The following is a 64,842-nucleotide window of genomic DNA, read 5'->3' on the forward strand; positions in this document are numbered from 1 at the left end:
AACCCTGCTCAACTCCCGATTTAATACGAAACGCGTTTTAATACGCGTTTTAAAGAAATTTTTAAGGGGTAAAGATAAACTGTGAAATTGGCGGTCATACTTCTTTCTTTAGCATGTGCATATACATCTAGATGGGTAATATTGTCAGTATGTTCAGAAGCTGAGGGAAGTTAGTCAGTTTGGACAAGTCTCTATCAAACAGTTCGTGGTAACGAACTGTAGTAAGGAGTGACCCGGCTCAATAGTAAACGAAACTCTAAAAATCGCAATTTTGATGCTAAAAGATACATCAAAAGAATCGGATTTTCATTCTGATTTTAAATATATAAGTTTCATAAAATTTAATCTTTGTCATCAAAAGTTACGAGCCTGAGAAAATTTACTTTATTTTGGAAAATAGGAGGAAACACCCCCTAAAAGCTATAGAATCTTAACGAAAATCACACCATCGCATTCAGCGTATAAGAGAACCCTATAGCAAGAATTTCAAGCTCCTATCTACAAAAATGTGGAATTTCGTATTTTTTTTGCCAGAAGACAGATCACGGGTGCGTGTTTATTTGTTTTTTTTTTTTTTTCCAGGGGTCATCGTATCGACCAAATGCTCCTAGCATGTCGCAAAAGGGCTCATTCTAATGGAAATGAAAAGTTCTAGTGCCCTTTTTAAGTGACCAAAAAAATTGGAGGGCACCTAGGCCCCCTCCCACGCTCATTTTTTTCAAAAAGTCAACAAATCAAAATTTTGAGATAGCCGTTTTGTTCCACATAGTCGAAAACCATAATAACTATGTCTTTGGTGATGACTTACTCCTCCACAGTCCCTGGGGGAGGGGCTGCAAGTTACAAACTTTGACCAGTGTTTACATATAGTAATGGTTATTGGGAAGTGTACAGACGTTTTCAGGGGGATTCTTATGGTTTGGGGGGTTAGGTTGAGGGGAGGGAGCTATGTGGGAGTATCTTTCCTTGGAGGAAGAGAAACTCAATGAAAAGGGCGCAGGATTTTCTAGCATTACTATAAAAAAAAAAACAATGAAAAAATAAACATGAAAAAGTTTTTTCAATTGAAAGTAAGTAGTAGCATTGAAACTTAAAACGAACAGAGATTATTAAGCATATGAGGGGTTCTAAAAATATTTTAGCACAAAGAGCGAGGTATTTAGGAGGAGATAAATACATCGCTCTTTATGCTAAAGTATTTCTAGTAATTTCAACTACTAATTCTACGGCCTTTCTGATTCAGGGGTCATTCTTAAAGAATTGGGACAAAACTTAAGATTTTTTTAAGGTTTTAACTTAAGGTTTTTTTAACTGAAAGTAAGGAGCGACATTAAAACTTAAAACGAACAGAAATTACTCTGTATATGAAACGGGTTTCCCCCTCCGCAATCCCTCGCTCTTTGCGCTAAAGTTTGACTCTTTGTCACAATTCTAATTTTTAAAACAATTAAAAACTTTAGCGTAAAGAGCGAGGAATTGCGGAGGGGAAAACCCGTTTCACATACGGAGTAATTTCTGTTCGTTTTAAGTTTTAATGTCGCTCCTTACTTTCAGTTAAAAAAAACTAGTTTTTTTTTTATTTAATATCAACAAGAGTTGAAATCCTGCGCAGCAATCTCAAGCCTCTTACCTACGACTCATTATGTATTCATACCTACAAAAATTTTCCTACTTCGGGGAGGCCCAATTCGTGATAGATAACTTAGCTAGGAATAGGTTTTTCAGCTCGTTAAAACTAACCAAACCCAGAATAATTATCCATTCGTCCGAATGCAATGCCACTGCTGTCTCGTTTACTAGGCTATAATTTCCTCTAGAGGTGCCACTCCTCAAGGTCACCTGCAGCGCTATTAGCGCTCGCAGTTTTGATTAGGAAAACTCGTGAAAGTTCCACCCTGATCCCATTATGTGGCCACGCAAGCAGGATTTCCTGTCGGGGATAGGGGTGGAGAAGGGATGACGGATCAGTGACCCCAAACCATGTCACGACATCAGAACAATTCCAATCTTTTATACCCAACCTATTCCTTGTTAGGGCATTCATAAAGATGATAGGTTTGCTGATATTGTGTTTTTTGCCCTCGGACGAAATTAACGGCCGACTGAAAAGCCACGAGCAAAATATCACGCTTTACGCCATGAAGATGATAGGTTGCCAAATATTGTGCTTTTTAGCCATCAGACAGAACTAATGGTCGAACACTTTATGCTATAGAACACAAAAGCTCACGCTTTACGTCACATAGATGATAGGTTGGCGAAAATTCTGTTTTTAACAAAGGGGCTTCGGAACAAAAATGTTTTACATATGTCTAAAGATAGTCCATGTGTCGAAATTAACAATCGAACGAAAAGCCAGACGCTCAAAAAACTTACCGTAAAATGATTTGGTCATCTTTTTTTTTGCCATAGATTTTTCTGTCATTACCAAGACAGTCATGGGATTTCGTGTCATCGATTTTTTTTTTCTGTCATCGAATTAACTGTCAATATTTTGGTCTTTAGACTGGCTTGACTTGCTTAAAAAGCCTTTTCATTGAAGATTCACAGGTCAAAGTTCAAAGGTCATTCAGGTCAGGTCAAAATTCACAGGTCAAAGGGATCAGAGAGGGAAGTAAAGCCATTTTATTTAATAGTTGTTTGACAAAATGAGAATTTAATAGAAATATATAATGATTAAAAAAATTTCTTCAACGGGTACAAGACGAAAAATCACAGATGCTATCTAGCAGCCATGAAAGAATTGTTAGGTCATCGTTTTCTTTTGCCATAGATTTTCTTGTCGCTTACCAAAACTATCAAAACTTACCAAAACTTACCAGTACAATGTTCATCGGTTTTTATCTGCCTTGCTTAGCTACGGACCTTAGTCTTAGCTCAAGGGAACTGTGATTAAAAAGATACTGCTATTGTGTTTTCAAATCTCTTGGGCTTTGACCTTTGAATTCCCAAGCAAAACACCTTGTAAGCAATTCAAGTCAGTCTAAAGACTAGCGGATAAAATTCTCACGAAGAACTTTGGCCTCACCTTAGGGATTTGCCGTTGGCGCTAGAGCCTGAGTGGAATGTTTGTGGAAATGCCTAATAGTCTAGCCTGTCACCCGAAAAGGGGAGGGAGGGTTAGATGCATGCCTAAATACGTTCTGAGACCATACTGGCTATGCATGACGTATGAAAACAAAGAAAGGAAATAATAAATGAAAAGAGAAAAATCAAATAGGTGAAAAACGAGGATTTTGTCAACCAGTAGCAAAATATGAAAAACGAGCGAATATTTCGACAAGGACCTCCGTCAAGTCGTCCTCAGTGCTCAAATAAACAAGAAAGAGGAAAAAGAAGAAAAAAAATAAATAATAAAATCTAACCTTCTTAAGTGAACTGTACGAGAGGAAAAAAGACACTCTCGTTGTCTTTTTTCCTCTCGTACAGTTCACTTAAGAAGGTTAGATTTTGTTGTTTGTTTCTTTTTTTCTTTCTTTTTTCTAATAAATTAATGTTAATATAGAATTTTCATGCCAATTCATGTCTTTTTAGTTTTCCGCCTTTTGAACACAAGTTTGACATTAGAATCAAGGGAAAACACAGATCATCCACCAGTCATATTTTTTTATCGGTTAGTCAACCATCGTATGGCATAGGGATTTAAATTTTATTAGAGACATCTTTTAAACACTGTGTGACAAATTTCAAAGAACTAACATCGAACTCGGGTTATTTCTGAGTTATGATCAATATATTTCATTCTATATTTTATTTTCCTTTTTTTAAGCTAACTATTTTTTTTTTAGAAACGTACAAAAAAGAAGAAAGAAAGTGTCGTCTCTCTTGTCGAGAAGAAGCAAGTGAAAGATATGCTTTCTAAATCATCAGTTGGTAAAGCAAGGGACACAAGTTTCAATTCCAGAGAAGAGAAGGAACATGACAAAGAAAGAAGTGGCTATAAAAAAAAATCTGACCGCTCAGAATCAAGAGAAACATCTAGAAAAACGGTGTTTGAAACGGAGCGAGAAAGAAAATATGGCAAGAGAAAGTCTCCTTTAGGTCGAGGCCGTTCTTTAGAAAACAGTAATGATTTTGAAGACAAATTCCGAACTCAACCATCATCCAAACATCGGAAAGACGATGATTTAGTGCAAAATAAGGGAATATCAACTCGACAAGAAAGAAGAATCTCTCGTTCACCTACTTTTAAAAAACACGAGGAGGCGTCTTGTGCTGGGCGAAGTAGAAAAACAAGAATCGAAAATTGTAAAGAGCGTTTTGACTCATCACCAAGAAAATCTGAGCATTTTCGTACATCACGAGATAAAGACTATTCCCTTGGCCGAAATGTCACTCAGTCTCGAATAAGAGAGTCAATTGACAGAGATATCTCGACTACGTTTTCTGGGGAACGTCGCCCTCCTCAGAGAGAAGAAAGGTATAGGAGAGATGATGAGAAGTGTCCTAGACATAGCAATGGTATTAAAGAACGGGACAAACACCATTCCCCAAGCAGAAATGCCCCCCAGCCGCGAAGAAAAGGGTCAGTTGAAAGGGAAATGTCGGCAAGATTTTCTGAGGAACTTCGGCCTCCTCAGAGAAGAGAAGCAGGAAGAAAAGAACGAAGGAGAAGCAGGGAACACGAAAGAGGTGATCGTGAATACGATAGAAATAGCGTAAGACCCTCTAGTAGGCGAAGTCATGAAAGACAGCAAGATATACCAAGCGGTATTAGCATAAAAAAAGAGCCTTTAAGTCCTGAACGTACAAAATGGGATAGTGGAAATGAAGCTCAAGAACACGAAAGAAAGAATGATAAGAAAAAAGCGGCAAAAGAAAAGGAAAAACCTAATTTTGCTCTTTCTGGTAAACTTGCAGAAGAGACGAATACCTTTCGTGGTGTTGTCATTAAATATAGTGAGCCTCCCGAAGCCCGTATTCCAAAAAAACGTTGGAGATTTTATGTATTTAAAGATAATGAAAATATGCCAACTCTTTATATGCATAGACAAAGTGCTTATTTAATTGGCCGGGACAGAAAGGTATGTGACCTTGCAGTGGACCATCCCTCTTGTTCAAAACAGCATGCCGCCTTACAGTACCGTCTCGTCCCTTATGAAAAGGCTGATGGACGACGGGCAAGAGCCGTAAGGCCGTATATTATTGATTTGGGCTCTTCCAATGGAACTTTCGTGAATAATAAGCCAATTGAACCTCAAAGATATGTTGAATTGCGAGAAAAAGATGTGCTTAAATTTGGCTTTAGTTCTAGAGAATATGTTCTGCTTCATGATGAAAGCAAAGACGACATTCTTGATGATGATTACCAAGAAGACTGAGCATTTTATCAGATTTAAAAATAATTTAGTTTATATCTTGATTCTGTGTATATACATTTTTATTTCTATTTTTGAAAATTGAATTGTATTGTTAAGTTTTTGTTTACTGTTTTTCAGAAACTTCGGCTTCTGATACTAAGAGGCCATTTCACTCAAGTCTTGGAATGTTTAAAATATGCTTTAGTCTGAAATCACTGTATCTTTGCTTGAACTGCCAGGTTGTAAGGATTTTGTGAAATCCCTTGACTACCAGGAGCCATCTATGCAATACTCTGCCATTTTGCTTCTACTTATTTTGTTGCTACAAGAAAACGATGAAGAAATATATAACGAGAATAATAAAATCGAACGGGTAATTTTATAATATTCAATATTTGTAATATTAATATTAATTCTGAGGGTAATTTTTAAATTTTCTTTGTTTTTTTTTATCAAACCTCATGTCTATTTATTTATTGATTTCACTTAACCATATCCTTTTTAAATTTAATTTGATCTAAAACGGAATATTCGACCATTTTCACATAAAAACAATTTGCCGTAGATGTTTTAAATAAAAAACAAAATCCAGAAAAAAGAGATATAAATCGGCATGGGACAATTATGTAGAAACGCGTTGTTTCTGTTGCCAATTTCTTCCTATTGAATAAGCCTATAAATATGCCAACAAATGAAAAACCTAAACAATTGAAACACTATTCAAAATTAGACTGGCTTTAGGCCCTTGGGGAAGCCTAAATTGACTGCAGCCTTTTTACTGTGGTCAAAAACTGAAATAGACAGGCTAGTTAATAGCTAGGAACAGGATTCTTGCCCAATCTAATTTTTGAATAGTCTTTCATTTGTTCTGGCTTATTTTTATTTTATGTTTAGTCTTTTCTCTCTTCGTTATGGTTTACTGCAAAACGTAGTTTTTCCATTGTTTTTTATTAAAGTCTTCCCCTTTCTTTTTTTGTGTTATGTGCTGAGGATGGCTTGGCGAGGTCCTTGCCAAGATATCTCCTTTGTCTACTCTTTACCATATATCCCTAGACTCAGTGATAAGCTTGAAAATTTTTACAGAAACAAACATAAAGAAATGATTCAATTTTTTTTTCAATTCTGAGGAAGATAAAGCTGGTGTTGTTCTTGACTGTGGCGTTTACAGAGTTGCGTTGATCTATGGGAAATTTTACATTGGCAGGATCTTTCAACAGGAAAGACTAAACGAACACAAGCTTTCAATAAATACATACCTAAAGTTTAGAAGTAAAAAATGATGATTCTGACTGTTTTAGCTCTCCTTGCACTTGGACACCTAGATTATTTAGTACTTTTAGATCAAAGTAAATGGTTGACGGTCATGTTTTAGGGAAGCAATTCGATTTAAAATGACACTAGTAAAGACCTCGCTTTAAACAGAGGCTTTTTGAAATTTAATACATAGAGAATCAACTAAATTCCTTCTCATTTCAAACCAAAATCGACCGTATTAATACAAATCAGTTCACCAGACACACTGCACTGATCCCTGGGGAAATAAATATGATTTTTGAATGGTTTACCATTTGTTTAATATGTTTTTTTCAGTCGTTTCTTATATCCGTGCCCTTTACTTCAAAAGTTTATTTGCATGTTTTTTGTATATACTTCTTTTGCTTCCTTTTTTTAGCTGTCAGGAAGGCTTGGCATTGGTCTTTCATTGTTTCTTTTCCACTGTCTGAAAATCACCCTCGTTTGGCTATTCTTAATCACTTTATTTTTGTTTTCTTCGTTTTTTGGTGAGAAAGTGCAGAACGTATGAATTACATAAGAAAATGAAGGAAATTACAAATGCAGTCATTCCCGATATTAGAAAAGGACTTCTGGTTAATGACGAAGAAATCGATGTGGTACAGTTTAAATATCTGGGTAGTATCCTTTTGATAGAGGTGGATTGCGAACGAGAAATTGCTTGCTGAATAGGCCTGACCGGTTCTGCCTTTAGTAAACTCAGAAATGCTTGGAGGGATAACAAATTTTCCCGGAAGCTGAAAACTAGAATTTATAACAGCAAATCCAACGGTCTTGGCCTGCCCTTACCAACGGTTGTGAAACTTGGGGTATCAGTGTGCAACAGGAAAAGCGGCTTCAAGGATTTGGCAATAAGTCTCTAAGGTAAGGTATTAAACATACACCGGACAGAACGTGTAACCAACGAAGACGTTTACCGCATTACTAACCATACTCTCATCTTGAAATTATTCGATGACGCTTCTAGATGTACTGGAGACATGGGGTACGGAAAGTTACCGCATGATAACCTTCCTGGTCTCCCCTGGTCTGCACAAGTTGGGAAAGCCTAAAATAAAACTGGGCAAATTCGTTGAAAAGGAGGCAACGCTGGCAAGATATTCGGTGGAGGAACTGCAGTTGAAGGACAGTAGTCCAGGAAGGGAACAGTTTGATTGGAAAAAAATTGCAAGAGACAAGCTTCTTTGACTACCCGACTTAAAAAAAAAGATGCCCTAATTCCAAATATGCTAAGTTTGCTTATCTAGATTTTGAGGGGGTAAACCTATATATACAACAACAAAATCGATGTCTAGAATAAGGTAATAGATCACGGTGATGATGAAAATCACTTTTATTTGAACTTAAAACTAAAACTTAGTTTTTTTTAGGTTGATTTTGAGAGGGTGAAATTCTTGTTTCCATATAAAGGCGTAGAACAACGAAATTGATGTCTAGAATAGGGTACAAGATCACGGTGATTATGAATGTCACCTTTATTTCAACGTAAATTAAACCTTTCATTTATCTCTTTAGATTAAACAATAAATATATCAAACTATTCTTAAACTTTAAACTGTCGATTTGAATTGTATATTTGGGTAAATGTTTACTTTCGCTCCAAGTTTAGTTTGTGTTTAGTAAATTTAGTAAATTTTAGTTAGCAAGTTTAGTAAATGTTTAGTTCGCACCTAACCTGGTTGACTCTCCTCCATGGGGCCTGCTAAAAATGCGTAAAGTGGGCTTACTTATAGGTACATTACCTATAGAGCAAAGCGTATTAGTCCATGAGCCCGGCGGGCAGCGGGGCGAGGTCTGTATTCTAAATTTATTTGTTGAATAAATTATTGCTGAATAAATATAGAATACAGATCTCACCCTGCTGCCCGCGGGGCTCATGGACTAATATGCTTTGCTCCATAGATAATATTACCTGTAAGCAAGCCCGCTTTATGCATTTTTAGTTTGCCCGGTGGAGGAGGAGGGTCAACCAAAAAAGGATGCATTTCTCTACTAATGATAAGGAAACAATATGTGATTGTCAGAATCTTGTTATATGCAGTTTAGAGTACTTGGAACGAAAGTAAACATTTACCTATAATTGCAAAGAAAAAATAGTGGAAGAGTCAGGAAAGGTCGTAGGGGAGAGAAAAGTACAGGCTCGGCGAATGACGCTAGTCGAGGAAGTCGAAGCCAGTCAAGATCGAGGAAGTGTGAAGACGTCACAGCAGTTATTTAGGATCCTGTCCATAAGTCATGCAGGTCTAGCTTCACAAACAAGAAATCTATTGAACAGTACTTGCCATTGTTGTTGTAGGTGAAACAAAGTCAGAGGCGAGAATATGCCCATTTATGTGGAAGTTTCAACTTCAAATCCGACTGTTTCTTTTGCTCTACGCCAGTTATCTTTGACAGAACGAAGAAGAAAGAAGATAGTTTCAAGATTAGAACGAGAGACTTTGAAAATACACTAAGAGAGGTTTGTGGAAAGAGAGCAGTGAAGACTACAATTCTTGCTGCCACTGCCGATCTACGGTTCCATTGCAACTGAACCACCGTGTAAATGAACCCCAAGCAACTGAACCACCGTGTAACTGAAACCTCATGCAACTGAACCTCCTTTAACTGAACCCTCGTGCAACTCAACCCCATTTAACAAAGCTCCCGTGCAACTGAAACCTCCTACACCTCAACCACCGTACTTACATTGGGTAAAACACAAGTTAGAATCTTTATATGTTCAACCTTGTTAGAATTGTTTGCTTTTTAAAGTTTTGATGTAAATGACTGTCAAGATGATAAATGAAAAAGGCTCTGTTTTGATGTCACAAAAACAAAGAAAATCGGACGTCATAAACTCTTAAAGCCAGATTTATTTCTCCTCTTTTTATGTCTGTTGATGGAGGTTCTCTTTGTCCTGTCACGGTCTATGGGTCTAAGCATTTACCCCCCTTCCTTGCAAAAAATACCCATGGAAACCCCTCACCTAGAAAATACCCACCTCGTAAAAATTAGGGCTTTCAAAATTTGAAAATCTTATTTGACTTGTGTTTCTTTTTAGTTTAATTGAGAAGTGCTAAGGAAAGTAGTAAAGAGGAATTTATGTGTAAGTCTCCCTCCCCCTTCCTTGCAAAAACTTTCTTCTCGTGGAAAATCCTCCAGAAAACCCTCATGCAAAAAATGTCTGTAAGTTTCCCAGTGACAAATACTATCTGTAAGCAATAGACAAATTACAAAACTTAAAAAGGAACTGAGACTTCTGCAATGGGGTTGTCTGACTTTTTTGTAGCTTGGGAGTGAGGGAGATACCTCAATGGGTGCATTTTGATGCCAAAACATATCAGCTCTCATTGAGCCTTCAGATAAATACAGAATTAGCTCTAAGGGAGAGACGAGTGGAAGATGGAGGTGGAAATTGTTTGATAACGCCCCGGCATTTCTGGTCTTCTTTTTATAAGCCGAAAGTAATTACCTACGCTCATAGTTGGTCATCGTTTGGTTTGAAAAAGGTTAATTAACTGCTTTGGTGGAGCCGAATCAAAAGCCGTTTTCTCTTTGTGTTTGGAAACTTCTGGTTTGAATTTTTTTTTTCTAAGATGAATTAGACTTTAGACTTTTCCTGAACCTTGAGTAATAAAAACATGTTTTGAAAATATAGGAACTTTAAGAATTCTGATAACAAAAAGGTCACTTTTTGTTGCGCTTTCTTTGAATTAATTAAAAAGATTTTTTTGAGAAACAACTTTTCAAAGAAAAGTAAAAAGCTAAATTAAACCAAAGACTAGCACGAAAATAAATTCATATAATAATTCAAACCCAAAATGATCAGAAATTACTGCCAAAAAAATAAATGAAACCAAAAACGAATAGAAATTAAAACAAACAATCATAGAAAACATGGGGGTTGGGTTTGGGGGAAAACGAAAAACATGGGGCTATATAGTTACACGCTGAACCCCTGTTCTAACAAACCCCCATCTAGCCAAAGCCCTTTTAACCCAACCATCATTTAAATCAAGTCCTGTTTCACTGAACCTAAGTCAAGGCCTAAAAATAAGTTCGAATTAAATCGAATAGTTGTGTGCATAACGCCACGGCTAATTGTAGAAAAAGCCAAGACAGATATTCGAACTGATTGAGAGGCAAATCTGGCATTAGCGCCCCTTATCAGGATTGCATAAAAATGATGTTAGTTCATTAGTTAATAGTTCTGTCTATCTACTATCCGTCCATGCGTCATTCCTAGGGCAGAAGAACTGTGGTAGATAGTCATAGAGCTAAGATAGTCATAGAACCTACAGTTTCCCAAGTGTTTGGTTAAATGGCACGGGTAAACGGCGGGAGTAGCTGTGCCTCTCTTATTGGACCAATACTTGTTTACTATCTTTTAGCAAGTCACGCCTGCCTAGAGTCAAGGAAGGCTGAATAAAAGCTCCAAATCTATTTCTCGCTTCGTATGCGGTTTCTAACTTGTATTACTCATCAGTGTAACCCCTAAGCCTTTAAATTGAATGAAACTTTCAGGATTGGGCCTATCGCCAAGAGTATGGCCCAATAAAGTATTTGTTTTGGTTTTACTGTAAACTACGAACTTTTCAATTAGGACTTGGATAAGGATGTGCCAACGGGCAAATAAATGCATCGATTTTTACAATTGCGACCGGTTGCCAAAGCTCTTTCAGTTTGACTTTTGAAGTTATGCAAAGGCATTTTGTTGTGTTAATGTCATTCTGATGTCTAAATTTGGTATAACTAAATGTCAACGTGGTGGAAATGTTCTAACCTTGAATGGAAGTTGAATGGAACTTGAATTTAGTCTTTGTCATCAAAAGTTACGAGCCTGAGAAAATTTGCCTTATTTTGGAAAATAGGGGGAAACACCCCCTAAAAGTCATAGAATCTTAACGAAAATCAAACCATCGCATTCAGCGTATCAGAGAACCCTATAAAGAAATTTTCAAGCTCCTATCTACAAAAATGTGGAATTTCGTATTTTTTGCAAGAAGACATATCACGAATGTGTGCTTATTTTTTTTTTTTTTTCCAGGGGTCATCGTATCGACCAACTGGTCATAGAATGTTGCAAGAGGGCTCATTATAACGAAAATGCAAAAGTTCTAGTTCCCTTTTTTAAGTGACCAAAAAATTGGAGGGCACCTAGGCCCCCTTCCACGCTCATTTTTTTCCCAAAGCCAATGGATCAAAATTTTGAGATAGCCATTTTGTTCCACATAGTCGACAACTATAATAACTATGTCTTTTGGGATGACTTACTCCCCCACATTTCCTGGGGGAGGGGCTGCAAGTTACAAACTTTGACCAGTGTTTACATACAGTAATGGTTATTGGGAAGTGTACAGACGTTTTCAGGGGATTATTTTAGTTTGGGAGTGGGGTTGAGGGGAGGGAGCTATGTGGGAGGATCTTTCCTTGGAGGAATGTGTTATGGGGGAAGAGAAATTCAATGAAAAGGGCGCGGGATTTTCTAGCATTACTATAAAAAAAACAATGAAAAAATAAACATGAAAAAGTTTTTTCAATTAAAAGCAAGGAGTAGCATTAAAACTTAAAAACGAACAGAGATTATTACGCAAATGAGGGGTTCTAAAAATACTTTAGCATAAAGAGCGAGGTATTTAGGAGGAGATAAATACCTTCCTCTTGATGCTAAAATATATTTAGTAATTTCAACTATTTATTCTGCGGCCTTTCTGATTCAGGGGTCATTCTTAAAGAATTAGAACAAAACTTAAGATTTAGCGTAAAGAGCAAGGTATTAACGAGGGGACAAACCCCCTCATATACATAAAAATATAAGAATATAACGTTATGTTTGTTTATTTATAAATATAAAAAATATAAGAATATAAACGTTTGATACGTAAGTTAATTCTTAAGTTACGTATATTTTTTACTAATAAAAACGTTCGCTAAAAATTAAAAGTTCTAGTTGCCTTTTTAAGTAACCGAAAAATTGGAGGGCAACTAGGCCTCCTTCCCTACCCCTTATTTCTCAAAATCGTCTGATCAAAGCTGAGAGAAAGCCATTTAGCCAAAAAAAGAATTAATATACAAATTTCATTTTAATAATTTATGTGCGGAGAGCCAAAATCGAACATGCATTAATTCAAAAACGTCCAGAAATTAAATAATAAAAAAAACTAGTTTTTTTAACTGAAAGTAAGGAGCGACATTAAAACTTAAAACGAACAGAAATTACTTCGTATATGAAATGGGTTGTCCCCTCCGCAATCCCTCGCTCTTTACGCTAAAGTTTGGCTCTTTGACACAGTTCTACTTTTTAAAACAATTAAAAACTTAAACCGTAAAGTGCGAGGCGTTTATATTGTAACAGTTAATTTAAGCAATTATCACGCTATTATTCACATAAGTCTACAACTTGGCATAGCAACCGTTGTATCCAGGCAAAAGCAGTCAGACAAGTTTATCCATTGACTGCTGAATGCGAACTTCAGTAGTTTCTGTTCGTTTTAAGTTGTAATGTCGCTCCTTACTTTCAGTTAAAAACTAGTTTTTTTATTTAATAACAACAAAAAATGAACAAATTGTGACGCAAGCGCGTGACCACTTACACTATGGTGATCCATTAAATATACAAAGGAACCAGATTCTAGCTGAAATTAAAGGTGGAGCTGCAGCAACAAGTGTTTCTACTAGAAATGTCCAAGGTGTACACTTGAGAAATTTAAATGAAGATGTAATGTCAAGACTGCCAAAAAAACTCAATTGAATCAACTATTCGCAGGGAGAGGCGGAACAAAACATTTGATCAAAGAGAGCGACAGTCGTGCACTTTTTCTACTCCCCAAGAATGTAAGGATTTAGTTCTAATTGATTCAGGAGAAAATGATGGCAAAGGAATTTTGGTTCTGGGAAACAACAATATGGCAAAACTTCTTGAAAGATCGGAATTAATGCTCTCTGACGGAACCTTTAAATGCGTACCACGTGTATTCTTCCAACTTTACACTATGCATGGAAAAGCAGCAGATGTTTGTCCGCCTTGTCTATATTTCCTACTAACTAACAAGACAGAAGAAACCTTCAAAAGGATGGTTGAATATTTTAAGCAAGTAGCTCCTCTAACCAATCCGAGTAAAATATTGCTGGACTCTGAGGCAGCAGCAATTAGGGCATTTAAGTAAGGCTTTCCAAGCGCTCAAATATCTGCTTTTTCCATTTTAGCAAGAGAATACAAAAAAAAATAAAAAAAAAAATTGTGCTACAGATTTAAAAAAAGATTGTGAAACTGATGTCCACTTTAACATGCTTGGGAAAAGTTTATGTGCTGTGGCATTCGTGCCAACTGATGACATAGTAAACATATTCGAGTTATTATGTGGGCAGTTTTCGGATCGTGATGACTGCACAGAGATACTGCCTTATTTTGACGGAACATACATAAGGGGAGTCCAGATACATGGCCGTAGGATAAGACCTAGATTTCCACCTGAGCTTTGGAATGGTACAGAAGGCTTTCATCACGCTTTAAAAGTCATGTTCTCTTGCTATCACACAGGTGTTTGGAAATTATTTGAAGGAATAAAAAGTGACATCAACATTCAAAGACTAATGGCCACTCAAGCAGGAAACGGCATAGAAGGTATTAGAGGCAAATACAACTGCTGAAAGATTGTCTATGAAAGTTAAGGGATATTCCAATGAACCTGACAAGCTCAAATATCCTCGACAAAAAGCCCATCTACAAGTTTCGTAAATTCAGTATTAGTTTCATTTAGCGAATGTTTAATGTGAAACATTATGTGAAAGGTTTCACATTAGTGTTTGACTAAATTCATACTAGTAAACGGAAAAGTATTTATGTCATTAAAACTTAGTGTAATTCATACCATAAAGACAGAACTGGAAATTTTGTGTTCCTCTTTTATTATTAAGGATTGTATGGGCTATAATGTTAGGCTGGGGTGCTACTGTTCCGCTTGCCAAACACATAGTTTATTTGGGGATCCCTATTGGTCGGTCTATGCTTGAAACACGTCATCTTTTACAGAGTCATCTGCAGAAGCGGATCTCTTTAGCGTATAGCCGTGTTGTAGTTTATAAGCGTCAGTTTGATCGACGGATTTTGGCCTATCTATATAATGCAATGGCACTACCCCATTATCTGTATCTAAGTCCCTTTTGGAGGATTTTCCAAAAGGAAGATAAGAAAGAATTGCGATCTACATATTATACATATGCAAAGTACCTCTTACGGCTTCCACCATGGACAAGTAACCGTGTTGTGACAAGTCGGTATGGGATTATCGACCCTAATGAACCAATAATAGCCCAGATCGCCAGATATAACTCTAATATTGTTACTCATCCTTGGGCAATTATTTTGAGGCAATAGGTTTTTGTTTTTTGTAGTTAGATACCCATTTGTTCTTTATTTTTCTTGTGTTTGTGTATTCTTTTGTAGTGAGTTTTTTTATGCTTTTTTATCTTATACTCCATCTGTTTCTTTTGATGGGAAATAAATATATGTATGTATACTTCTGCCATTGCTACTGCTACTGCCAACTTACTGCAGCATCAGTCTGCTTAAAGCCAACACAGTTACACGCGCTCGTCTTACATCTCAATCTATTGTGGGCCTCCCTTTTTAAACCCTCCCAAGAGCATCTTATTTTTTTACGACATCTGCCAACTCCATAGGCTGATAACCTGGTTTTCGTTAGGGGTACTTGTCCATTATTCAGAAAAACCCCAAGTTGATTCAATTTACAGGTATACGAGTTGAAACAAGTGAGACGCTTGGGGAATAGATATAATATATATGATTTGAGCAATATATTTGCATATTAGGGGGTTTGGGGGGTAAAACATAATGGCGGAGCATGCAAAATGTAACCTAACCAAAATACCGTCTCTATACATTAAATATCTAATTAAATATATCTACAACGTAGCTCTTCCCTTCAGCTTAAGCTAAATGTATCTGAATACAGACAGGTATAAACCGGTTATTGTCCGATCTTGCGGATCCACATTCTTGGTGTTTTCTGAATAATGGATAAGAACCTCGTTTGGTCCTAGATGGTTGGCAGAAAAGGACAATCTTTCGCAATCCCCCAACCACAACAGGTGTCCTAGTCGTCACATATTTTCTCCTATCATTATAGCCCTTGAAACTGGGATTGAACCACATCTTTGTACAGCTCTAGAACAGCACTAGAACTTGTTACTTTGAATCAAATTAGCTCCTTCATTGTTTCAAGAATATTCCTAGCTATTATAGAGCAATGGTGCCTATGATATCACTAGTATGTCCTTTCGATAACTGCATGTATATCATATTTTTTTTTAATTAAAACATCCACTAAACGTTCCTTAAAAGCTTCACTTCAACAGTCTTAGCATCATTAGTTGCAGTAATCGTTCTGATAGTATTAGTAGCATATACATGGTGCCTTCTGGCTAGTTCGAAGTCCCCAACAACTTATCCTGAAAAGTCTAAGTTGTTAATAGAAGCAGTTCTTGAGATATTGCTGTGTAACCCTTTCGAGAATGCGCATAATCATAGTCAATTTGATTCAGTTCAATATCCGACGAAATATTCCTTGGCAGCTTCATTTTAATACTCTTAGATTGCGTAATAGTAGAATTAGTAGCAGTATGTACATACCACCTTTTATTCTCTTCGACACACCAAACTATTCCTAAGATATTGCTGATGCTCTTTTGACGACCTGCAGACAGATGGCGTGGTGTGATTCCGTTCCCCTTCCATCCTCAGTATTCTACCTTCATACCGTTAGGCACAGCTGTAATGGTAGTCCCTGTAATAGCATTAGTAGTAGTATTGATGGTAATAGCACTAGTACTAGTCGCAGCAGTAGTATTAATATATTGCCTTTTGGTCAGCTGAAGATTCCTCTCATCAAGTTCTGGAAGTTTCAACTTGATACAATTAGCTGCTGCTATCCCATTACCGATATATCCTTTTGATAACTTCATGTAGTTCCTTAATTTTCATCTTAATGCTTTTAGCTTACAAGTGGTTGCAGTAGTAGTAGTCGAACTAGTAGTAGTAGTTGTTGTTGCAGTAGCAGAAAATGTAATTACAATAGTATTAGCAGTAACGTGCACAGGGCCGGATTTATAGCTTTGAAGCTTCTAGAACCAAGCGTTTTTGCAAGATTTTTAGGGTTATTCCCAAAAATTCAGGGCTAATGGAAGCGATTGACAGAACACAACTGAGGCGCGAAAAGTGATGAAAGAGAGGGGTAATACTTAATTCTCAGCTACCATTCTTGGGAGACATCTGATAGTTTATAAGTGACCATGGAACTCCTGTGTTGTTTTAAAGTCACTTTTCTGTAAAAAGGCAGCGTGGCGGCAGAGTACACCTGGCGACGATAAATCATATCAGTCCAGTTTTTGTCAGAAAAAAATTACTCAGTGATAATTTATTGCGTCCCCTGGCATTATGCGCCTCTAGGTCCAGGCCTAGGGAACTAGTATTAAATCCAGGCCTGAGCGTACACACATTTCCTTTTTGTGAACTGACTTTCCCTTTAAGCACTCTCTGAAAGTTCCAACTTAATACACAAATCCCTTTTTGAGAATCTACACCATTTTGAAAATCTCTGTGCCCATAGTGTCTTTTGATTTAGTACAAATTCCCCATTCTCTCAAATTTTCCACTTGATATGCGCAGCCTTAATAGTACTAGTTTAATAGTAGTAGAGATCGTAGTAGTAATAATAGTGTTGAATTAATAGTAGTAGTAGCAGTATTAACAGCAGTAGTAGCAGGTACATGCCCCAGGAGTTTCATCTTGATACGCTAGGCCGTACCAAAAAAATTGCTGATACTCCTGTATCAGCAATCAGTATGTTATTGAAAGTTACCAGTTGTTAGTATTTAAGGATTTTTTAGATCGTAAAAACTTCGAAGGAGGGTCATTCGATTGAAAGTTCAATTTTGAAGAATCAAAAGTGATCAGAGGACAAACAGCCTCTCTAAACGTCTTAACCGACTTTTTCTCTCCAAATGCATCCGAAAAAAAAAAATATTTTGTTCAAAATAGTCTAAAGGTAAAATAACCAGCAGCTCTTGGAGCAAGGACTGTAAGTTAAGCTAGTTGCTCATTGCTAACACACAAGGTTTCATTAGAAAATATTTCTGTATGAACTTGGGGGAGGGGGCTGATTCGATTGGAAATAAAAAGTTCCGGTGCACTTTTTAAGAGTTAAAAGAGATCGAAGGGCTTCTACTCACACCCTTTTTTTCAAAAACATATTCTCCTTTATTGGTTGTGAAATTGAAATACCAGCGATTTCTACAATGGCTGATGGTATCAGCCATCACATCATTCGAAAAATGTTTAGGAGCCTCTTCTACTAAATCATGTGCATCCAGTTTTACAGGACGACGTATTTGCAATGTATCGAGAACAGCTGAGGGTATGAAGTTTAAATTTCAGGGCATGTTGAAAAAAAGGCTGGAGTGCAACCAGTCCCCATTCCATATCCTTTTTAGCGTCAATCTCCTTAAAGACATGTGATCGAAATTCGTTATCTAGATTCAGAAAGGCCAATAATTTAAACCCATATGTTTGTTACTCAACTTCCAGAAAGGTCAGACTCATCTGGAAACAAATCAGCTTTAATGGTTTGTGACATCGGACCTTTTTTTCCTTTGCAAAAATAAAACAAAGCTTTTATATGAATGATCTTGACAGGCGTTTATATCATGACTTTAAAAAACAAAGTTGCACGGTAGGTTCAGTTTCACGAGGGTTCAGGTAGGTTACAAATGGGCTCAGTTGCACAGTGGTTCAGTTACACGGTGGTTTAGATGCATGGACACCACCGATCTACACGCTGCTGATGTACTTCACCAAAAATCCTGCTAGTCAAACTTTCCCAGAAAGTAATATCCCCAATAAGAATAGCGGAATTCCCCCATAGTCTGGAAAACGAAAGCCTGATCGACCAAAGAACTTGAATAAAAAGTAGTTGTGGTTTTTCTTAGCGTTTTTTTCGCAAGCTTAAGCTAGTTTTTGTTTTTCGTTGACAAAATCTTCCGGATGCAAAGCCGAAATATTCGAATTTTATAAACACTTTTATATAAAAAAATATTTTTATAACAAAACATTTTATAGACAAATATATTTTTATTTATTTTCACTGTCTTATTGAAAATATTACCCATCCTAATATATCTTCGTTTAAATTCTAAAGGGTATGGGGGACTTTTCTTTGGAGAATGGCCGATCCTGTCTTTTTATTCAGGAATATCGCGAATAGACTCCTCCTCATTTACACCATGTTAAAAACACCTTTAAATTGGCATGCGTCTTTTTATGTTAAGCACAGTAGTATAGGTGACAAAAAAGAAAGAAGAAAATTTCTTGAAAATCTTATTCGGATCATACAAAACAAAATTAAAATATTTAACACATACACCTGGAATTCACTCGCCAAATTTTTCAATCACATATAACTTTTGGTAAATATTTAGTCAGACTTTGATTTAGTGTCTTTTAAATGTGTAAAAGCGAAACTAAAGACTAGAACACCAGCCATCATACTAAAGGCTGAAAAGTAGTAGGGATACGCAGCTGTGATGAAGCGTTCATATTGCGTATGTTGAAGTGGCCGCACTGACACCTAAAAAAAAAGAAGAAAATATCATTATTTCTGCAGACAATTTACAACGGATATTCTGACTAAAGCTTACTTTTAAATACAGTGCTTATACTCGAATTCTCCTGTTTAAGGAATTGCGCAATATCAAGTTGGTTAAACAACACTAAACCTACGTAATATTTCAGCAGCCTCTAAGCTTTTGGGCCTAAATATTCGCATGGAGAGGGGAGTTTGAGACGAAATTAGGGGTAGCTCCCCTGTCCCTCTCGTAAGCAGCAGATACCAGAATTCCATTAAAATGACATTGGCTTTAAAAGACCTGGTTTTTGACATGACTATATAAGGTTTTCAACGCTGAGTCGTACCACTAGCTGTTTATGCAAGGTCACGTTGACAGTCCCTCACCTAAAAACCATAATATATAATGAAATCTATTGTTTTTTACTAGTTTCTAGTGTTTTTCACATATTAAAAAATTCAAATGGTTGGTAAGGGAAACAACGTAAAAAGTTACAAAACATTTTATAAACTGAGTTTCTAAAACATTGTAAATAAAACATCACACAGGGAGGAGGAGGCATTGACGGAAGAATCGATCTCCTTCTACTATTGGCACAAAATAACGAGAAATATTAATGATAAGTTGTGGCCAAAAGATGCACTTTTTTAGTTATTCTTGGGAAAAATACCTCTAATACCTTCAACCCCACTTATAGTTAGGCTCATGTAACTATACTTACTAAGGCATTCCAGAACACCGAACTGGTCCATAAACAGATGAATAGATACATAAAGTACGCCCCGAAAATTCTTTACTCAACTATTCTTGTAATTTACTAGTCCCCATTCAGACTTATGAATTTAAGTGGACTTTATTTTTTCTTCTCGAAAACGAAAGTTACAACTTCCAAAAATTTTTTCGCGAGCTGATCAATGGTCTACGTAGCGCAGGTATCAATCTCCTGATTCTTGCATTCGGCCGGGAGTGCAATGCGTGTTTGGGGACAGATCATAGATGCTTCCCAAATTCCCCCCCCCCAAATTCCTCCAGGTACTCATTTGGAACTGGGACACTCCGCTGACCTCCGTACCATACCAAGTAACCAGTGACACCAGGACTTGAACCCTGTCCTCACATACAGAAAATTTCAAGTCTAGCGCGCTAACCACTCGGTTACGGCTTCCAATTTTCAAAAAAAAAAAAAAATTCTGTGCTTCCAGTACTATTGCGGTGTTCCAGTACTTGGCTCTAGTGACCCTGTTTCCAGAGCGTGAGCGAGATAGGGACTGAGAAGAACCGGCTCCAGATCTTTATCGTGAAGACATGCGGTATATCCCCCAGTGATTGGTGGGGTGTTCAAATGTGCAATATATAATTAACAAGCCCTTCTGAATGTTTAATCATTAATTTGTTTTTGAAATAGCTGATCATGGATGTAAGTTAAATGGTTTGGGGACACATGACAAATAAGCTCCTGAGAAACAAACCTCCCAGAAACTCCCAAATTTAATTTACTCATTTGGAGTAAAAACATTCGGGTACTCATTTGGAGCTGGGACACTCCGCTGACCTCCGTACCAAACCAAGTAACCAGTGACACCAGGATTTGAACCCCCTGTCCTCACAGACAGAGAATTTCATGTCTAGCGCGCTAACCACTCGGTTAGGGCTTCCAATTTTCAAAAAAATTCTGTACTTCCAGTACTTTTGCGGTGTTCCAGTACTTGGCTCTAGTGACCCTGTTTCCAGAGCGTGAGCGGGATAGGGACTGAGAAGAACCGGCTCCAGATCCTTATCGTGAAGACATGCGGTATATGACCCAGTGATTAGTGCGGGGGGGGGGGTCAAATGTACAATATATAATTAACAAGCCCTTCTGAATGTTTAATCATTAGTTTGTTTTTGAAATAGCAGATCATGGATATAATTCAAATGGTTTGGGGACACATAACAAATAAGCTTCTGAGAAATAAGCCTCTCAGAAACTCCCAAATTTAACTAACAATACTTAATTACAGAACCATCAACATCTACTTCAACTAATTAAACGGTAGATGATGCTAATAACCAACGATTTACAGCACTTAAAAAAAATACTGCCTGGAAAACCAATTAAAACCAACAATATTGATATACACATCTGCATTTTTTTCAATGCTTGACGAAAATTAAAATTCCATCTATGACTACAGTGTGAGTGCCCTCGTTCAGATTGGGTTTAAGATATTCCTCTTTCTACCAAACAGAAGTTTGCAAAAGAACTATCCACACACATGAACCTGATAGTTGAAGAGACTACGCAGCAAGCTTGGCATTCACGAGCTTATTTCTGGAGAAACGTTTCAAGAGATCCTTCCAGTGCTCGTCTATCCGTTCATCATATTCCTGATTCCCATTGGAATTCGTACTTTTCTACTGAATTATCTCCGCCAGCTGCCTCCCTTCAGTCTGAATGTGAATGAAAGCTTAACGTATTTCTTTCTACCTGCCTTCCAAATAATCTTGTTGTCTTAGTTGATTGTGTAGTGCGAGCGATGCTGTGCGTAAAACGTAAGAAATCTTCCGTCATAGATAAAGTGAGCGCTCATCACATTCTCGATGATACTGGGCTAATGGATCCTCACATTGATCTTTTGATGCAGATGCTTTCGATCCAAGGACTTGTACCTTCTTCTTTCTCAATTGGACATCTCACACCAATAACAAAGAAAGGCAATATCGCCACCCAGTGCTTGTCGTTACGCCCTATGACAGTGGCAACTACTTTCTGCAAGCTTTTTCATCTGCTCTTCATCGACTATTTGAACATAAAGTGTTACTTTCCGACAGATCAGTTTGGTTTCCAGCCGCGTCTTGATTATGCTCATACTTCGTCCGTTATTGCGGAGACACTGATTGCTGCTGATGCATCAGGAGGAAGTCTTGTGCTTGTAAGTCACGATGTGCGCGCAAAGCGTTTGATTATCTCATTAACGCCACTTTGCTACTCCTTTCAGCACACCGGGGGATGAGCCCTTCATACATCGGAGCCCTCCAAAACATGTATTCATGTCTTAAAGTTTGCCTTCTAATCGTCTTCAAGTTCGCATTCATCGTCTAAAGCGGATGTCCCTCTAATTTACCATTCTGGTTCAAACCACCCACCCACCCACTCCTAATATTTTTGTAGACGTCGAGAAAGGTACCGGTCAAGGTGCCATTTCTTCCCTTTCACTATTCAACAATGGAGTTATCAATGTGCAGTCCGCTACTTCCTCGTCTTCTATCCTCGTCGGTCTCAATTTGTCTCTCGTCCGTTATGCAGACGACATTTTGAGCTTAAGTCGCACTATTTAGCGTATTAGTGACGTTCCACATCGCTACAATCTGAGTTAAGTAAATCTCGGTCTTGAATTCCATGCTGAAAAGTCGGAAGTTGTATTCCTCAACTGGAAGCCCGCACCGTTAGCAGATATCCTTTCGGGTACGGCAGGGTCAAACAAGTTCATCACATTACTTACCTCAGTTTCCCCATTGGTTCCTCAATAAAGCACACATGACAACTCCTTATGGCTTACATCGAACACAGAGTAGGATTCTTTTGTGACAAATAAGCTACGTTTCAACCACCGTCTTCTTTCGATAACTTTTAAACTCAGTTGCTCTACCACATTATTTACACATAAAGTTTTGAAAAATGTTTACTAAAACAGGTAAGTCAGAACTTCGTTAAGTTTTTTTTTTCGTTCCACAAAGTATCTTCTACGTTTCCCCCCGTGGGCTCACAGCTCTTATCTTGTCATAAAATTAAATTCACATCTTAGCTGATCCTGTTATAGCTGTAGAAAAGCAAGTCTGCTTTTCTGCAAGTCTGTTCAAGTCTGCAAGACTGTGCACAATACGCGTCTTTCGAAGCTGAACCCTCCTAGGTCTCGGTACTATCACAGTAATTTATCCAAGTATTTTTTGCGTTCTGTCTTTACTTGTGTTTGGTTATATTTTTTTTTCTCTCTTTGTTTATAGTCGGTCTTTCTTTTCTTTTGTATGACAGAATATATTTCAAATTAATTATATATTAATTAATAATAATTAATTAATAATTAATTATATAATCAAATTAATTATATATTTCAAATATATTATTATTGTTATTGTACAACGGTGTACAACAAAGTTGTTGTAGACTAAATACACAATATACAAGAACATTGTTCTAATTGTTCATAATGGTGGGTTAAGCGTGAAAATATTACTATTATTTATTTATTTTTTTTTTACACACTATTAATGTCAAGAAGTATAGGGTTTCCTATTTTGATTCTGCAGAATCTCGTGGTATTCTCCAATGCTCTCATGGTCTGCGTGTCACCAACTCTGTTATTTATTTTATTTTTTTAGTATTATTATAAGTTTTGAAATGGAATTAAAGCATACTTTGGGAGAGTATAAACTTCTCAATATCTTGAATTCCGAATAAGCTATATAGGAGAGCATACTTAACAAATCAACTGAAAACTTTTTGGTTAATAAGGTCAGATGGTCCACATCGTTTAAAAAAAGTAAAAATAAAAATTAAATTTTACACGATATCTAAGTTTCAAATGTGAACATAAGGATTGAAGTTCCAACTGGATTTATGCCTGACTAGAAAAGCCATTACTCATCCAGGGATGATTATAAATTCCCAAAAAAATAAAATATATCTTAGTTATATCACCAGTTTAAACTAATTACCCATTTATTATTGCCAATAAACAAAACCCTCCTAATTAGATGTAATTGAAGGATTTATTTTAAAAACAATTACTAATAAATCAAATTTACTGATAAAGATCTTCTTCACTGGTCAGGAGTGAAATATTTTTTTGCCACCCCCCTGATTTTGACAAATATTGACAAAGATCTTCTTCACTTGTCAGAGAGGAAAGGGGGGCTATTACCCCCCCCAGATTGTATTTCCCCTCCCCCCTAGATTTCGAAAAAAACTCTTTTTGGTATATATATTGAAATTACCCCTTGTTGCTAATTTTGTTGAAAAAAATTGAAAAAAAAAAATTGTCCATCACTGGTTTTCAAAAATACATAAAGTCAACTTAAACTTCTTCATTTCTTCACTTAAATTCAAATCCCAAAATTTAGCAAAGTAAATAAATACCTGTGTAACATTCTTCAAAAAGGTATATCCGACTTTTGCATATTCCATTTTGAATTGAAAGACTCCGTAGATATCTGGAATCTTGAAATGAGCTACGAAAGACGAACCAGGTCCTTTGACCAGACTTGTCCTTACAAATGGGTCGATTCGCACAAATTCTAGTTGAACATCATTGGCATTAAATGGAACCCATTTGTCACCTTCCAGCTTTTCTATCTCAATCGAATAGACCTGGTAAAAAGGAAAATAAAAAGGAATCAGGGGCGATACATAGCTTTCGGGCTCTTAAATTACACACAGAATAGATCTTGGCATTAAAATCTTTAAGAAAAGCACTGGTCATGAGAGAAAGCCCTCCTTCCTTCCTCAGTATGCTAGGTTAGCTGGTAATGAAAGCACTTTAATAATTTCTTTTTTTAACGATATCTCGATCTCAATTGGTAAAAAATAATTACACTTTTGCGAGTTCCGACACAAAATAATGTGTAAATAATTACACAAAAGTTCCGACACAGTTGCACACCAGTACTATTTGTATACTTCAGTTCCACCGGTTTTACTGCTATCTCGATCTCTGGTGGCCAAAAATAATCGACACAGTTCTATGCTACAATTATTAATATACTTAATTGTCCATCAAAGCAACATGTAACTCCCAAACTTACAATAATGGGTATTTAACTTGACACAAAATATCATTTTATCAATGATTACATTTACTTAAGCATTAATGACCAAATAATTCCCTCAAGCCCCATCAGCTTAAGTCTCATTAAAACAAGGATCGTGATAAAATTGATAATATGCATAGGTGTGGGGGGGGGGGGGGAGGACCGTAAGTGGGTCCGAAGGGTCCTTTCCTTAGCATCGTAAACAGTGTACTTACTTATCACACCTCTTTCGAATCACACTTATACGGGATTATTCGGTGAATAGTCCTCAATGATTAAACGTTCGTTATTAAGCTTTAATTATATGGTTAAACTTAAACAACATGAGCAATTAACGTTAAAATCATTACTTTTTCATCAGTCCCGTCACATAAGTTCATTCGATTGCCATAAGTTCCCAAAATTCATAGCCATAACTTCCCATCAGTTTATTCAATTGCCAAGATTTCGATTTAGAAAGCTTTTTAAGAGTACACCAAAAATTCCAAGCAAGCAGTTTTAACTTCAATATCGAAAAAGCATTAAAACTGTGTATAAAGAGGTACACGTTGTAAACCACCTTGAGGACAAGGCCAGAGGCGTAGCTAGGATTTTCACCTGGATACAATGTCAGTTTTCAGGCACCTCACCCCCCCCAATCATAGTATTGACGAAAAAACTCACTTCGGAGCCCTCTCAGCCCGGGGACAGCCAACCGACTGCCCCTCTTAGCCACGCCACTGAACAAGGGTGGCAACTTATGGATATCCCATTGACTGATTTTTAAACTCACTTAATTAACAATTATATCCCGTTTGACTAATTTTAAACTCACTTAATTCACAATTCACCCTCCACTAGCCATTAGGTTACCTGGATGCTGCTTCCAGTGATTGAAGTACAGACAATTCAAACAGTAAACTGAACTCATACAGCTCTACTCAAAACTATTAATTTGCTAACAAATAGGTAGCTACAGCTACGATTCGTAAAATTTTAAATTATGCAATTGGAAAAAAATAGCAACCATTTTTTTTACGAGCCACGGTTGTGTTCTTTGATGTAATTATGCTCTCATCCTGTGCAGAACAGCCCTACCACAGATCAAAAATGTAAAAGAAGAGGAGGCGAAGCAGAACAGCAATAGAGTTAAAAGTATTGAAGGTGAAATATTGCAATAAATAGATATTAGAGGGTATGTTAGTAGATATTAGTTAGTAGATATTAAAGGGTATTAGAGGTATGTAAATCTTTCTTCTATTCCTTTTCTTTGGTTGACTATATGAATTTAATAAAATTTTAAGAAAGCAGTGTCCAATAAAGCGATTACTTACCCTCTTGTTAAGGAAGTATTACTTTTGGCAAAGTTGATACGGGGGAGATAAACAATTATTGGTCAACGACGATAATCGAAACTATAACTAAAAGAACTAAAATAACTAAATAACTAAAAGAAAGAGTAAATCTTTCTTTTATTCCTTTTCTTTGGTTGACAATATGAATTTAATAAAATTTTAAGAAAGCAGTGTCAAATAAAGCGATTATTTACCCTCTTGTTAAGAAAGTGTTACTTTTGGCAAAATTGATACAGGGGAGATAAACAATAATCGGTAAAAGACAATAATCAAAACTAAAAAGAATATTAACAGAATAAATGACAGATAAATGAAGCATAATCAGACAAAACACAAAGAGAGTTGATGCTACTGAACAAACAACGCGTGGTAGACGACGAAAGTAGTTCTCCTATTGTTGATTTTATAATCTATGAACAAACTGGACCTAGATTCGGGAAATTTGATTTAATATTTCAGCTAATAGTTTATAACAGTTTCGGTGGAAATCTTTATTTTTATATGAGATTTCAAACATAAATTTATGAAGATTAAAGAAAGACACAAATCAAAACAATAAACAACAAAGAACAATTGAATGTTTAAATCGTAACAAAATTTAAATCGTTAAAAGTCAGTAAGGTAGAAAACAAAACAAAAATAATCCGAGCTGCCAGCTCATTTATAATTGTGGTAAATATTAACAATTAGTGTCAACGTCAACAGAAAGATAATAGCATCTTTCCCGGCACAGCCCTCTCCAATAACTACTCCAAGTAAAAGTTTAAAGAGTAAAATTTTCCCTGGAAACCTTACCCACAGAAACTTCCCTCCCCACGAAAAAATTCTCGCATTCTTCTGGAGTATCCCCCCAAGCACAAAACTTTTACCTAAAAAATAGGTCATTAAACCATACTGCCTTTATTTAGACAGCGATAGTGCGCTGCCTATGATTATGATTGTATGCTAAATGTTACCAATATTATGGTCGATTAAAGACTATTAAGAACCACATAAATTAGCCTCTATACTTATAGAATTAAACGCTCCTAGAAGAACATAATTTTTTGGATTTTTTTTCGTATGATTGGTGTCTATTCGCACCACCTGCAATGAAGATCCCACGACTCCGCTTTGTATGGTGAAGCAGGTCGTGAACCACCCTCATCTTCACATTGCATATTAGGCCCCGCATTAGTAAAATTCTGATCCAGCGCCCCATCTATTTTTAATTTATCAATTTTATATAAATTTTATAAATTTATAATATATATATATATATATATATATATATATATATATATATATATATATATATATATATATATATATATATACTCAGACGCCTTGTAAGTAGCTACAGATTAGTGGCAAGTGGTAACTATAAATAGCTATTTGTTAACTATGTTTCAGTGCTGAATTTTATACCCATTTTGATCTTAGTGTTAAAGGCATCAAGAGGGAGAGGAAGTTGAGGCTCTAACCTTCCATGATGGGCAAAAAAAATAAATGTTCAAGCTAATTTCGGTTAAATTACAAACCATTCCTAAAAAACAAGAGCTAAGAGCTCATATGGCACTTGTGACGAGGCAAGAAGAGCTAAGAGCCAACAGCTCATACGATATGAGCTCTAACAAAATTCTAAGAATCAATAGGTTGATTTAAAAGGAAAACCAGAGGCTTAATGCCGGTCAGGATTTGAAATAAGAGCTCTGAGTCACGATGTCCTTCTAAATATCACCCACCCATAAGTTATAAATACCTATTTTTTTCCTAATTTTTCCCCTCCCTTTACCCCCCCCCCCCCCCCAGATCGTCGAATCTGGGAAAACGATTTTATCAAGTCAATTTGTGCAGCTCCCTGACACTCCTACCAATTTTCATCGTCCTAGCACGTCCAGAAGCACCAAACTCGCCAAATCACTGAACCCCTCCCCCCAACTCCCCCAAAAGAGCAAATTCAGTACGGTTCTGTCAATCACGTATCAAGGACATTTGCTTATTCTATCCACCAAGCTTCATCCCGATTCCTCCACTCCAAGAGTTTTCCAAGATTTCCCCCTCAAACTCCCCCAATGTCAAAAGATCTGATCGGGATTTGAAATAAGGGCTCTGAGACATGAATTCCTTCTAAATATCAAATTCCATTAAGATCCAATCGCCTATTCGTAAGATAGAAATACCCCAATTTTCACGTTTTCCAAGAATTCCCGTTTCCACCTTCCATCCCGAGAATTGCATTTTAATGCTGATTGTAAATATATAAGTTTCATCAAGGTTAGTTTTGCCCATTCAAAGTTACGAGCATGAGAAAATTTGCCTAACTTTAGAAAAAAGGAGAAAATACCGTTTCCATCCCGATTCCTCCACTCCAAGAGTTTTCCAAGATTTCCCCCTCCAAATCCCCCAATGTCACAGGATCTGGTCGGAATTTAAAATTAGAGCTTTAAAGCACAAGATCCTTCTAAATATCAAATTTCATTAAGATCTGGTCACCCTTTCGTAAGTTACAAATACCTCGATTTTCAATGATCAAATGATTTTCAATTTAATCTCTTCCACAAATTGTTCATATTCAAGGGGGGTTGCCCCCCCCCTCATTGTCTGGTCCGGTTATGTCAGTCACGTATCTTAGACAGGTTTTTATTCTTTCCTTCAAGTTTCATCCTGATCTCTCCGCTTTAAGTATTTTCTAAGATTTCCGCCCCCCCCCCCATGACGCTGGATCCGGTTGAGATTTAAAATAAGAGATCTGAGTAACGAGGTCCTTCTAAATATGAAGTTTCATGAAGATCCGATCACTACATCGCAAGTTAAAAATACGTCATTTTTTCCAATTTTTCAGAATTAACGGATCCGTATAGATCGCATTAACGGATCCCAATAGAGCGGATCCGTACCAATTATGTGAATCACGTATCTAAGACTTCTGCTTATTTTTCCCACCAAGTTTCATCCCGATCCCTCCAATCTAAGCGTTTTCCATGATTTTAGGTTCCCCCACCCCCCTCCCCAATGTCACCCGATCCGGTCGGGATTTAAAATAAGAGCTCTGAGACACGATATCCTTCTAAATATCAAATTTTATTGAGATCGGATCGCCCGTTCGCAAGTTAAAAATACCTAATTTTTCAGAATTAACCCCCCCCCAACTACTCCAAAGAGCGGATCTGTTGCGGTTATGTCAATCATGTATCTAGGACTTGTGCTTATTTTTCCCACCAAGTTTCACCCCGATCCCTCCACTCTAAGTGTTTTCCGAGATTTAGTTTCCCCTCCCGACTCTCCCCACCCCAATGTCACCAGATCCGGTGAGGATTTAAAATGACAGCTCTGAGACACGATATCCTTCCAAACATCAATTTTCATTAAGATCTGATCAACCGTTCGTAAGTTAAAAATACTTCAATTTTTCTATTTCTTCCGAATTAACGGGCCCGCCACTCCCCCCCCCGCCCCCATATGGTAAAATCGGGAAAACGTCTATTTATAATTTAATCTCGTCCGGTCCCTGATACGCCTGCCAAATTTCATCGTCTTAGCTTACCTGGAACTGCCTAAAGTAGCAAAACCGGGACCGATAGACAGACCGACAGAAATTGCAATTGATATATGTCACTTGGTTAATGCCAAGTGCCATAAAAAGGCAAAACTCGGGACGCCTTGTAAGTGGCTACAGGTTAGTGGCAAAAGGCACCTGTTACCTATGTTTTGCTGCTGAATTTTACTCCCATTTTGATCTTGATGTTGAAGTATTTATTATTACATTTTTTTCTATTAAGAATTAATGTATTATTATTTTTATTTAAGAATTAACGACGCTTCTTGACTACTAAGGTCCCTGCGTCGGACCTGTAGTGCAGTCCTGCAGCGTGATTCGATCTCTGGGTCCCGTATTACCAAGTATAGGTCAAATCCACTGCGCTACCACAGGACTAGGAATTAATGTATCCTTAAATATTTGAGAATCGTTGAATTACTAGATATAAATAGCCTCATGAAACATTCTCCAGTTGATTACATATTTCAGCAAACAAAGTTATACTCACGACATCCTCAGAGATTGTGTAGGCAGACGGTGGGTGCTGTTCGCCTGCTTTGTGGTGGTTGATTTTTCCAACTCGAAGGACACCTTCTTCTTTAAATACCCAACGAGAAATGGCATCAGATACTGCTTTGTTTCCAGATGAATTATATTTCTTGCCACCCTTGAAATATTCAAAATAAGAACGAACAACCAAACAAACAAAAAATAGAAGGGCGAATTTTACCTATAAAACGAAAAATATCACATTTAGTGACAACAACATTTCATTATATCTATCAAGGATTGCAGCGGTGGCTAGCAGCCAAGTAAGAAACGATCACGTTCCATACTAAGAAACAAAGTAGCCCATAACTCCTAACTAGAGTCATATATACTATTAGAATCGCCTTGTCAGAAATCCTTATATAGAAAATTTACCGCTCCTCGGCTTGAATAGCTAAGAAAATCCATTGACTTGAAAAAAAAAATTAAAAAAAATGAAAAGTTGCTTGAATTACGACACTCTGCATCGATGTCATCTTCTTTTCCTCTTCAGCAAGCGGGGCACTGGAACATCATAGAGCTATTTAATGGTTCATTTCAAAGGAAATTGATGTATTTAAAAACCGTTTGTAATTTACAGAAATAATTCCTAAAATAGAATCAATTTCAACGAAAAACTGTAATAATATAAAACATATACCTAGAGGGAGACTCAAAAACTGCCAAATTTGTAATTGTTATAAATGTTAATTTTCTTAATGTTCCAGCCAATCATAAAGGCAATGTCTGGATCTGGATATCGGCTAAAGTTAATTTTTTATAGTAAAGAACGAACTCTAGCCGACAGTAAATCATGTCTAACCATCTAGTATTGCAATGACGTCGTATGCCAACATAATTTTGAATTGGACTTAACAGTATATTAGAATTTTTCTCGTTATCGTATAGAATTGACGCATCAGTGGTAAGGAAAGTTACTCTGGCAGCGATAGCAATCAAAGATCTTGATCCTTTGACTTTCTTCTGTGCAGTAGCCATATTAGTCGTAGCCGAAAAATAGTCATTTTACGAACTTATTCTTTTCAGTCCGCATTATCGCAATCTCTCGCCATCTATATTTTTGACTTCATGGTATATCGACTCCTAAAACACCATTAGAAGGCAATTTTGATAATGCGTTTTCGATGATTTCTCCTAATCAAGTAGAAAGATCTTCTACCTCAAAAGCCGACAAAATAGTTAAAACCAGGAAGAAAAGCAAACTAGTGCCAGTACCTAGCAGAACTTGACGGTTTAACAATTCGGTCCTGCTATTTGTTTCTTCTGCATGTAATAAGTCCTAGAAAAATCCGAGCTATATCTCCAAAAAAAGACGGGACCATTGAATTTGCAGTTTTATGAAAGACCAAGAAAGCTGTTTGAAATAAACGACTCAGTAAGACGGAAAGAAGCAAGTTCCAACCTCTTATTTCCAGAAAAACAACAAATCTATTCTTTCTGGAAATCGTGGGCTTTTGCAATTATTTTTCCAAAAGATTTGACCTATCATATTCACTAATAATAATTAATGACACATTTTATCATATGTATTTATTTCGGTACTACAATAGCGGCCCACATACAGGAAGGGAGTTGAGGCTCCAACCTTCTACCTTGGAGTCAAGCCCCTTTTTCGGTTGATAATTACAAACTATTTTTAAATTAAAGTTACAAAATCTCAGAATAAGATTCACACAACAACATTACATGATCGTCTCCACCTGGAAGATTTTTCAGTCCTATGACCTTACTTAGCCTAAGTTTCTTATATTGCTTCCAGCCAAAATGGGAATTAAGAAATTTGTATTAGAACCTCACTCACACATCCCTTAGCCAAAATCTGCCGCGAAGGGACAAACAAAACGCAATATTGCAGGGTAGTTAGATTCTTAGTTACACACAACATAAATTACGTTCATAAGAAAACAGTGCTCGGAACTCGGTGACTTTTGCCTTGGCAAACTTATTTCAAGTTTTTATATTCATTTTTTTTTCTTTATTTCCCTCAAAAAATGAGGAGTAGGCTACAATATAAATATATAGAAAAGACAAATGATAACGCTTACAATAAAAAAATTTCAAATATTGATCAAACACTTAAAAAGAGAAAAAAAGATACAAAAACAATTGCTAAATAATTTAGCCTATAAATCATCAAGAGCAAGAACTGTTACTAAAAAAACGGAAATAAATTATGGCCTAAAACGATAATTTTCGCCTTGTCTTCAAAGGTTTTATATTTTTTCTTTATACAGACTACAGGATCCTTCACTTTAAGCTTTAAACAATCTCGGTGCTACTAAATAAAAGGGGGAAACCAAGTAAAATGGTTTTGCAAAAATGGAAATTTGCAAAATTTAAAATAAGAAACTTTAATGGGCGAAAGATCAGAAGGTCTGAAATTACGGAAGAGGAGGGACGGGGAACAATACGTGAGGCAGAGCAACAGCGCTATACATACGACCAAGGACGTCCCGACGGTAAAGATCCCGAAAACGAATTAAAAGACCAAATGCCTTGTGTGATTTCATCTGAACATGCTGAACCAGGACTGGTTTAAAATCTCTTTTCGAAGCAGCATAAGGCAATCCCAAATAAGTGACTATTGGCAACGACTGGAAAATAACACCACTGCCGCAATCGAGAGTCGCCCTGACATTATCCTGTAAGCATTTACAACAAAAAATTGACATTTTTCAAAACTGATAGAAAGGCCCAAACCTTTTAAACCATTAATTAAAATTAGAAACAAGACTACACTTGGACCGGCTTAGAAGGATAATGTCCTCAGCATATGCAATGTAAGACAGATTTCGAGATAATAAAACGAAAGAGCAGGAAAGAGAATTAAGGGCAGTAGCTAAACATGAATTGAATATATAAGGAATTGAATAATATACAACAAAAAATTGACATTTTTCAAAACTGATAGAAAGACCCAAACCTTTTAAACCATTAATTAAAATTAGAAACAAGACTACACTTGGACCGGCTTAGAAGGATCATGTCCTCAGCATATGCAATGTAAGACAGATTTCGAGATAATGAAACAAAAGAGCAGGAAAGAGAATTAAGGGCAGTAGCTAAACATGAATTGAATATATAAGGAGAAATAATTCCTCCTTGTCTAATTCCTCTACCCACTTGAGTTAATTTGGACTGAGATGAAGATGAACTCGGACAAATACGGATCTTTAATCCAGAATACCAAGAGCGAAGGACTCGATTGACAGCTAAGGGCAATCCAGCATGGATTGAAGCGAGCAGTGCAGTTGCATGAGAAATGTTATCAAAGGCCCCTTTGATATCAACCAAGAGGGCGTATAGCGGTTGACCAGAGATTCTCGCTTCTTCAATAACTTTGCTGAAAGATGCATGAGCGTGGTCACATCCCAAACCTCTCTTGAAACCAGCTTGATTAGGACCAACGTCGAGTATTTCAAGAAGATTCTTCAAACACAACTCAAACACTTTCCCAATCATAGAACCCCTAGTAATTGGCCTCCAGGAACTACAAGATGACAAGTCTTTCTTCCGCTCTTAGGAATAGGCGTAACTATGCCAATATAGACCGACGATGGTACCAAACCAGTAATAAGTAAAAGGTTGAAAAATGCCATTAGAGTAATAAGAAAAGAAGAAGGACCAAGTTTGAGGTGATTAGCAAATACGCCATCATGATCCTTAGCCGACTGCGCCTTTAACGTTTTGATAGCTTTACGTAACATATCCTCAGATATCCTGTAATCAGTTGAAAAAATTCTTCAACCTTTCATCTAATTGCAACACAACACTGTTAGAATCGTGCGAAGTCGACAACTTAGAAAAATAATTTTCCCACTCTTTTAGCGATGGTGTGGAATTAGTATCAGAAATGTTAGTCCGCCTATTGCCTCGGAGAACTTTCCAAAAGAGATTCTCGTCCTTGTCGTTATCAATGTTTGAGGAAGCTTCTTCTATGACCAGGTTATTATGACGGCGAATCTCCGCTTGGAATTCGGCCTTTTTCTTTTTCATTAGCAAAAAAGCTGGATATGAGTCTCTAGGTTTACCAAGCACCCACCATTCCCAATACGCTTGTTTTGCCGCCTTATTAGAATTTACCAAAAAAGGATTGAGGCTCTAAAAAGGTTTCTGCACGACCAAGCTTATCCTATTAGTAGGAAAAACTGCCGCGGCACCATACTTTAAGCAATGGATTAATTCAAAATAAAGACAATTAATAGTCAAAGATAGACTATTGTCCAGCGCATCCAAACTATCAGGAATAAAAACTTTATCAATTAAAGTCCCAACTATTTCTTGGTAAACCGGTTTAAAATTTGAATTCCAATCAACCCGATCAAAAAATTTAGGACATTTCATTGACTATTTTTAACTATTACAATATTCAATTATTATTATTATTTATATATTTACTTCCCTTATTTATGCACAACAATTGTTAACAGGGCTAATTATTAGTTATTTATATTATACTACTACTACTAACAACTCACTGCAGCCCTAAGCCGACTGAGGCAAACAGAGCTATGTAAGCTCTTCCCACATCCCAATCTATTTAAGGCCTCTATCTTTTTACCCTCCCAAGAGGTTCCCATTCCCCTTAAATCTTTCCTTACGACATCCTGTCGCCCCATCCAGGGGCGACCCGGTTTTCATTTGGCCATAGACGACTGGCCGACAAGGATATTCTTTGGCAATCTGTCGTCCTTCGTGCGCAAAGTGTGCCCTAGCCATTTCTACCCTACATTGCACTTGTTAAAAGAGTCCTTGGAGCTCTGCGATTTCTGCCTCGGCAATATTATTTTTAACAGGGGTAAGAATGGAGAGCCAAAGGCAGTCTCTCTATTATTCCGAATTTTTCGCGGATTTCCCTAAACAAAATTCTGTTTTCCAAATTATTCCAAAAATTAAAATTTAACAACACACGAATGTTGAAAGAAAAAAAGTAATAAATTTCAATTCTCGAGGAAAAATTTATGGGAATCTTCTTTCGTGGAAATTCGGGACCCCCCCCCCCAAAAAAAAAAAAAAAAAAAACCGGGATACCAAACGCACTGACCTAAGACTTCAAGAATATGAATGAGAAGGGTGGCATGTGGTTTATAGATGTAATAAAGGATTTGATTCACGAAAGTCAGGTGACAGGGAAAGATAGTGTTCGTACGGTTTTCAACCTAGGGAGCTGACAACATGCTTCACCAGTGATTAAGATTAGCAGATATGCAACAGAATTATAAACAAATAAAGACTTTTGTTAACTTACATGAGGATTTACAGGACTTCCAAAGAATTTGTCCGAGAAGAAATCCAAAGAGCCAGAGAAGACCACTCTGGCATTGTTTCTCGCTTGAAGTCCAGCAATTAAAACCGTTTTCCTGCCAATTGCAAGGGGGGTCTAATGGAAGAAAAAAAACTTATAAAAGCCTGAATGTCATATGTAATTTTAAATGCTTAGAAATTATTTATTGTCAGCTGGTTCTCTGAGGTAGCCCCTGGATCAAAGAAAGTGAACAAAAAAAAGCATTAGGACGAATGATACAGAAGGAATAGCAGAAAAAGATACAAAAAAGGTTGTAAACTGGAAACAAAGGTATTCTTATTATATTTCAAGTTTAAATTTCTTTTTGATTTATTTGATCAAAGAAACTGAGCAAAAAAACAAAAACATAAAGACGAATGAAACATAAGGACGAAATAACAGGAACCGAAAAAAAAGAAAAGAAAAGTACAAGTTTTTCTTCTTTTTATAACGTAAAAGAATGTTTTTTTTTTTATTTTAAGCTTTCAACTTTATTTCAGCGTTTTATAGTTTTAAATTTATCTCAATTTTATTTTAACTCTTTTTTGTCATTTTTTGCAAGTCTCAAGAGCTAGCGGTAACATTACTAGGCAGAGTAAGGTACAGTCAAATGACATACTTGTCAGGTTGTCCTGAAACTGGTACCCAAAATACACGCAAATGTCTTAATCTCAACATTAAAATATGAAATCAATAATAACCGTAATATATAATTTTAAATGTCGAGAAATTTACTTATTGTCTGACTGATTCACGAGCAGCAACCTTTCAACGAATTTATAGGCAATATGGCCTACATAGGCAAAGATTTCCTCTAAAAACTACGATTTCATCTTACTGAGCAGCAGAGAAACAATTATTATTTTCCATCTTGACAGTAACTCCCACTAGAAGGCTTCAATGTTATCTCTATTTATTATAAGAATTAATCATGAGCTTTTAACAAAAAACAATAAAAACAGTCATAAACAGCAACTAAAGAGAAAAATAAGTGTAGAAGAAAACAGTCCTAGCACTAACAAGGACTCTAATGCAAAGTTATCATGAATCGTTGCAACAACCACCCAAGGGTCGCAGCTGAACATATGCAAAAATGTCTTATAGATTGGACTAACAGAAAAAAATTAAACAAATTAGTGCAAAAAGTAGTAACGATTCGACAGACCTTTCTAACGGATAGGGATAACATTATAGCCCCATCCTCAAAAAGGTCTAATAAAGCATGAAATCACAACTGGATCTGTTCACAAGGTTTCGCGACTGGATAGATTAATTACACTAATGAAGATACATTTTGATTCTCAAACTCTCTTCCTACGAAGGAAATCAGGCTCACACCCTGAATAACCACGAATATAAGCCTATTTCTTGCTTTCATCAACGTCTCTTTCTGTAGATATACTTATGACAAAAATTAGATAATACCTATAACAACAATGCGAATATTAGCTCTCCGTTCACAACAAGGTTTGAGGAAATCTGACCACCCATTCGGGAAGATATAATGGTTAATATAGTTTACCTCCTTCCCCTCTCCATCACTGTTACATAAAGAGGTAGGATCGGCTCAGACCTCATTAAAGCACAATTGCAATACTAGTTTCTGCTTCCTATCAACTTTTATTTATATTTGGCGACTCATTCTTGTAGATTCCAAAATGACAATAAAGAAGTGGCCTCGTACTCCCCCTTCTCCATACAAAGGTCGGGTCAGGTGCGGCCCCCCTCCCCACATACAAAACTAGGATAGTTAGCCTGTCGAGGAAGAACTTAATGTTCTGGAGGTACTTAATATTGGTAAAAGGGCTGCTTCTACGGTTAACTCTTCCTTGTCACAGGCCAATTTTATGTATCACTTATCTTTTGAGACTTTTCCAAAAGTAAGCTTTTTGGAGGCGGTATCCCATTATAGATTACTAGGAATGCTTACAAAATGACATCAAAGGATAAAACTTTATTGTCTTGATGCTTTTCCAGTTCCTAGAGATTTTTTTCATGATTTTCAGTTTGATTTTCAAGAGAAGCACTAAACAAAGAATGTTTTGTGGGACTTAAATTTTCTGTATTCTTTGCTGACTTCTGAACGGATTTCTTTTCTTGGATGTTCGTACGTAAAGCATTTAAAACTTTTTAACCCATAGAATTCTTCTTTAGAAGTTATTATATTTCGGTGTTGCGGACAGTTTTATTCTTGGTTACCTTCTCATTTATGGGGTCCCTCAAGGATCAACATTTTTCTTTAAAAGGGGTCAAATAAGTCTTTTTTGGCAATGAAGAGATAAAACCAAAATTTCTTGTCGCCTTAGTCATCCTAATTCTTCCCAACTCTTAGTAATTGCTCACCCTCAGTGGACAGATCAGTTCATTTAGCTGATGACAGCGCACTTACTACTTCCGTTAACTTTTTTCTATTTTTTTTTGGTTTTTGTCTTTTGGGTGGTTTATGAAGGACTTGACACGTATTAAAGACACAGAAGCCACCTAAAGCTTAATGGCTAGTCCTTTTATATAATTACTTTCTTTTTTTTTCTCCAATAACATAGTCCTCTCCCTCGCTTTTTTTTCAAAAGCTTCAACTACAGAGGAGCTTTTCGGTTCCATTCATCCTCATACCCCACACATTGTACTTTTCATCCTCAATACCAGAAAAATATTCTTCAGCTTTCTATCTCTTATCGTTAATGAGCAACAGACCATAATCACGGAAAAAAAACTAAAAAAGTATTAGTACTGTTTCCAAACAAAATGATAAAATGAGAAAAACGATTCATGATAGCTTTCGATTTTTACCAAAACCTTGAAATTTATCACCAGAGGAATAAAGGAAAAAAAGTGAAGCTTCCAACCAGCAACTGTTTAAGAATAAAATCGAAAATGTTTGTCTAATCTTCTCGCATTGAATTCAATATATTTGGAGGCAGTATTAGTCTCAAATATTAGATTTAGAAGTAGAGATACCATATCTGCCTTAAAACTATGAACACAGTGCCTTAAAACTGTGAAAACTATTAATTCTGCCTTATGAACACAGAATATTCTTTCTAAAGGTCGGATCTCACATTTTTACACTTTAGAGACAATTGAAAAAGTCCGTTTTCAAAAGGGAGTCAGTTGAGCAATTTAGGGCAGGAGGATCAAAGCATAACAGAGCAAACTTTGTCAAACGGATCCTCCCCATGAGAACAGCTTAGTAAGCGTTTATAAGCCTTTATGAATTTTATGTTCGTTTTTAGTAAGCCTTTATGCATGACAGATGTTCAGATGTGTGTTATGTTTCCAGCACTTTTTTATGTACATAACATGTATGTACATTGAAGTGTGAATATCATGTAATGCACGGCTCAAAAACCAAAAATCTGATCAAATTAACTATATTTTAATGTGCATTTGCCATAGAAGGGAAGATGATGAAAAGGTTTTCAACGGACGTAAATCTCCTCTTCAGTTAGGGAGGGGGTACTGACAGCTAATTTGAAAATTTTAAATGGCAACCGTCAGATCCAAGTATATAATCATTCAAACGTTAAATTAAATAGAACTAAAATTCAACCAAGGCAAATCTTAAAAAAAAGATATCCCCAGTTCTTCGAACTTCAGAAGGCAACCCCCCCCCCCTAATTGGGAAATAGTCTGAGATATTTTAAAACATCAAATGAACCATATAAATCACTACACTTTGGAATCAAAAACAAAAAAGAATTAGGTTTTGTATAGAATATTTTCCAGAAAAAGACTTTTTCACATGTTTCATGCAAAGGCTCTTAAGGGTCAAGATGAATTTGAAGTTAGCCCCCAGTACCCTTTAAAAGTCATGGCAAACCTCTAGTCCTATAGCAGATTAGCATTAAAAAAAAATCTTTTTGGCCAATGCATGGCTGCTAAGGCTTAAGTCGTCACACTTTATAGTGTATAAACAGTAAATAAATAAAAGAAGCCATACATACATTTAAGTTATAGAAAATATAATTTATAAAATAAATAGCAAAGCTGAAGATAAAAATAAATTTCAAAAGTAAACCTCTGTAACATAAGTTCCTGGCTTGTACGAATAAGAAGTTGAATCTCCGGTTAGAACTTCCAGCACTAAAGGATTCTCAGAATCGACAACGAGACCTGTTCCATCATATAATAAAGGATGGACGTGACGAGAGCCAACAATCATTGGAGCTTCAATCAAATTCTTTGGTTCTACAGCAATCAAAGTATGCTAGAAAATATGTCAAATTATCAATTGGGCTAACTTACATCTGATTATTTTTGCATAGAATTTTGCTGAGTGATTTCAAATTGAGCAGATTTGGGTAAGAGGCAGACAAAAGCACATAGTGGGGGTTGGAAGGAAGGGGGCATGCTATCTCCGCCATTGATGCCACTGATATGACCCCCTACACCCCCTGCAGCAAGAGCCGTAATAACTTATAATTTTCAATGTTTATAGATTGATTTATTACGAAATTAAATATAAAAAAAACAATTGTTCAATAGAAAGTAAGGAGCAACACTGAAAATTAAAACAAAAAGAAACTATTCTTTATACGAGGGGGCTGCCCCTTTCTCAACCCTCACTGTTTAAGCTGGACCAAGGGTAGGATCTCATCATCTTCGGAAATTTTTCTAACAATGAGACTTCCTTTTTAACCAAAAGCTCCAAAATGTGACACAATTTAAATCTTTTTTTATGGCACTTGGCATTTACCGAGTGACACATAGCGATCGCAAATTCTGTTGGTCTGTCTTTCTGTCGGTCCTGGTTTTGCTAGTTTAGGCACTTCTAGATAAGCTAGGACGATAAAATTTGGTAGACGTATTAAGGACCAGATCAGATTAAATTAGAAATAGTCGTTCCCCAATACGACGATCTGGGGGGAGGAGTGAGGGGACGGTTAATTTGGAAAAATTTGAAAAAATTAGGTATTTTTAACTTATGAACAGGCGATCGGATCTTAATGAGATTTGACATTTAGAAGGATATCGTGTCTTAGAGCTCTTATTTAAATCCAGACCGGATCCGGTGTAATTGGGGGAGTTGGAGGGGGAAACCTAAAATTTTCGAAAACGCTTAGAGTGGAGGGATCGGAATGAAACTTGGATAGAAAAATAAGCACAAATCCTAAACGAGTGGTTTACATAACCGGAACGGATCCGCTTTCATTAGGGGAGTGGGGGGAGGGTTAATTCTGAAAAACTAAAAAATTAAGCATTTTTAACTTAGGAAGGAGTGATCAGATCTTAATAAAATTTCAAATTTAGAAGAATCCCGTAGCTCAAATCTCTTATTTTAAATCTCGACCAAACAATTAAGAGTGGAGGGATTGGGATGAAACTTGATGTAAAGAATAAGCACAAGTTTTAGATACGTGATAGACATAATTGGAACGGATCCGCTCTTTTTGAGGGAGTTGGGGAAGGGGGGGATTTCCTCTGCTTTGGCAAGTTCGGTGCTTCTGGACGTACTAGGACGATAAAAATTGGTAGGCGTGTCAGAGACCTGCACAAATTGAATTTATAACAGTGGTTTCCCCGATTCGACCATCAAGGGGGCTGGAGAAGAGGATTTTTTTTAATAAGGTATTTTTAACTTACGAATGGGTGATCAGTTCTTAATGAAATTTGATATTTAGAAGGACATCGTGTCTCAAATCCTGACGGTATTCGGTGATATTGGGGGAGTTGGAGGTGGAACAGGAAATCTTGGAAAACACTTAGAATGGAGAGACTGGGATTAAACTTGGTGGGAAGAATGAGCACAAGTCCTGGATACGTGGTTGGATAACTGGACTGAATCCGCTCTCTTTGGGAGAGTTGGGGGGGGGGCGTTGTTAATCCGGAAAAATTAGAAAAATTAAGGTGTTTTTAACTTAAGAACGAGTTATCGGATTTAATATTAAGAAGGAACTCAAGTCTCAGAGCTCTTATTTTAGATCCCGATCAGATGTGGTGACATTAAGGGGAATTGGAGGGGAAACCTAAAATTTTGGAAAACGTTTATAGTGGAGAGATGGGGATGAAACTTGATGGAAAGAGTAAGCAAATGTCGTAGACACGTGATTGACGTAACCGGACTGGACCCGCTCTCTTTGGGGAGTTATGGGGAGAGGGGTGTGGTGCTTTGGCGAGTTCAGTGCTTCTGGACGTGCTAGGACGATGAAAACTGGTAGGCATGTCAGGGACCTACACAAATTGACTTGATAAAGACCATCTGAGGGGCTGAAGAGAAAGGAAAAATTAGAAAAGTGAGGTAAACTTACGAGTAGGTGATCGAATATTAATGAATTTTGATATTTAGATGGACGTCGTATCTCAGAGCTCTTATTTCAAATCCCGACCGGCATTAAGCCTCTGATTTTCCTTTTAAATCAATCTACTGATTCTTATAATTTTGCTAGAGCTCATGCCATATGAGCTCTTGGCTCTTCCAACCTCATCACAAGTGCCATATGAGCTCTTAGCTCTTGTTTTTTTTTTATTATTATTATTCAACAACTTTCAAATTAAATCTTTCGTGTCAAAACCTAATGATACATCTGAGTGGTCTCCTTTTGCGAGATTGAATTACTTTTTACCTCCGATCAATGGTTTTATGTAATTCTATTTGTAAGTTTGGCTTATCTTGCGATGTTTGTAATAAAATGTTTTAACTTGTAGCTACAGTCGTTTATTGCCAATAAAAAGTAAGCATATCTGCAAAACATTGGCTTGAAAATTACGTTTGTTCTATCTTTCTTCTCCCTAAGAGTGACCACATGGTTATTACACCATATACCATAATTACACCATATTACAAAATAGCCTAGAGTGCAGAGTGTCAGTAACCACAATTTTGGAGTATCGAATAGCTTATGATATCATTACATCGTTATTTATTACCTAAAGTTTAAGTACCAGTAGAGTCGCACATTGTTTTTAGAGAAGGTTCTTATTACTAGGATGATAACGCGAGCTCCCTTCCTCTAATCGGTATCCTCCTTGGCATTAAGATTAAATTGTTTGTTTTCAGAGTTATATGCTAGATATAACCTGACAAATTAAAGAACTAAGAGGAAATGCTCCACAATGACAAAATCAAGAATATGATTCTATTTTTCCACTGAGTTGGCCAATCAAGCGGGTGGCAATTCAGTGAACTCCAAAGGTGGCCAAACTACTCAAATGATATTTTCTTTGATCGAATTTTTAGCGTTTTCTGAAAAGGTATGCTAGAAGTTTCAGGGACTGTCCTTTCCTCAACTTTAAAAAGAAAATTCTATTCTGTTAAAAAAAAAATTATAAAAATAAAATTGTACTTTCTGATAATACAAGTTTCAATAAAACTGTACATATCCATCTCCAGTGCAAAAGAGGGGAAGTTAAGTAGTTTTTGTAAAATTTCTTGGAAAGTAGATGTCGGCTTTTGGTGTTCTGTCGTTTATTCAGACATCTTAAGACCTCTTCAAGTTATGAAAAACCACCCTATCAATTCCAATCCCCATCAACCAAATATACCCAATTCAGGGTTCGGACAGGTCGGTTCGTTTCAAATTATAGGCTCTGTCCTGTTTATATAGGATTTCCCGGGCCCAAATATAGAATTCGGAAGTCTTCGGGATCAGATCGGTGATAGATGGCGTGGGATGCCAGGTCATGTAAATTCGTCATTTCCCAAGTTTCTGCTTTTTTTTTTTTTTTAATCAGATACACATACTGTGCCGACGATTGACTGATCCAGGTAAAATACCTGGAATCACTCTTGCTGCTTCTTGGGCATCAATTTCGATATGAGGTCAGTTTGTCTCTTTGCAAGAGACTGCTCCATTCTCGCAGATTCCATCATCTGCTCTCTTTCACTTGTTCTGGACTTCACAGCTCCTTCGAGCAAAGAAACAGCTAGGGCACTGTCTATAGAACTTTTGGACCGGGCAGCGTTCTTTATTCTATCGTTCAATTCTTGAAGTAGAGTATCTGCTACTGTTCTCTGTTCTCTATGCTCTAAGTTTTTCTTTTCGCTTTCCAGGTCTTCTATCTATTTCTTTTTGCCTTGGACCTCCTGCAACTTCCACTTGTTGTCCTCTTCAAAAGCTCCTTTCTCGGATAGCTCTTCTTTTTTCTTTTCATGCAGATACTGTTGATACCGAGACCGTGCAGAACGTGCAAGATTTAACAGTTCTTTTGTAATAACAAACTGTTCTGGTTTTCCTCCATAAAGTCTCAACATGTCATATACCATGAGTCTCGCATCCAGAACGCGTTCAGACATTAATGCCTGGTCTTCACCGAGAATCCTACCAGAACGTGAGAACACACGCTCAACATCTGCGCTGCCAGGCGATAACGTCAGCATCGCTTTGATAAGCTTGGTAAGTTCCGTGTACTTGCTGTCCCCGCGCTCATTCACCAGTCCAAAGTAATGGCTCCAAAAATGATCGATCCGAGTAACGTCCTCACGGGGTCCAGTTTCCGTTCGCAAAAGCAGCCACTTAGCCTTGGCGACGTCTGAGCTTGCTCCAATCGCAATCTCGCGTGCCACATCTCGCGTGCCACAGCCGCTATGTCTGCAATGCTTCTTGAATCCTTCATGTTGATTGGACTCAAAAAGCGTAAAGCCTCTAGAAAATCATCCTTTTCCAGAGGACATTTGTTCAAAATAAGGCGAATGCCCGCAATAAAATGTTTTCGTACATTGACATAGAAAATGGCCTCGTTTTTCAGTGTTGCTTTCTCACGGAAAGCTCGTTCCACATTTTCTGGAACTATGTGCTTTTCTGAAAATTTTTCAGCAAGGTTAAACATTTCTGGTTAGAAATTTTCAATCTCGGTCACAAAATCTGGAGTACAGACCCCTCCGCAAAGCGTCACAACTAGTCTTTTGATCTCTGAGTTCAGATCATGAATGAGAGGCCCTTCTTTCTGGAACAGTTGGGTGAAACTTGTGAACAGTTCTGCTAAGGCTAGAACAAACTCGAGTTGGGCGTTCATCGTAGCACTTCTGATATAAGCCACAATCTTCAGAAATTTGGGAGTGGATGGAAGTTTCCTCAGTTTATTCTCTCTCGGCATGAAGCTCAGGAAGTACTCTAAGACTGCCGGCAACTGCTGCATGATTCTAGCAAGGGCACGTCCGATCGTCAGCCAGCGGCTTAGGATATGCTATATGAAAGCATTCTCTGGCACTCTTACTTTCATTTGGCACTTTTAATAGTCTTCACAACGTGAAGGCCAGCCGTCAAAAAAAAAATGAATGCACAAGGATAACAAAGTCAGAACTTTCTTCTCCGAACACCTGAAGACCTTTCAAGAAAGCGTTATGGATTATATGGATGTTTCAAGTACCAATGTTCAACATTCCCTTTCCCGTCACTTTCTTTTTTTGGCATTAAAATTGTTCCAAACACTTTTGTTGACGTTTGGTCCATCGCTTCCAAGCGTTATCAGTTTTTCAAGTGGCAGCTGATTCTACTCAATGGCTGACACAATCTTCCTACAGAGATCATCACTTGTCGCATGGCCCATAAAACTTGCGCATAAAAGTCTGCTCTGGATTTCGTTTCCATATGAGGACCAATATCGAACACGTATCTGTAACTCTCTCATACCAGCGCTGTTGGTTGTCTCGTGATATTCTAGTGCAAGATACGACTGAATGTCCTTCACAAGCATTTGCTTACAGTAAGGATGCAGCGCATTGGTGATCAGATACATGAGTTTCTTCACACATAGGGGCATTTCGTCAGAGATCTTACCGGGGAACATCGCATGGAAGGTTGCGACAATATGGTCTGAAGAGTTAGCAGACATGGAACTCTGTACCGTCTGAAGTACCCATATTAACTCAGCTTTATAAGCGGCATCACGCTCACAAAACATGTTTGTACCAACTAACGGTTTATCCTTGGTTGTTTCATCAACTCGAGATTGTCCATCAGGTGATGCTATAGTGGATCTAGTTAAGCAGTAACTGCGGCTTTGTGTTCTGCAGATCGCATATGTTGGTTTACCACTGAGCAATCCCAGCTGTGCAAGCGACATTTTTCAAGCAGAGTTTGCAAAAGAACGAGTACTGGTCGTTCCCAGTCTTACACCATTCGCCAATCTTTCTACCGCTGCAATCCGTCTTAGCAAGCCATGAACTTTTAAACTTGGTAGGCCCCATACTTAATTACCAAGCATCACCTGCAAAATAGCATCCCAAGATTAAAAGACCATAAAAAGAAAAAATGTGCATATGTCCAAAACTGGGCTGTATTCGCATCAGCCTTTAAATAGCGTTCAGGCAGGAAACGCATAAGCCGCAAGAACTCGAATCTCATTCAGCAGATACTGCTAGCCTGTATACTGATTTTTGCTCATTTCGGACAGGCCCAAAATGAAAAAAAAACAAAACATAGGCTACAAGTCAAAACAACAGCATAGCCCAGGCAGAAGCAGCTAACTAAGCCCAATACAAAACATTAGTTAAGTTCAAATAGCTCAACAGTTGTAATTAATTATCGATCTACACCGAAAGACAGCACAGTCTACAACAGAGTCAAAAGCAAAAAGAAAAGCACATCTTGGCTTACTTAAAGAGAAGTGAAAATTGCAAATCATGAGCAATGTTTTTAGTGCTCTTCAGCCGAAAATATAGGAATAATAGGATTTTAGCCAAAATATAGGCATTTTATAGGAGTGCATTAGAATATAGGAATTTATAGGCGAGTCCGAACGCTGCCAATTGCTACTCCATGAACAGCCACGGAGTTAGAAAATGTCAACAGTTTAATGAGCCATTTTTATAACATCACAAAAGCAACTAACAATGACGTCAAAGACTTGCCTCATTAAACTGTTAATATTTTCTGTTTCTGCAGATGGTCACGCATAAGTAACTTTATGTATTTGTTTAATCATTTTATTCTTCATTTATTTTTCTCTAAGCAAGCTAAAAAAAGGAAACAAGAAACCAATATGAAATAATAACTTGGTCCATAGGTGTTTAGCATTTCACCTGAAATAATTAATAAGTAAACAAAGAAGTTAAACACATACGTGCCCCTTATCGTTAGAGTCAAAGCTATGATGATCGATAACAGACGTCCCTTCCTCATCAATTTCAAACCCGAACTCTGTAGCCAATTCTCTTATCGTATCTGTTGTCTCATGATTTGCAGCAACCAAAATGTTACCTAATACAAAACGAAAAAATATTTAAGAAGAAACTGATCAACTGAGAATCTATACAAACAGACTACAGAGTACAAAAAAGACCAAAGTATTTTGAGAACCGTTTCTATGCAAATTTTTGGGGCCGAAAATCCTTCGAAATTGTACAAAAGAAAAAAAATGCAAAAAGAAGAACCTTTGAATACAAAATAACATAGTCTATGCACTGCTGACAACTAAATACCCCCTCCAACCCACCAAAGCAACTTAAAGCCATTCAAAATAAAATCTCACTTCAAGCATTGCTCAAGAACTTAGTTTTTTCTAGCTTATTCCAGTGATAGATATGCATGCAAGGTGACAGTCATTGGATTGATTCTCACTCTCCTCAAGAGAATTTAGTTTTTGATAAGTTTTCCCATTGTATCCAGTGATTTTTTTGAATAATTAATCTACTTGGGGGGCTTTTGATGGACTTTGCCCTCTTACTCTCTCTATTGCGAGGCTATGCAAAATAAGTCATCTCTATATTATACTTAGATTAACCAAATCAATAGCTTTCCAATTACAGCTTTCAAAATCTTTCAGATTCCAAATTCAAAAGGTTCATTTTGAAAAAAATATCTTCACACTTTGTTTTTTTCCTGATGGCGATACATTTTGAGCCTTCGAGTAATGAAACAAACATCCAACTATAGTGTAAAGGGGCGCAACCTACGCCTTCCTAAGTGGAGGGGGGTATCTGAAAATCCACTTTTGTCCTTATACGAGCTTCTATACATAAACAAATGCAGCATACTGTAATACTGAAAGTTACTTAAAGGAATAAATTGAACTTTTATAAGCACAATTGCTGATAAATTTAAACAAAAAAAAAGAAGAAATCTAAAAACAGTAGTGAACATGTAAAGGCCCCAACTGGTTCTTTTTTAGTCCGAATAGAACTGAATGAACAAATGTTGTTTTTTAATGGTGTTTACAATATCCTTTTAAGCAAAAGTATTTTTTTTTTAATTATTCACGTTTGTCAACTAGCATGATTCTTAAGCCATCTAGAAGTATATAAACTCAAAACATTTTTTCAGAATTTCATATCTATCAATTTTTAATTAAATGAATCTTTAAATACCAAAAACATATAACCAAATCATTTTCCTCCCCTGGACAGATCTTGGCTCTATTCAAACCTGAGAGCTGCAATTCTCTAAGACTTTTCTTTTGGATGTTTCAAAATTACAAAGCCATCATGAAAATATTATATCTTGTCAGTGTTGCCACACTGAACAATGAGCACACACAACTGAAACTGATAAGTTAAATTTAACAATACTTTTTGCCACTAAAAATTCAAACATTAACAATCTGTTTATACATTACCAAAGACAACTAATCCTTTAAATGAAAGCTACATCTTGTTTGGTGTCATGTGTTCTTAGATAATTTTTCAACCAACTTCTTTTTTTTATACTCATTGCTACCAAAATAACACTAGAACACTTGGTCTTTTCCACAAAAATTAGAATTCCCAATTTAATTTATATTTTAAGTTTAATATAGTTTGTTGTTTTTTTTTTATCTAGGTAGATTAAGCTGATATAAGCCAAATATTTATAATTTTATTATTATTAGTGAGAAAATATGTTTTTGGTATTTTCTACTGTATTATTCAAAATAGTAAACCCAAAATACCAGTTTGTTTATATTTTGTTTTACTTCACTTAGTTACTTAAAACATTTTCCAAAGAGGCAACACTTTAACATAGTAATCTTCCAATATAAATAGTATAAAATACAAATAATATAAATTATATTTATATAAATTTGTATTAAGTTGTGCCCATAAAGGCAAAACTTCAATACTGCAATCTTACAATATAAATGAAGATTATATATAATGCAAAAAATATTTTTGCATAATAAAAAATAATATGTAATATACATTATATGGATAATACAAATTATCTTCCAAAGAGGCAACACTTTTGTACGTCTTTCATGAGACAATTTAAGTCAAAAATATAAATATTTACCTAATGGCTGTAAAAATTCAAGATCTTACCTCCATCATCTACAAACTTGGTGATTGTATCAACTCCAATAGAACCACCAAATTCCTCAACTCCAGGTGCAAAGATGATTAAATTGTCATATAAATAATCACCATATTTTGACAGAACCAATCCAGCATCATCAGCTATTTTGAAAGTAAGTCCATGTCCTTGATCTGAAACAATAATCTTGGCAATAAAAAAAACAAGCAATAGTATGGACATGTATAAATGAAAAAAAAATTATTAATTTAATATAGATAATACTAGTAAAACTACATTTTCTCTAAATTGCCTTAATTGATAATCAGTGTAGACTTGACCACAAAAGACTAGATGCTGGGCAGCCTTTTAATTGGTTGAAGAAAAAATTAGTGACCCATCAGAATCAATCAATTTTTTGGCAAATTCAATGTCTGCCTTTCCTTGCTTTATTGATTCATTCAAAATAATTGACTGAGTTAACCATTTGAAAATGATGATTATCCTAAAAAAAAAGGAGTTCCAGTGTGTCATTTTAAGCACATGACCAGTTTCGTCTCATAATTGGAGGTTCCAGGATTGATGAGGATGTGTAGTGAAGAGTTTGGCTTCTTAATGGATTAAGTCAGGGTGGCAGTGAACAACTAAAGTTTGTCCCACCACCCAGATTTCCTGCAGGAGTCTGTTAACCAGCACTGCTAATGGTTATTTGGCCCCAAAAGCTTAGCTTGCTGGGGTGGTTAGACTTTTGGTTTAAGTTGCTTTGCTACTTGGGGGACTGAATCAACAGTAGTCCCTGCAACAGTCCTGGAGATGGTAAAACTTGTTTTTAAGCATTTTACAAGGCCAAATAAAATTTATAATTATTTAGTATCATTGACACACTGTTTCTTGTAATCACCTTACCTTAATCACCTTAATCCATCTGAGAGCTTTAAGGTATTACAGACCTGTAGTGCTCTTGAGTTGATGACTGCCAGTCAAACCTCCACTGCTTCTTCTCCCACTCTTTGTCAAGTTGGTTTTTTGAAGGACTGGATGGAGGGAGCACTGACAGTTGAATCTTTCAGTTGATTCCAATGGTTTATGACTCTTCTCGAAAAGAATGTTTGGCAAGTTTTTGATCAGGAGCTTGACTTTGGTAGCTTCTTGGAGTGTCCTCTTGTGTTGTGCTGACTGGTACTGAAATTGCCACTAAAGATTGCTGACTTTTCATTCTGCAGCTTGTCAGTAAGCATCATATTGCTGTACAAGCAATGTACAAGTAAACCAGAGTGGGCAGTTAGAGGTACCTGAGACAGTCCTCATATGAGGTTGATGCTAGACTTTGTATGCATTCTGTTGCTTGTCTCTGAACGTTTTCGACAAGCCTCACATCTTGTCAATAAGAAGGACCAGCAAGACACATGCCAAAATTGAGATGGGGTCTGATGAGAGCCTTATATAGTTTTATAAATATAGATGCGTGTCTGCTGTTGATGGTTTGTTTTAGTACTCCAAGACTGGAGCTTGCACAGAAACAACATACTGGACATGGCTGTGAAATTTAAGTTTATCATCAATAATGACACCAAGATCCCTTTCTTCTGCTCTGTTCTCTAGGTGCTCTCTTACTTTGGTGGTGGGATTGTAGATCATGTAGTTTGCCATTGGGTTATTGGATCCAAGGTATAATACACAGTACTTTCCTACATTAAATTGGAGAAGCCAATCTTGGGTCCAAACTTGTAGCTCATCTATGTCAAGCTGGATACTCTGAGAGCATATGGTTAAATATGTAATACCAAAGCATGCAATAGCAATACCAATAGCAGAGCATGCAATACCAAAGAGTTTGGCATCATCAGCAAACAGGTGCATGCCATTGTCAATATTGTTAAATATGTATTACCAAAGCATGCAATAGCAATACCAATAGCAGAGCATGCAATACCAAAGAGTTTGACATCATCAGCAAACAGGTGCATGCCATTGTCAATATGGTTAAATATGTCATTGACGTAAAACAGAAAGAGAGTTGGACCCAGTACAGCTCCCTGCAGTACTCTGCTCATTACTTCAGCCTTGTCAGAGTAGATTGGTTTGCCATCTGTAGCAAATAAGCAAACTTTCTGCTTGAGCTTTGTAACGAAACTCATCAGCCAGTCTACAACAGCCTGATTGATTCCAATAGTGGATATTTTGGAGTGCAGTCAACTGTGAGGAACCTTGTCAAAGGCCTTAGCAAAGTCCAGCAGGAGCAGGTCAACCAGATGTCTGTGGTCAATTAGATCTGTGATTTCCTTGTATGATTCCAAGAGGTTTGTTTCAAATGATTTCCCTGACTGGAAGCCATGCTGCTTGGGGGATAAGATCTTGTTGGTTGTCAAATGTTTAAGGATTGAATCATCGACTATTTGCTCAAGTATTTTGACAATGACTGAGGTCAGGCTGATTGGCCAATAGTTTTCAGGCTTGGAACAATTACCTTTCTTGAAAACCGGTGTAATGATGGCTATTTTCCAGTCTGCTGGCAGCTCTCTAGAAGTAAGTGAATTCTGGAAAATTTTCATAAGCAGTTCTGCTATGATAACTGTAGTTTCTTTTAATAGCCTGGGATGTAGGTTATCTGGTTCTGGCATTTTGTTAGTATCTAATTTCTGTAAGCATCTGAGAACCTTCATAAGCAATAGAGTTATGCTTTCCATTGGGGATTTTACAATGTATTCAGGTTTAGTGGTGAAAACAGAAACGAATTACTGATTTAATGAGTTTGCAAGCTTGTTGATATTGGTTATTTCTCCACCTTCTTCAGTTACTAGTTTCCTGATGCCCCATCTATTATGGTCTTGGCTAGAGACATATTGCCAAAATTTCTTTGGATTTGTCTTAGCTTTGTCTGCAAGTTTAGATTCAAAGCTCATGTATAAATTTTTAAGTCTGTTACTGCTCTTTGAAAATTTTTCTTTTTAAGTCTGTTACTGCTCTTTGAAAATTTTTCTTTGTTTTCCAGGGATGGATGCTTTTGTACTTCTTCCATTGTCTGTTTTTTGGTTAATTTCCTTCTTAATATCTTTTGTCATTGTTAGTAGTGTTCACAGTTTTGGGATGAGCTTGCTCAAAGTGTACTGTCCAGCTTTGTTTAGCAGTAATTCCTTGAAGCATTGCCATAGTTGTTCTAAAGAGCCAATTAGGACATTGTCCCAGGATATGTTGGTGAGATCCATTCGAATCTTCTCATAGTCTATGAAGGTTCTTTTGATGTATGAAGGTCCACTTTCATTTGTGAAGGACTTGAACAAATCAGAAAGTTCACCAATACTTGCTAGTTTATTGATATTCACTTTGTCACTATTTACACTATGTACAGGGCTAGCATATGGAGCAACTAACATTGCATGGTCTGGTGAGAGTATCCACCACCCAGGCACACAGTTTTTTGAGATGATCTTTCCATTGTTGATAGTTAAGTTTGGCTCTCCTAGTTCAGTTTGGCGTCGAGTTCAGCTAAGGCTTTTCTTTTCTCCTGGTCTCTCCATGATGCACCTGCCCAAAACTGAATTTCTTGACAAAGCTTGTAAGATAATTGTAGAATGCATTTTTTCAAGTTTAGATTTTTGACAGAGAAAAGAATGGGAGGGGGTCAGCTCTGGGTTGATTCTTGATAGCTTTCTCCTGCTTGTCCAATGGGTTGGTGAGTGGCCCTGGTGATTGGCTTATAATGCGTCTTTCATTAGTAATGTTTGCGTTTGGAATGTTGTACTGCTCTGTAAGATATTTCTCAATGAATGTCTTGTCACTGTTTATTCTTAGCTGCATGAGTATGCCATAAGCAACTAGATTATGTTTCCTGCTATCCCTCTCTTTCCTGTCTAAACAGTCTGCAGACTTAGTCTTTGAAGTGAGAATCAATGGCCTGTTTGATCTTGGATGTTTCCTGCAGCATTATTGCTTTGACATGCTGTATAACTTCTGGGATAGTACATTTTCCCATGTTTTTCACATGGTCATTGACACACTCTTTGACATCATCTATCCTTTTGGTGATATCATGTTTAAGCTTCTCTACCACTCCTTTAACTATATCTGCAATACCTGAAGCACTTGGGACCTTGGATGTTATATGGCTCAAGATTTCAGCTCATGTTTATGTACTTTATACACAGCCATAAACATATAGGTCTCAGAACGGGCAAATTTTGACTTATTTAATGGAGAAATAGGTGGTATACTATTATCAATATTTATTGAAAACCTGTCTTTGTACAAAAGGAAAATGACAGAGAACTACAAAGAGAAAAAAATATCATTATACATATGTGACAAGGTAACTATAGTTGAAGAAGTTGGCTCCAAGCATTTCTAGAAATATTATGGTTGTGTTGTTCTGCAAGTTTAGCAACAGCTGTAGCAGGATCTGATATGTGAAGACTGTTGATGAGTTTCAAAATGCATGTCCAAATTGGATATCTCAGTAAGAGTTTTGGGAAACAGAAAAGAGTGAAACAGATTTTCAATCTATTTGTAAGAAACTTCCAGAAGGTTGCAATGTAGAGGGTGTGTTGGAAAGTGACAGTGTTGTGCAGCATTAAAAGACAACGGCAACGGAAATGTAAACTAGCAAAGACTATAGAAGCATAGACAGATATTATGCACTGTTTGATGTACAATAGATCTTTACTTTAATTTAGCTGTTGAAGTGGTGATCAGCTGTGAAACTATTGGATATCCTACCCTATATGATACTTATGGGACTGTTTCAAGAGCCTAAACTATCCCCACAAAGATATATTGAGGTCTCTATTGTCAACCATCTCTTCTCCAAAAAGCATTAATAAACTTAAACAAAATTTGTGCTATAAAAAGAGAGCTTTCAGAAATAGATTTTACAGACTAAACAAGACTCAAAGAGCATGTTTTGAGCACTGTAACCTTGCTAAATCATGATTTTCAAGGTTTTCATGAAATATAGACAATTACCTGATGGTTCTAGGGAAACAAAGCAAAACAAAAAAGTAGTACCACTAGATTTCTTATTTTATGCTCTTTCTAAATATCATAGTTGGTTTTCTGACAATACACTCCACTTCAAAACCCTGACAGTCACATAGGTAGCCTAGCTCTAATAACATGTTTCTTTTTTTCACCTCTTGATGCATTGTATAACAGGTACCCTTGATATCTCACTTCTACATGAATTTCTTTCAGCAGAGAATTCACCCCTCTCTCAATAACAAATACTATGTGTAAACAACAGACTAATTTTATATCATAAAGACCTTTCCCCAGGGGCTGTGGATTGTCATGCTATCTTCCATAGCCATAGTTTTTAGGTGTCTCAACTATGCTGAACAAAATGGCTCTCTTAATATTTTGCTAAAACAATATGGGGGAAAGGGCATGGGAGGGGGGATGGATATCCTCCAACCTTTTTAGTCACTTAAAAAGGGCACTATAACTTTTGAAGTCTGTTCAAATGAGTCGCATCCCCATTGGTCCAAACCCATGGAAAAAAAAGTAAAAAGAACCTTCTATCTCAAATTTTAGATTTTTCAAATTTGGAGTATTTGCACGGTAAACGAGTGACAAGCTTTTATTTGTGTTTTTTTTTCAACCAACAAATTAGAAATGTCAAGAGTAAGGACACATTATTGCAGACTCTCTATGGTTTTATATCTGCCCTTTCCTGAAATATCAGTTTTTTTATCATTGCTCTCATAATTCCTCTTATCTATTTTGCCATTTTGAATATTTAACTTTTGTTAACAGACCAAAAGGATAGGTTTTAAAGCCTTTATAATTTCTAAATTGTTATTTTCTTTTTGTTTATTTTTTCTAAAACCATTCATAGATTCTGAAAAAATTAGTATCTTCTATGTTTTTATTTATAAATTTGTCCTTTTTTTTCCAACCTCATCTAACTTTCTATGCCAGGGAACTTATCATCTAGAATGCAGGCATAACACTCAATGTCAATCTGGAAAAGTTTTGCAACCAAAAGATAAGAGTTCCCTTTAGTACTTTACCAATTCAAAAACATCAGATCTGATTCAAACACTTCTGATACTGTATAATAGAAAACTCAAAAAAATATATAGAAATATAAGTCAGCATTATTCATATAAGTCAAAATTATTGGGGGGCTGACACCCCCCCCCCATTGATTCAGTGCCCCTAAAAAGGGGATAACACCAGATGGCTAATATGACTATATATATATATATATATATATATATATATATATATATATATATATATATATATATATATATATATATATATATATACCCAACACCTAGGTGGCTTTGCGCCACCCCAACACCTAGTTGGTGGGGGTGCTTCATGCCCCCCCATGCATAAGTCATTATGCACCATTGTAGTTGTGTCCCTGTGTCCCACCTGTGAATATAGATAGATATATATTTATGTTTTTAACTAAGTACAACTTGTGAATATACAACATTCTTTGCTGTCCCATTGTCTGTGCATATAAATAGATTGTCAGGTTACCCCCCCCCCCCCCACAAGTCATTATGCACCATATTAGTTATGTGCCATTGTAGTTGTGTCCCTGTGTCCCACCTGTGAACATAGATATATATATATATATATATATATATATATATATATATATATATATATATATATATATATATATATATATATATGTTTTTAACTATGTAAAACTTACAAATATACAACATTCTTTGCTGTCCCATTGTCTGTGAGTATAAATAGATAGTCAGGTTTACCAACTCTTGAACATGCAACATATATTTGTCCATGGGAAAAACAATCTGTATTCAAATCTATACCTCATTATTCTAATGATTGCCCCTGAGCTTTGTTGATGGTGATTGCTAATTGAACATTCCCTGTGTCCCCATCCTCGTTTATATATCCCCTGTGCCCCCTGGCGTCCCCATTGTAGTTGTGTCTGTGTCCTGGTTGTCATTTATATTCCCTGTATCCTGGTTGTCATTTGTGCCCTGGTGATAATTTCTCTTTGAGTGTCCCAGTTGTCATTTATATTCCCTGTGTCCTGGTCTGTAATTTCTCTTTGAGTGTCCTGGTTGTCATTTATATTCCCTGTGTCCCGGTCATCATTTATATTCCCTGTGTCCCAGTCATCATTTGTGTCCTGATCTGTAGTGTCATCTTATAATGACATCATATACAAAGCCTTATATACTTATAATGACATCATATGCAAACCCACAAACATGCATACATACAACTTGTTTTTATATATATAGATATAGCTTCTTTTTAGTTTTGCTGCTTTTTTAGTTTTTTACCTTTTTTTAAGTTTTTTTCTTTTTAGGTTTTCTCATTTGTTAGCTTTTTTCATGCCATATTAGTTACATGCCATTGTAGTTGTGTCCCACCTGTGAATATAGATAGATATGTATATGTTTTTAACTATGTAAAATTTGCAAATATACAACATTATTTGCTGTCCCATTGTCTGTGCATATAAATAGATTTTCAGATTTACCAACTCTTGAACATGCAACATATAATTGTCCATGGGAAAAACAATCCATATTCAGATCTATATCTCATTATTCTAATGATTGCCCTTGAGCTTTGTTGATGGTGATTGCTAATCAAACATTCCCTGTGTCCTGGTTGTCATTTATATATCCCCCTGGCATCCCCATTGTAGTTGTGTCCCTGTGTCCTAGTCATCATTTATATTCCATGTGTCCTGGTCATTATTTGTGTCCCTGTGTCCCAGTCTGTAATTTCTCTTTGAGTGTCCTAGTTGTCATTTGTGTCCCAGTCTGTAATTTCATCAGTTGACAAACATGATGTCAGTTGACAAACAACTTCATGATGGCATAATGCTCAATCCTTATAATGATGTCAGTTGACACACAAACATGACATCAGCCAACACACAAACAAACAACTTATTTTTATATATATATAGTAGCTGTTGGGGTGGCGCTTTGCGCCACCCCAACACCTAGTTGGTGGGGCGCTTCGCGCCCCCCCCGCGCGCGTAAGTCGTTACGCGCCATATTAGTTATGCACCATTGTAGTTGTGTTGCTGTGTCCCACCTGTGAATATAGATAGATTTATATATGTGTTTCAAACTATGTAAAAATTGCGAATAAACAACATTCTTGGCTTTCCCATTGTCTGTGCATATACAAAGCCGTATGTACTAATAATGACGTCATATGCAAATGCTCTTTTTACAAACAAACAAACATGCATCCACACAACTCGTTTTTATATAGATAGATAGATACAATACAAATTAACTGCATAAAACTTGCAAATATACAACATTCTTTGCTGTCCAATTGTCGCTGCATATAAATACATTGTCAGGTTTACTGACCCTCGAACATGCAACATACAATTGTCAATGGGAAAAACAATCAGTATTAAGATCTATACCACATTTTTCTAATGATTGACCTTGAGCTTTGTTAATGGTGATTGCAAATACTAATCAAATTGGGAATTGCAATCTTTTAAATTGAAAAAGCAGATCTGTTGGAATCATGGGAATGCAAGGAATAAGAACAGCCTCACCCTCATAAGGCCCTGTCAAGATTGTGGCCTCTATTAGGTTTTCCATTGTTTTTTTTACGGCAAGTCGCGTGCCATTGCAAAGCTTTGGTGGGTTGATATTTCTTAAAAGTATTATTGGTACACCTATTTTTAGTTGTAGCACGTGTGGTGGAAACCCTGAAGGATCTATGGAATTTAAAAATTCAGATGGATAATTAACCGCTTCATTTGGTTCCAAAACTGTGTTGACTGACTTGTAAAGGACTGCCTGGTCTCGAATCTTGGTCAAAACAATATTGTTGATTTTGTGGACGTCTATATTTTTGGGAGTGAGAATTGCTCTTTCACTTAGCCATTTATTATTTTTATAATTTTTTAGAATATTTGGAAATACTTTTTCAATCAATTCATTTTTGGACGTCACTAAATTACAGAAATCAGCAGGTAGTTGTATACATCCTGAAATTGAGTCTACTGGGAGGTTTCCATTTCCAATTGTCAGCAATTGATCTGAAAATGTTTGACCAGAGTCATCGTTTTGCAATCGGACATGCATATTTGTAGTTAATTTTAATATTTTTACGTGTGCCCATAAATTAGAATTTTTCAGGCAAGCATTCATTCGTCTTCAATGGCTCTGGTGGTGCAGCCAATAGAGGAAGTTTAACTTTTCCTGAGGTGCAACACATTCCCATTGATTCACCATTGAATTTCAAGGCCTTGCAATAGGGACAAATTTTAGACTTTGTCCCGATTTGAACACATCTACTCAAGCTATAATCATCAACTGGGTTGTACCTGAATGCCAGGCAATAACTTTCAGGTCGCTCTGATTCCTCGGCATGCTTTCTTTTCTTACTTTCTCTATCAGCAGCAAGCCTGATTTCTTGCTGTTCTTGTGATTCCCTGGCATGCTTTCTTTTCTTACTTTCTCTATCAGCAGCAAGCCTGATTTCTTGCTGTTCTTGTAATTCCTTGGCATGCCTTCTTTTTTCACTTTCTCTTTTAGCAGCAAGTCTGCTTCCACGTTGCTCTGGTAGTTCCTCAGCATGCTTTCTGTTCTTTTTTTCTCTATCAGCCTCAAGCCTGTTTCCTTGCTGTTCTTTTGATTCCTCGGCATGCTTTCTGTTCTTTCTTTCTCTATCGGCCTCAAGCCTGTTTCCTTGCTGTTCTTTTGATTCCTCGGCATGCTTTCTGTTCTTTCTTTCTCTATCAGCCTCAAGCCTGTTTCCTTGCTGTTCTTTTGATTCCTCGGCACACTTTCTTTTCTGACTTTCTCTATCAGCAGCAAGTTTTTTGGCATAGACTCTTTGAGCATCTTCATTGGCTTTTGCCATGGTAAGTTCATCAGTCATTTTAAACTTAAACATTAATAGATTTCTACGTGAACATATGTCTTAAATATCTTGAATGACGTCACCGTCAAAGCAAAAATGACGAAAACTAATTTCATGACATCAGTCAACACAGAAACATGACGTCACCTGATCCACAGACAGACAACTTATTTTTATATATATAGATATATATATATATATATATATATATATATATATATATATATATATATATATATATATATATATATATATTTATATATACATATATATATATATATATATATATATATATATATATATATATATATATATATATATATTTATATATACATATATATATATATATATATATATATATATATATATATATATATATATATATTATATATCTTTAAATTAGCCAACCCGCCAACAACTAGGCTATTAGAAAACTAGGAGCCTAGCTGGACAAAAGGGAGCATGCTAAGAAAACAATTCTTGATCCATAATCTGCAGAATAGGGAATCATAGTTAACATAATTTTCAGAAGGAGAACTTTTATTTTGGTTTTTCCAAGAAATTTTTAAATTTCTACAGCCTGAATCTAGATAGCCTATAGGCCAAACATTAATTTGCATCATAAACAAAGTTTACCCCATTTTAGCCCTCTGGTGAAAGTGTTATCAGTTTCTTTTTCTCTTGTCTTGGTTTTGAAAATGTCATTTCTGTTATTTGAGTAGAACTTCATGCAATATTTATTTTTATTTTCTTTACAAAATTTGGGAAATTTATTGGTGGATCTTTGAGCCCTCATAAATTAGGGTTGACCAAAGTAGTGAAGTTGAAAACAGTTTTTTTTTTTGTACTTTATTTAAGCAGAAGATCTATTTTGCAAGGTTTCACTTTTATAACACAAAAATTTTTAAAGGTCATCAAAAGTCAGGACCCTCCAGAGGGAAAAAGAGTAGAGTTAGTTACTTCAAATACCTTCCCAGGATAAAGTTTGGTCTGTAAATCCATTCCTGAAAATTTCATTTTCATAACCTAACCCCTTTTCAAGATAGTCAAGAGTAGATAAAGTATAATTTTAACAAATATTTCCAGCAAAATTCTGATTAACTGACTTCTTGCTATCTTGGAAAGGGTTTAGGTTAGGAAAATGAAACTTTCAGGGGTGGGTCTACAGGCTAAAGTATACAACTCTACTCCTTCTCCCTCTAGAGGGCCCTGAAACTTTCCTACATGACAGGTCTGAACCTATTGAAATTTTGACAAAACAAAATTTTACCTTAATTTTCAGTTACTAGTTGCTTTTTTACTGCCTTTAGTTCTGAAAATACAATTTCTGTTATTTGAGTAGAATTTTGAGCCATTTCAATGTTCTTTTTCAAGATTTAGAAAATGCATTTGCATATCTTTAAAACCTTATAAAATAGAGCAAAGTTATGAAGCTGAAAGCAATTTTGTTGCACTTCAATTAAGAAGATCTATTTGCCAAGGTTTCACTTTTAAAACACACATATTTTTAAAGGTCAGGGCCCTCTAGAGAAAGAAGGAGCAGAGGTAGTTGCTTCAAGATATTTTTCCAGGACATAGCCTACTTTAGTCTGTAGATTCATCCATGAAAGTTTAATTTTTTTTAACCTACTCTTTCTGAGATAGCAAGTCAATTGACTAGAATTTTATCAATATTACCTCCTCAATAGCCACAAATAGCAATGTTTATAGATGTTAACTGCAAATTATCTAGAATGGATTACAGAGCCTCACTCAGAAGCAACTCAATTTCAGCAATAACCTAGCCTATTCCTAGACTAACCTGCCAAGGATTTGAAAAACACTGAATGGGTTTCTTTAATTGCGCTATTGTCCAGGAGCACCAAGGTTTCCTTTCTAGCAAACACAGTTCCGAGAAATATCAATGAAATATAAAGAATCTTCATGATTAGGCTAATTTCCTCCGCGTTGTTGTTGCTGGTGTAATTAAATAGAAGTTGTAGAATTTCTTTCAAGATTTTTGCCGTTTTTAATTCCCAACCCTTACAATCATCTAGTTTACGATTTTATAGATAGCACTTTAGTAGACTTTTGCCAAATAGTCAAAGCCGTCCCTGGGTTCAGATTGACATTCTAAAGTATAATTTCCATTGGTATTTGTGGGGTTGTCTGTTGCATTTCGGTTTTCTAACGTGATCTCTTATATGGCGTATTTTCTCCCAAGAGAAAATATACTTAAAGTTTAAATAGATTTCTATGATGTTCCAGTACACTGCAATAGCGTATTTTCGTCAAAATCCGGGGGGGGAGTTGGAGCCGATATTCCCAAATCAAGTTAAAACCAAAAGATAAACCATATAGTAACAAAAATTGTGTAGATATAGAGTAGAGGATATAAGGATAAGGTGATTGAGCTATGGCGGCCTATCTTAGCTTTGACAAGATTTTTGAGAAATTAAATTTCAACTGAGGAGGCAAAGTGGGGTCTGAGGGGGCGAACTGAGGTAGGTGAGGGTATTTTCCCCCTATCTCATTGCAAAATACGACCCTGGTACACCACTTGCAGTAAAAAGGGGAAAAAAGAGGACACGTTAATACTTCCCATGAAAAAAACAACAAAAAAACAATTTGTTGCTCAACCCAAGGGATTGTAAATTTCATGTATAGGATATTTGGCCAAAGTGATTCCAATGGTTTGCCTTTTATTTCCATCCGATTCATTTCAAAATGGTAGTTGTGGCTTAGTATTTGCGAGTTCGTCTTTTACTAGCTAATACCTGCAACTGCAGCCATCTCGTGTTTCCAAATAAACAAAACAGAGATAATGGTTCTATAGATACAATTAACTTGAATAATTTCATCTTTATGGATATCACCTATCTATATATATAAACAATAAGTTGTATGTCTGTTATGTGAACAACTATGAACAATTTCAATATGCATGAATATGCTCAAGATGCTATTTCGTATGTTCGTCTCTATGGTCGTCCACATTTATTTATTACATTTACATGTAATCAATCTTGGGACGAGATACAGCAGCTTTTACTTCAAGGACAATCAGCGGTTCATAGACATGACATTACGGCCCGTGTCTTCCGGCAAAAGTTGAAATCACTGATAAACTACATAGTAAAACTTGAAGTGTTTGGGTCAGTGCGATGCTGGATGTACTCAGTGGAATGGCAAAAACGAGGATTGCCACACGCACATATACTAATCTGGCTACATTATAAAATTACTTCTAACGAAATTGATGATGTGATTTCCGCTGAAATACCTGATGAAAATGTCGATAAGGGGTTATATGATATTATTGTAAAAATATGATACATGGACCTTGCGGTGCACTGAACGAAAACTGCACATTACACGTGGAATACTAAAAATAAATCATTGGAACGTCGAAAACAGGGTAAGTCAGTCGACGGCCAACCTACCATCTTCAAAGAAACCACGATAGGAAGACTCTAGACCATTCACCCCAATCAACATGAATCCTTCTTTCTACGCCTGCTTTTGGTGAATGTACCCGGTCCGACGTCCTTTGAGTATTTGAGAACTGTAAACGGTACTATACATGACAGTTACCGAAGTGCATGCCAAGCTCTGAATTTATTCAAGAATGACCAACACTGGGATAACTGCATCAATGACGCGTGCGAAACGTCAACTCCAAGTCAACATTGTTTGGAATCATACCAACAACTTGCTCTCCATCAGCTCCTACAGAGTTATGGAAGAAATTTAAATCGAAAATGTCCAATCCAAAGATATACTCCATCGAAATATGTATATGTATCTACCTATCTATCTATAAAAAAATGAGTTGTATATATGCATGTTTGTTTGTTTGTAAAAAGAGCGTTTGCATATGACGTCATTACAAGTATATAAGGCTTTGTATATGCACAGACAATGGGACAGCCAAGAATGCTGTATATTCGCAAGTTTTACGTAGTTAAAAACATATATATATATATATATATATATATCTATCTATATTCAAAGCTGGGACACAGGGACACAACTACAATGGTGCGTAACTAATATGGCGCGTAATGACTTACGTGCGTGGGGGGGGGGGGGCGGAAGCGCACCCACCAACTAGGTGTTGGGGTAGCGCGAAGCGCCACCCCAACAGCTAGTTCTTTATAATTATGTTACAATATGGTATCATGGATATGAATTCATATGTATTTTACCAGAGTCAGCACTAGCTGTTCCTAAGTAAAGAACCATGTGTCTTCCATTTATTACCTATTCATACAGAAAGGAGCATTCATCCCTACCTCTAAAATCGTCGAAAGGTCTAGTAAAGACGCCTATACCGATGGCATGACCTGTAAACTATTCAAGCTACAGTTTGGTTCCCTTCAAAACGGGGCACTACAAAAGACCAAAAGCCAATTTTCTTCTAAATAAAAATTAGGCAGGGGGCTCATTCAGTTAGAAAGAAAAGTTTGAATTCTCTAATTAAATGTCAAATTATTGGAGGGCAACCATCCTCCCTCTTCTATCAATTTTGGTTAACCAACCTCAATGAAATCCGATCAAAATTCCAAAATCTATTTTGTCCAAAGTAGTATATATCTTCTGGGATGAAATGACCCCGGATCCCTTTGAAAAAAGACCGTAAATTACTAAAATTTTCAATAATTTACCGATTTAATTTACAAAAAAAGGAATGTTTGTTTAATCTTATGTGTCAGCGGCTTGGTGAAAAATTTGTAGGAGGAGGGGGAGGGTCGAAGGACCTGCAAGCGGGTCAAAAAAACTTATTGTTCTTGATCAGTTTGAAAATACAGCTGCAAATGCTTGGGGCAACGAGAACCTAACGCACAAGAGGTTGTTTCAAGGCACGCCTCCTCCCCCAAACAAGGGCCAAAAGCCTTTTTTTTAATTGGCTCAAAACTTATATTTTAAATCTTTGGGCGAAGAAGACACTGATGGAAAAAGGAAAATAGGTAAAAAGCATTGATTTTCAAAAAACGGGGTGTGAAAAAAGGCCATTTTTTTCATATTCGCTTAGTATAGAATAGCAGATGTAGAAGCTTGGGAGGGGGCTCATCTTTTCAGAGAACTGTAATCTCTAGCACTCTTATAAGTGCCAAAAGGCAGCAACTTTGCCATAAAACGTTAAAATGACCAATACATTTGGCTAAAGGGTCAACACAATTCCCACAACATCAGGACTGTTCATAGATTGCTATCTTTGAAGAAAAGACTACAATTTTGGAAAAGATGCCATCGTTAGTTCCGGCTGTCTAATCAGCCAGGAGCTCTAAGGAATCGTTTGCTATGCCAAGTTTCCCAGGTTTCCTAAGGTTATACTTTGAAACCGACGAGTATGTTCCAGTAAATCAGATGACATCACGTGTACCCGATATATATATATATATATATATATATATATATATATATATATATATATATATATATATATATATATATATATATATATATATATATATATATTCATACATGTGCTTCATGTACATGTACTTCCTCTCCTCTCAGTGCTACCAACATCTTTAAATTCTAAACTAATGATTATATTTGTGCATCGTTTGAACTTGGAAAAAATAAATTTAAAATGTTTACCGTCTCAATTAAATAAACCTAACGGCTTGGGGGATGAAGTCAAAACTGTTAGGGAGCGTTGGGAGAGGGGAGGAGTCAAACAGATCTCAAATCTCCGATCACTCTCAAAGAAAGAGAGTGAGGGAGGGAGGGGGGACAAAAGTATATTTATCCAATCAAAGAACTGTTTTTGCACTGTAAACTTCTATGGGACTTGAAATCTATGCAAGGTCAAGTAGCGAGGTAAATCAAAAGACAATATACGTTACCAGGTTATCTAAACACCATACCTACAATATCTTATGAACTACTTGGGGTATGAATTTGAAACTGTCAGTGACGGTTGAAAAAGAGGATGTTAAATATGACTTGGAGGAGAGGATAAAATTAAATACAAGAAAACATCGTCAAATCAGGTTATCAAGATATGATATTTGCAACATATCAGGAACAGTTTGGGGGTGGAGCCAAATTTTTCAGGTAGTGTCCGAGAAGGAGGGACGGGAGGTATTTTCGTTAGAACAAAATCAAAAAAATACTCCCTGGATTTGGAAAACAACTATTTTCTCCATTCAAAAACCCTCAAACCCCCCCCCCC

General features: G+C 36.5%; 2 protein-coding genes across 2 annotated transcripts in view; one reads left to right on the forward strand and one right to left on the reverse strand.

Annotated features, from left to right (window-relative positions):
* LOC136030485 (smad nuclear-interacting protein 1-like) overlaps positions 1-5,423 on the forward strand; it is a 22,680-nt gene extending 17,257 nt beyond the window's left edge. The window contains exon 4 of the mRNA XM_065709502.1: positions 3,789-5,423. Coding sequence (XP_065565574.1) covers positions 3,789-5,321 — 1,533 coding nt within the window. The 3' untranslated portion in view covers positions 5,322-5,423. The remainder of the gene's footprint in view (positions 1-3,788) is intronic.
* Positions 5,424-18,953: 13,530 nt separating this feature from the next.
* Positions 18,954-60,680, reverse strand: LOC136030486 (dolichyl-diphosphooligosaccharide--protein glycosyltransferase 48 kDa subunit-like). Its single transcript, XM_065709503.1, has 8 exons — positions 60,481-60,680; positions 48,863-49,027; positions 46,690-46,826; positions 39,707-39,895; positions 35,653-35,784; positions 30,364-30,522; positions 24,331-24,561; positions 18,954-19,216 (listed from the first exon to the last, which is right to left on the reverse strand). The coding sequence occupies exons 1-8, from the start codon at positions 60,602-60,604 to the stop codon at positions 19,064-19,066; spliced, it is 1,290 nt and encodes a 429-aa protein (XP_065565575.1). The 5' UTR covers positions 60,605-60,680; the 3' UTR covers positions 18,954-19,063.
* Positions 60,681-64,842: the final 4,162 nt, after the last annotated feature.

This window comes from Artemia franciscana, chromosome 8 (genome assembly GCF_032884065.1).
Source record: "Artemia franciscana chromosome 8, ASM3288406v1, whole genome shotgun sequence".
NCBI lineage: Eukaryota > Metazoa > Arthropoda > Branchiopoda > Anostraca > Artemiidae > Artemia > Artemia franciscana.

Bases quoted from the DNA above. Each gene is read 5' to 3' on its own strand.
- LOC136030486 (XM_065709503.1), bottom strand. From the start codon at position 60,604: ATGAAGATTCTTTATATTTCATTGATATTTCTCGGAACTGTGTTTGCT. The intron at 39,896-46,689 runs GTATGTGTTTAA...CATATTTTCTAG, and splicing joins ACTCTAACGATAAGGGGCAC to CATACTTTGATTGCTGTAGA. The intron at 19,217-24,330 runs GTATTTATTTAC...CTTTTTTTTTAG, and splicing joins TTTTGAAGAATGTTACACAG to GTGTCAGTGCGGCCACTTCA.